Source organism: Miscanthus floridulus, chromosome 1, assembly GCF_019320115.1.
Source record: "Miscanthus floridulus cultivar M001 chromosome 1, ASM1932011v1, whole genome shotgun sequence".
NCBI classification, from domain to species: Eukaryota; Viridiplantae; Streptophyta; class Magnoliopsida; order Poales; family Poaceae; genus Miscanthus; species Miscanthus floridulus.
Window position 1 is genome coordinate 195,030,827 of NC_089580.1, and position 66,938 is coordinate 195,097,764.

General features: G+C 45.3%; 3 protein-coding genes and 2 pseudogenes across 11 annotated transcripts; 1 reads left to right on the forward strand and 4 right to left on the reverse strand.

Moving 5' to 3' along the window:
- Window positions 1-17,189: 17,189 nt before the first annotated feature.
- Window positions 17,190-17,910, reverse strand: LOC136507923 (uncharacterized). The gene is made up of 3 exons (XM_066502521.1): window positions 17,879-17,910; window positions 17,575-17,767; window positions 17,190-17,486 (listed from the first exon to the last, which is right to left on the reverse strand). The coding sequence occupies exons 1-3, from the start codon at window positions 17,908-17,910 to the stop codon at window positions 17,190-17,192; spliced, it is 522 nt and encodes a 173-aa protein (XP_066358618.1).
- A 553-nt stretch (window positions 17,911-18,463) lies between these two features.
- On the forward strand, window positions 18,464-23,986 carry LOC136553040 (uncharacterized). 9 transcript variants are annotated; one of them, XR_010782975.1, is made up of 7 exons: window positions 18,464-19,982; window positions 20,568-20,644; window positions 20,732-20,781; window positions 20,928-21,019; window positions 21,101-21,169; window positions 21,265-21,429; window positions 23,651-23,788. XR_010782975.1 is itself a non-coding variant. In XM_066544580.1 (4 exons), the coding sequence occupies exons 1-4, from the start codon at window positions 18,614-18,616 to the stop codon at window positions 23,823-23,825; spliced, it is 1,671 nt and encodes a 556-aa protein (XP_066400677.1). In that variant the 5' UTR covers window positions 18,464-18,613; the 3' UTR covers window positions 23,826-23,986. The 9 variants fall into 9 exon arrangements, 2 of the variants coding, with proteins under 2 accessions (XP_066400677.1, XP_066400678.1); XR_010782987.1 differs by having other exon boundaries at window positions 21,115-21,169; XR_010782970.1 differs by having other exon boundaries at window positions 18,465-19,982; window positions 21,092-21,169.
- A 1,193-nt stretch (window positions 23,987-25,179) lies between these two features.
- Window positions 25,180-25,277, reverse strand: LOC136512315 (small nucleolar RNA snoR31/Z110/Z27; annotated as a pseudogene).
- A 912-nt stretch (window positions 25,278-26,189) lies between these two features.
- On the reverse strand, window positions 26,190-28,484 carry LOC136469405 (uncharacterized; annotated as a pseudogene).
- Window positions 28,485-59,024: 30,540 nt separating this feature from the next.
- Window positions 59,025-59,618, reverse strand: LOC136469416 (uncharacterized). Its single transcript, XM_066467619.1, has one exon. The coding sequence runs from the start codon at window positions 59,616-59,618 to the stop codon at window positions 59,025-59,027; it is 594 nt and encodes a 197-aa protein (XP_066323716.1).
- Between the last annotated feature and the right edge of the window lie 7,320 nt (window positions 59,619-66,938).

The following is a 66,938-nucleotide window of genomic DNA, read 5'->3' on the forward strand; positions in this document are numbered from 1 at the left end:
GGTCACTTAACCGATCCAGCGTCCGGTCACACTGAACACTGTCTGCTTGATCAAATGAACTGACCGGACCCTGTGGCCAGCGTCCGGTCACACCGGAGCCAGCGTCCGGTCAGTTTTTGACCCTCCATTCACTTCCAACTCTCAAACATATGTGAATGAAGTTTGCTCCAAAGGATCTTAGGCATTCATAGGAGCTACCTAGAGCTAGTTTTAATAAGTGTGCACCACACCTAACTCACTAGGCTTAACTAGGTCAAGCTACCCGTTCATACCCCCCTTAATAGTACGGCCAAAGGAAAAAACAAAGTCCTAAACTACTCTAAGTGTCTCTCCAACTCCAATCGACACTTAGAACTAGTCATCCTTAACCTTGTCGTCAATCCTTTGAAAACCAAAATGATTTCCATCGTAGGGGCATGACCAACTCGATTGCCCAATCGATCTCCATTACCATGACCTAACTTAATTGCCTCTACAAAACACACGTTAGTCATAGTAATATTGTATTGTCATTAATCACCGAAGCCCTACTAGGGGCCTAGATGCTTTCAATCTCCCCCTTTTGGTGATTGATGACAATACTACCTCGAGTATGTGAAAGAGTGAGGTTTTTGACGGGCTTAGTTCATATAAGCTTTTGTCGGTAAGAACAAAAGTGTTAGCCAAGCTTATATGACCCAAGCCAACATAATGTACTCAAAAAATATGAATTAAGCATGAGTACGAGTAACAAAGCTCATTTGCTTCGAAGTATAAACGCGGAAGCAAAGGCAAATGAGCATAACACAAGTGATATGACATTTAAATAATGCAAAGTAGAAAGCACACATGTCATATATCACAATCACATAGATAACACTATCACATAGATAGAATAATATGCGTGAAAGTAAACACACGAATGCAAAAGTAATAGTGTATCACACAAATAAAACTCCAAATGTATATAATAAGCTAATACTATATAACTAGCTCCCCCTAAATGTCGCTCCCCCTGAGTCTACATACTCGAACCCTCTCCCCCTTTGGCGTCAAACACCAAAACCTAGGGGTCGGTCGGTGGGGCTGCAGCGGACGAGCCGGGCGCTGAGGTGCGAGGAACAAGCTGGAACTAGGTGCCATCATCATCTGACCCTGAGCTCTGAACTGACTGACCCTCTATGGCAGAAAGTATCGCTGAAGCGGTCTAGGTCTGAGCTGGGATAGGTGCTGCCTGTGAAGCTACTGGTACATCTGTAGAATCTGATGATGCGACTGAGCTAGGAAGCCTTTGAGTAGTCACTATGACTGGGGCTACTGTAGAAGGACCAGCGGCATGCATATGAGGTGGTGTGGGCATGCTAGTCAGCTCACTGAAAGATGCTCCAAGACTTCTAGAGACTGACGTGTCAGGCACAAATAGCAAGGATGACTGCTCCGGTGTGAAGCCCGTCTAAAGTGGAGTGAACTACGGGGCTACCACGGGTGAGGCTAACCACTAGGACACCTATACAAGAGGTGAAGCAAACTGAGCTGGAGGCTATCCCTGACTCTAGAGCCCACTGGGCTGTACTACTAGAGTCATCGAAGTGGTAGCAGGCTGAGCAAGCTAGGGCGAAGGCTGTGGCTATGGGGCCCCAAGAGCTGTCACTACATGTTGCATGAAACCCATAAGCTGCTGCTGCAAGAGTATCTGCTGCTGATGCTGATGCATGACCTACTGCTGCCTCTGGAACTTGTCCTGTCAAGCCTGAAACTAGGCAAAAGTAGCAGATGTCTCCTGTGCCTGTCTATCCTGTGTCTGCTGCATCCGCTCAAGAATAGCAATGAGAGCTGGGTCTGTCTACGGAGCAGGTGGAGTAGAACTGGAGCTACCGGCCTCTGCATCGTGTCTGCGTGGAGGCATCTGAGGAATAGGCTGGTAGTCGTCGTCAGAGCTATCACTATACTTGCTCACCTCCTGCTGTGCCTCTAGCTCCTCCTCCTCAATGGCTGCAATCCCTCTAATAATCTCATCCTGCTAAGCTGCGGACTCTGGCACGTCAGGACGACGGCTAGGCTGTCTGGGTGCCTAAGGAGTGCTGTGTCTGATCCTCTATGACAAGTTGTAAGTTGGGAACTCTGTGGTGGCACCTGTATACTCATCCATCATACCTAGGGGCTTATCAAGCACTACTCTGCGGATGAGAAATGTGATCTAGTGAGCATAGGAAAGCTGCCTGTGACCCTTGAATCCCTCAGCTATTGTATCCTCCATCTCTGAAAGAAGGAGGTCCCAGATATCAAATACTATCTGCTACATCAGGGCATTGAGAAGCTAGAGCTGTAAGCGAGTTAGGCCCTCCCTGTATCCCAACCTGGGAAGCAGTGTCCTCCTGATAATGGCCTCTAGCACTCTCGCTGTAGGAGTCAAGTCATTGGGGTTCCTGCTCGACCCCTCACTAAAGGGCTCCTTGAAGCAATGTCGCACTAAATCTGTAGGGGGCACCAACCCTCCATGAGGACGCCTAGGAGGCTCCTGATATCCATAACAAACCTCATGCATCCTGACAGGCTGATCCTGTAGCCTCAGTATCTCTCTGGCCCTCCTACTCGTCACTCTGTAGTCTCTGCCTCTAAAAGCAAAGTGAATAAATATGTGATGTGGATCGATGAAGAGTGAAGCATAAAACTGACGAACCCAAGATGGTACATATATTCCTGTCCATCCAATCAAATCTGTCAACCCTAGCAAATATGATAAGTAAGGCCGAATGTGCTCTTCGACTGCTGCCACAATAGACTCTATACGGCAGACTCTCTGAGATCTAAACACTGCCCCACTGTTGAGATAAGCATTGTAGAAATCTTCCTGTAGTGGCGTGTAGAAACCCTCAGCTGCTCTCTCATCCCTCCTCGGAGGAAATCAAACCTCAAACTCTACAAATCACAGCTGCTGAACCTGTCTGGCCATGGCGGCCCTCAAGTCGAGATGCACCACTAGAGGTGGACCCTATGGTGTAGGTGGTGGACGTGATCCCCTCTGCTGTGTCGGTGGCCTTGGCGAGACTAGTACACAGGTCCGTCCAGAGCGGTGAAGCTAGGGTGCTGGCTCTATCCCCTCGGCCTCCTGGGTCTGCTGTGCCTGCTCACCCTCCTGAGTCTGCTGAACTAGCTCCTGCTCTACTGACTGACCCTCCTCAATGGCAACCCGTCGTCCTGCAAATGTGGTAGTCCCAGCTGGACTACCGTGACGACGCTCAACCTCCTCAAGCGTAGCTCTCAGTGCTGGTGAAACCGGCTGATCTGCAATGACAACTCCACTGCAGGCACTACCTCTCTCGGCATGGTCTGCTGCCTCTGCAACTGCTGCTGCTCTGGCTGTCTCTCTATCTGGGTACTTCCTCTTCTTGGATGCAGTCTTCTTTGTTGCCTTGCCTTTTGGATCTGTAGGCTGGTGAGGCAGGGGCCTCCGATCATCATCGCCTGGACCACCTCCGACATTCTTGGTGCAAGCCATTTGATCTGACAAGATGATGAGCTGTCACTGACCAAGATTAACTGTCAAACTGCCGCTTTCGAGGCTTGGCCTCGGTCCATACTCGCGAGCTTGGCCCCGAGTTATCTGACAACTGTCACACGAAACTCAGCGGTACGACACGCTGCACGATAGAATAGATGGATATACAAATAAATATAATATATCTAATAGATGCGAAACCCTAATAGAGAAAGCAATGTAGATACGAACTTGAATCGAATGGTTTTCTTCTTGATGAACGGCGATCTGAGAAAAGATGAAATGTCATGCGGGGGATCCTCAGAACCGAGCTAGGGTTAGGGTAAGCAGTGAATCAATGGCCCTGACATAATGTGAAATCAATGCTTGATGAACTCAATCTAGGTCACAGGCAACTTAATGCGGGTTCAAAGGCACGTCCTTACCGAAGAAAACGACGGTGAGGAAGGCACTGCCTGGTGGTGACCTGGAGAGGCGGCGCTCTACGCGGGCTAGGGCACGATGACTCCGGCAAGAGGTGGAGTAGGGGAGCGGAAAGGACAGTGCGGCAGCGCGGTGAGCTCGGGTGAGGGAGCGGCGGCGCTGGCACGGCACGGCAGGATTCGGCGACAGGGAGGCACAGCGGCGCGGCGAGCTACGGCGGCGTGCGGCTGGCGAGGGCATAGTGGTGCTTGGCGGCGCGCGACGGTAGGGGTAGGCGGCGTCTAGGGTTAGGCGATGAAACGAGTACGGCCGAGTTGATTATAAGGTACCCCCAACGTAACTAATAAGGAAACAGAAAAAGAGTCCCGATGCCGCGCGAGATCCACTGACCGGACGCTCTAGTGGTAGCGACCGGATGCTACCACCCAGCGTCCGGTCGATTCCAAAGAGGTCCAATTCCTCTGGAATCGGGACCGGACGTGTCCGGTGGTCCATGACCGGACGCAGGCAGGGTCCGGTCAGTATAGCCTATTCTTCCTTCGATCAACCGGACGCTGGATCCCCTCCTGACCGGACGCACAAACGTACAGTCCGGTCACTCCTTCGGCAGCAGTTCACCTCCTGTGAACTGACCGGACGCTGGACAGCAGCGTCCGGTGCAGTGTCCGGTGCACCTTTTCCAGCAAATCTTCAAAGTTCCTTTGCGCTGCCTGTTCCCAATCAAGTCCCAACTTGAATAAGATCCAAATAAGCACCAATTGGGACTGATGTGAGTGACCTCTCTCAAACCCTCATATTTTTCAAAATATTTTGCCTTAGGCTATAATTCTTTTTAAGAAAATAGGCAACAAGAGGTCAAATGGAACAAAACGACAGAACAACATTCATGCATATGCAATACTTGTAAGTAAATCTAGTTGCTTGTCAAGTTTGATCCAAGGTTAAGCTTCTTCACACGCTTTTCAGCGGTGATCTTAACCATGTTAGACAAGCCCTATATGCATTGCCACAAATTTAAACATGTTGTATATTACAATGAATGCAAGGTACAACACAAGCTCAATTTTTAGTGAAGTTGCTAAAATCAAGTACATTGAGCTCATTCCGCAATCTACAAAATGTAGCCTCATCTAGCGGTTTAGTGAAGATATCCGCAAATTGATCTTCGGATCTTACACCTTCTAGTGATATATTATTTTTAGCAACATGATCTCTTAGAAAGTGATGGCGGATATCTATGTGCTTGGTGCGAGAGTGTTGAACCGGATTATTTGCAAGTTTTACCGCACTTTCATTGTCACACAAAAGAGGTACTTTTTCTAGAACTACACCATAGTCTAGCAAAGTTTGTTTCATGTATAATATTTGTGCACAACAAGCACCCGCGGCAATGTATTCCGCTTTGGCGGTGGACAAAGCCACACTATTTTGTTTCTTGGAGGACCAAGACACAAGTGATCTACCAAGCAAATGGCACCCTCGGATGTGCTCTTTTTATCAACTTTGCATCCGGCATAATCCGAATCGGAATAGCTAATTAATTCAAATAAGGCTCCTTTGGGATACCAAAGGCCAATGCTTGGTGTGTGTTTAAGATACCTAAGGATTTTTTTACGGCAATTAAATGTGTTTCCTTAGGACTAGCTTGAAATCTAGCACACATACACACACTAAACATGATGTCGGGCCTAGATGCGGTTAAATATAACAAGCTACCAATCATAGAACGGTAGAGAGTTTGATCAACCGGGTTACCTCCCTCATCTAGGTCGAGATATCCATTTGTAGGCATTGGTGTCTTGATTGGCTTACTCTCATCCATCTTGAATCTCTTGAGAAGATCTTTTGTGTATTTCTCTTGAGAGATGAAGATACCTTCTTTCATTTGCTTGACTTGAAAACCAAGAAAGAATGTAAGGTCACCAATCATTGACATCTCGAACTCCTTAGACATCAATTCACCAAATTCTTTGCATGAGTCTTCATTTGATGATCCAAAGATGATATCATCAACATATACTTGACAAATGAAGATATGCCCATCAAGCTTCTTGGTGAATAGTGTGGTGTCGACCTTCCCAATGGTGAAGCCCTTTTCAATGAGGAAGTCCCGAAGGTGCTCATACCAAGCTCTTGGGGCTTGCTTGAGCCCATATAGTGCCTTGGACCACCTATAAACATGATTAGGATATCTAGGGTCTTCAAACCCGGGAGGTTGATCAATATAGACTAGTTCATTAATAAAGCCATTTAAAAATGCACTTTTCACATCCATTTGATATAGTTTCATTTCATAATGTGATGCATATGCAAGAAGGATACGGATGGCTTCTAATCTTGCAACCGGTGCAAAGGTCTCTCCAAAATCCAAACCTTCAACTTGAGAGAACCCCTTTGCAACTAGTCTTGCCTTGTTCCTCACAACAACACCTTGATCATCTTGCTTTTTTGCGGAACACCCACTTTGTTCCAATGACTCTTGCACCTTTTGGTCGCTCTTCAAGAGTCCAAACTTCATTGCGAGTGAAGTTGTTCAACTCTTCATGCATGGCATTGATCCAATCCGGATCTTTAAGAGCTTCTTCTACCTTGGTAGGCTCATAGCAAAAGACAAAAGAGTGATGAGCAATAAATGAAGTAAGTTTTTGAGATCGAGTCATTACACCCTTTGATGGACTCCCTATGATGAGATCTTGTGGATGATCTTGTAGGAGAGGTGTATTTCTTCTATTGACCACTTGAGGAGGAGGTTGTGGAGCATCAACATCTTGTGCTTGTACCACCATTTGCTCATGGGAGATATGAGTATCTTCATTTTTCACTCTCCCATCTTTTTCACCATCTTGTGGTACATTTAATGAAGAAGGTTGGTTAATGACTTGTACATCATCTTCATCATCTTTTGGCTTGATGTCTTCCACCGGAATATTCTTCATAGCCTCCCTCAATCTTTTGGCTTGATGTCTCCCACTAGAATATTCTTCATAGCCTCCCTCAATAGTTCATCACCTACATAATCAAGATTCTCATGTGCTCCTTAGGAGCCGTTAGATTCATCAAATTCCACATCATATGTTTCTTCAACCAAGCCGGTGGTATGATTAAATACTCTATATGCTTTGGACTTCAATGAGTAACCAACAAGAAAACCTATATCACAACATCTTTGGAACTTCCCTAGGTGTTGCCGCTTCTTGTAGATGTAGCATTTGCAACCAAACACCCTAAAGAATGAGACGTCCGGCTTCTTCCCATTAAGCAACTCATAAGGTGTCTTGCCAAGGAACTTTTGAAGGAATAGACGATTGGATGCATAACATGCGGTGTTGATTGCTTCCACCCATAGAGCTTCGGGGGTGTTGTACTCATCTAGCATTGTCCTTGCAAGAGTGATCAAGGTCCGGTTCTTCCTCTCAACTACACCATTTTGTTGAGGAGTATAAGTTGCGGAGACTTCATGTTTGATTCCAACTTCATCAAAATAAGCTTCTATGTTTGTGTTGTCAAACTCTTTACCATTGTCACTTTTTATCTTCTTGAGCTTCACTTCAAATTCATTTTGAGCTCTCTTGGCAAACTTCTTGAAGCAAGATGTAACTTCGGATTTGTCACGAAGGAAGAACACCCATGTATACCTTGAATAGTCATCCATAATCACAAGACAATAGAGATTTCCTCCCAAACTCTTGTATGTTGTTGGTCCAAATAAATCCATGTGTAGGAGTTCTAGCACTCTTGTGGTTGACATGAACGCTTTGGTTGGATGAGTGTTTGCAACTTGCTTACCGGCTTGACATGCACTACAAAGCTTGTCCTTCTCAAACTTCACATCCTTCAACCCTCTCACCAAATCATTCTTCATAAGCTTCTTGAGTGAGCTCATCCCAACATGAGCAAGTCTTCTATGCCATAGCCACCCAAGTGTTGTTTTGGTGAATAGGCAAGTCTTCAAGTTTGCATCTTCGGAGGTGAAGTCAACTAGATATAAGTTGTTGTATCTAAATCCATTGAATATCACTTGATTATCATCTATCTTGGATACAACCACCTCCTTCTCGGTGAACAAGCATTGGAAGCCAAGATCACACAATTGCCCAACGGATAGCAAGTTAAAGCTCAACGAAGCAACATAGAGCACATTGGAGATGGAATGGTCATTTGATATTGCCACTTTGCCCAATCCTTTAACCTTGCCCTTTGAGTTATCTCCAAATGTTATTTTCTCTTGTCCATCTACCTCTTCATCTAGTGAGGTGAACATACGAGGATCACCGGTCATATGTTGAGTGCAACCACTATCAATAACCCAATGACTTCCACCGGTCTTATAGTTCACCTATACACAAGAGATTCAAGCTTTAGGGATCCAAACTTGTTGAGGGCCCTTCACCTTCTCAACAAGTGACTTAGCCACCCAAATCTTCTTAGGCCTACTCTTGTTAGGGGGTCCTAAGAATATGACTTTCATCTTTCCACTAGAATCTTTTCTGAGCATGTAGTGAGCATTGAAAGCAAAGGGTCTAGCATGCTTGGGCAAGGGTTGTGGTGGTGGAGTTTGACATTCATGAGCAAAGTGGCCTTCTTGTCCACACTCAAAGCATCTCTTTGGCTTTGGCTTTGATTGTTGTTGTTGAGCTTGAGCCTTCTTCTTCTCTATACTTGACACATATCCAATGCCACTCCTATCCATCTTCATGACGGTGTTCATGAGTAGCTCACTTTGGAGATGCTTGCCTCTAGCAAACTTACTCAACCCAATCTTGAGATGTTCTTTCTCCATCTTGAGCTTCTTGTTCTCTTCCTTGAGAACCTCATTGTTCTTCTCTTCCTTGAGCTTCTTGTTCTCTTCTTTGAGCTTCTCATTTTCAAGGATCAACTCTTTGTCATGATCAAGAGTTTCTAGCACAATGATGTTGTTGCTCTTCATCTCTTCAAGATCTTTCATGAGCTTCTCATTATCACTCTTGAGCTTGACATACTCATCATAGTCATTGCACTCAACCACTTGCTTGCCTTTGCTACTAGATCCATGCTCAATGCTCTCATCAATTAAGTCATCACATGAGGTAGCTATATCAATCTTAACAACATGGTTAGTAGCATCATGTGGCTCATTAGGTAAGAATTCTTGAGCAATAACAAGTGTATTATGATTGATTTTAAGAGTAGTGTATTCATCTTTTAGCTTATTATGGCTAGTGATAAGCTTATTATGCACCCACTCAAGTTTATCATGTTTATCTTTAAGCTCTTTCTTAGAAGATTTGAGCTCCTTGAGTTTGGATGATATAGAATCATTTGTTTCTTTGAGCTCATCATTAGCCTTTTCCAATGTATCACACTTAGCTAAGAGTGAATCATTTTTAGCATCAAGTTTTTCATTTGTAGCTCTACTCTTTCTAATGATCTTAGTGTATTTTCTTAGTATTTTGACAAGATCATCATATGTAGGTGAATCATCATCGCTATCGCTATCATCATCACTAGCTTGCTCATCATCACTACTATCATCACTCTTAGTTACCTTGCATTCACCCTTGGCCATAAGGCATAGGTGTGTAGAGGATGATGGCGATGGTGGCGGTGAGGATGCAAGATCAATAGCAATGGTGGCCACCTTCTCATTGTCACTATCATCATCGGATGATCCACTTGATGAATCAATGTCCGTGAGCCAATCACCGATAATGTAGGCCTTGCCACTCTTCTTCTTCTTGTAGAAGTCCCTTTTTTTGCCATCTCTCTTCTTGTATGTCTTGTTCTTTTTCTTTTCATCTTCATCGCTTGAATCATCTTTCTTGCCCTTGTTCTTGAACTTGTCTTTCTTGGGCTTTGTGCATTGATGAGCTAGGTGACCAAGTTTGCCACAATTGTAGCAATCCATCTCAGAGATTAGCTTTCTTCTTGAGCTAGTGAAGAACTTCTTCTTCTTGCCGTCAAACTTGATGCCACTCTTGTTTAGCCTTTTTAGCATCTTGGTGGTCTTCTTCACCATGAGAGCAAGGATTTCTTCATCATCTTCATCACTTGAGCTCTCATACTCAAGTCTTGCTTTGCCCTTATCTTGGCTAGCTTTGAATGCTAAGTCCTTCTCTTTCTTCTTTGTAGAGGATGAGCCATCTTGTGGCGTGATGTGCATGTACATCTCATGAGCATTGATCTTTCCCAAGATTTGTGTCGGTGTAGCGGCGGAAAGATCACCTTGATGTAGCACGGTCACAATGTGCCCATATTTGTCAATGGGGAGGATACTCAAGATTTTTCTCACAACATCGGATGGTGACATTTGAGTAAGTCCAAGCCCATTGACTTCCTCTACAAGAATATTTAAACGAGAATACATCTCATTAGCACTTTCTTTGGGAAGCATCTTAAAAGAATTTAACTTTTTAATCACGAGATGATAGCGTTCCTCACGCTCACTCTTGGTTCCCTCTTGGAGCGCACAAACGTCCGACCATAGAGCATGGGCGTCTTTGTGGTTCCTTACACGGTTAAACACATCTTTGCAAATGCCTCTAAAAATGGTGTTTCGAGCCTTTGCATTCCATTTTTCATAGTTAACATCATCGCCTTGTAGGTTAGTAGCATCCCGAGGTTTTGGGAAGCCTTGAGAGGCGGCTCTAAGAATACCAACGTCTAGAGCTTCTAAGTACGCCTCCATGCGGATTTTCCAATATGGAAAATCATCTCCCTCAAAGATAGGAGGAGGTCCATCCCCGTGAGACATCTTGCTCTAAGCGATTAAGCTTAAAAATGTGAGCATGAGGCTCTGATACCAATTGAAAGGATCAAGATGCCCAAGAGGGGGGTGAATTGGGCTAATTCTAAATTTTCTTGCAATAATCAAATCATACGGATAGCCTAATTAACCCCTTGTGCCTAGAAAAGTGTTTCTATCAAATTAACGCACAAAAGACTTGCAACCTATGTTCTAAACTTACTCTAGCATGGCAATTCTATGAATGTAAAGACAAGTATTGAATTGCTCAAAGTAAATACTTAAAGTAAATGCTCAAAGTAAATGGAGAGAGGAACGCGACGATGTTTTGCCGAGGTATCGGAGAGTCGCCACTCCCCACTAGTCTTTGTTGGAGCACCCGCGCAAGGGTGTAGCTCCCCCTTGATCCGCGCAAGGATCAAGTGCTCTCTACGGGTTGATTCTTCGACACTCCGTCGCGGCGAATCATCCAAAGCCGCTCACAACTTGAGTTGGGTCACCCACAAGCTCCGCCGGGTGAACACCAAGCTCTCAATCACCACCAAGCCATCTAGGTGATGGCGATCACCAAGAGTAACAAGCACGAACTCTCACTTGACCTCGCGAAGCCTAATGAGACGATGGATGCACACTTGTCTACTCTTGATTCACTAATGAGGTTTCACTCTTGGATTCTCAAATCACAAATACCTCACTAGGACCTTACTCTTCTTGGCACTCACAAACATGTTTCTCAGCTGTTGGAATGATCAAAAGTGACTCCACACACGAGTGGAGCTCTATTTATAAGGTAGCCTAAAAAACGAACCGTTATGAGCTTCTGCGGGGTGACCGGACGCTCCGGTCGTATTGACTAGATGCTCTGGTCAGTTCAACCCACGAACCAGTAAAAATGAGTTGACCGGACGCTGGTAGGGTCCGGTCAGCACTGACCGAACGCGTCCGGTCGCATAAGACATTTACTGGACCCTTACTGGACTCGACCGGACATTGAACCCTCAGCGTCCGGTCATAGATTCCCTTCTCTGGAACCTTACTGGAGTTGACCGGACACTTAACCGATCCAGCGTCCGGTCACACCGAACACTGTCTGCTTGATCAAATGAACTGACCGGACCCTACGACCAGCGTCCGGTCGCACCGGAGCCAGCGTCCGGTCAGTTTTTGACCCTCCATTCACTTCCAACTCTCGAACATATGTGAATGAAGTTTGCTCCAAAGGATCTTAGGCATTCATAGGAGCTGCCTAGAGCTAGTTTTAACAAGTGTGCACCACACCTAACTCACTAGGCTTAACTAGGTCAAGCTACCCATTCATACCCCCCTTAATAGTACGGCCAAAGGAAAAAACAAAGTCCTAAACTACTCTAAGTGTCTCTCCAACTCCAATCGACACTTAGAACTAGTCATCCTTAACCTTGTCGTCAATCCTTTGAAAACCGAAATGATTTCCATCGTAGGGGCATGACCAACTCGATTGCCCAATCGATCTCCATTACCATGACCTAACTTAATTGCCTCTGCAAAACACATGTTGGTCATAGTAATATTGTATTGTCATTAATCACCGAAACCCTACTAGGGGCCTGGATGCTTTCACCATGAATGCAATCGTTCAATTCACATTCTACAGGCTTGTTGCCTGGTTCAACAATAGACACGCCCATGCATTGAAGTTGCATAGTGATGGAGAGATATAGGCTCCGAAACCAAAGGCACATCTAGAGAAGGCAAATGAAAGGGCTGGCATACATGAGGTTACATGTTTTGACCACGCCACAGGGACTTATCAGGTCGAGCATAGGGGCGGTACAACGTCCGACGGTGAGGTTCGAGAGTCGAGGATACATGTGGTAATCCTCGAACATTTCACATGCACTTGTGGTAAACCAAGGCAGTGCCACTTTGTATGTTCTTATTTGGTGGCAGCAGCTAGGCATCGCAACTATAATATCGAGAGCAGGATACCTCACGAGTTCAGTGTCGACACGCTTGTGCACACATGGAGCCCTCGCTTCATGCCTTTCCGGGACCCTAGAGAGTGGCCGCCATATGATGGGCCAAAGTACATTGCGGATCCAGCTTACCGTTGGAACAAGCGTGGATCAAGGAAGAGGACGAGGCACAGGATGGTTATGGATCAGATACCTGGAAGAACCAGGCGTGGGAGAGGAACCCCATTTCTTACCGATCTAGAGCAGTACGAGTGCGGTAAGTGCGGTAGACTAGGCCACAATTCACGCACTTGCCATTGGTAGATTAGTGATGTGGGACAATTGGTTGTTTTTATTATTTCTTTTTGGTCATATTCATTGAATTATTTATGCATGCCTCAACTTTTTAAGTTTATGTTTCATTGTACATTTAATTTCTAATTCATTGACTTATTTTTGTAGGATGACGCAATTCCACCTGCTCGACCCGGCGTACGACGCGACGCACCGAGGACGTCATAGCAGAGGAGTAGGTAATAATCTATACGTCTTGTTCAAATTTTTGTGAGCGTACATGTGTTCGTCAACTAACGGCCCACACTCATGTTTTATTCCATGCAGGACCTTTCGCTCCTTTGTTCTAGAACCCACGATGGGTTCTTGGACATGCAGTACGACGACGGGTACACCCCGTTCCTGGAAAGAGCTGGCCTAGATGTCATCTCTTTTCAGGTACGTCGAGGGTTGCCCAAGTTCAACTCAGCGACCATAACTGCCTTGGTTGACAGGTAATATCTTCAATCATTGCCTGCATTCATGGCCATTTGTTCACGTGCTTCATTTTTCGACAAATGATCTTGATTTGTCTAAAATGTAGGTGGCGGCCTGAGACTCACAGCTTTCACATGCCTTTCGGAGAGATGACAGTCACACTTCAGGACTGTCAGAAGATGCTAGGTCTGAGGATTCACGGCAACGCGGTAACTAGCCAGTGTAGGTTAGAAGGTTGGAGAGCACGAGTTGAGAACTTCCTTGGGCGTGAGGTTCCCAAGCAAGGGGCTCGCACTTCTGGAGTTCTAATCTCCTGGATCCGGCAGCAGTTCGCACAGTGCCCCGAGAAGGCCGATGCGGAGACAGTTGGGTACTACTGTAGGGCATGGATCCTACACCTGTTTGGCTATGTTCTCTTCCGCGATGGCACTGGTGACACTGCTTTGTGGATGTGGGTTCACTACCTTACTGATTGGGACCAGGCGGGTCGGTACAGCTGGGGCTCCGTAGTGTTGGCTTTTCTTTACCACTAGCTTTGCAAGGCGTGTCGTCGGACGACATCCTCATCGTCAGTTGGTGGATGTGTGTACCTGCTCTAGTTGTGGATGTGGGCTCGTCTACTAGTTGGCCGTCCCGAGGTTCTAGATCATCGTGACTGGTTCCTAGGTCAGCCTCCAAGTCGGCAGTCGACTTGGGCGTACTTATGGGACCAGGTTAAGGCTCCGCACGTGCGCTAAGATCGGGCTTACAAAGAGTTCACGAACGAGATAGACGCACTCACGGCGTCAAGTGTAAGTAAATTTAATTTCCTGTTGCAACTTTCAAATGGTTCAGTATAGCTTCTGACATCTTTTGTGGACATGTTGTAGGTGTCTTGGGAGCCGTACGATGGAGAGGGGGCACTTCCTTTTCAATTGAGCAACATTTGTTGGAGCGACGACGACTTCTACAGGATGAGGTGCCCTCTGATCTGTTTCTATGATGTCGAGTTTCACCTCCCACAGAGAGTTGCACGCCAATTTGGAGTGAGACAACTTTGGCCACCGGCTCCATTCTCGACTAGCGTCGACTTACACAAGTAAGTGTTTTCATATTTCAATTGTCTCGAGATGGTCCATTTCCATTAATTCTGATATAGCGTAGGCGCTGTCGTTGTTTAGCATCAATTTCATCCCTAAGAAACTAACATCGAAAGTGGCGTGCAGGTTGGATCGCAAGAAGAACAGGAAGATTTTTGATTGGGAGAAGCACCACCAGCACTACATTGACGAATGGGTGCTCTGGTACGACAACCTCGACAAAAACAACTTGTCGCACATGGACCGTGAGTACAGGAACTACCAAGCTTGGTACCAAGGTGCGACATGTTGCAGGCTGAGGCCTCAATGGACACAAGATGACTACGCCGACATCGAGTCCTCCGACGATAAAGACACGGCGTACAACCAATCCACTCGTGAAGGAAGGCAGGACCAATCTTGGACAGAGTGGTAAGTCCATTACCTTATTTTTCTATGTTAAGTTTGATATCAATAATTATATGTTTATGTTTGCTTGTGCAGGAGGCAACACACAACCACATTTTTACTAGGAACTTTGTTGCATGGCAATACCCTCAAATGCTCTGTTGAAGACATTGAGCGCTTTCGCCCGAGGGTTAGGGACGACGAGACTCGTATCTTCCTAGACGTAAGATTAAAAATATTCTTTCAAATACATTATTAATACGTTAAATTCTTTCAGTTAACATAATTTTGTACAACAGAGACTGTCACGTCGGCTACGCCGTGCGGCTAGTCGTTGTGGTTGCAGGACAGGCACGACATATGACGTGCACGTTCCTTCCGCAGGCAGACGAAGACCAGGTTCGTCTAGCCAAGCACCTATAGGGTCCACTGGCCTTGCGTATGACGACAACGAGGACGACGAGGACGACGACGTGGACCAGAGGCACGATGAGCTTGGCCCATCTCAGCTCGACGACGCTCCCTCCACTCAGCGTACACAGCATTCAGGCACTAGGCGACGACGTCCTCCTGACCCTTACACTCCGGGAACCGATGCTCTTGATCACAAGGGTAAGGGTAAGAGTAGGAAGCAGTGACGGTTCGTTGCACATGTTATTATGTAATATTATGGACTTTGTGGACTTTCATTATGAACTTTTGAGGACTCTATGGACTATATTTATGGACTGTGTGGACTATTAAACTACTCATGTGTATGGTCTCAGATGAATGTGGCATATATTTCTATGTTTGAACATGTTGTATTGAGGTTAAATATTCATCTCGTAATTGTGTATGGATTGAAGCCCAAAAGAGGGGAAATTATGCCGAAATTTTCTGCTTGGAGTTCGTATTACTCAGCGACATCAGTTTTCTCAGTTAATTAAGTAATCTATTTGTCATGTCACTGTCAAATATCCGCATCATCACCCACTAAGCAACTCTTTAAATTGTTTTTTTCAATACATAGATATGAATGGCCGACAAAAGTACTTCATTCATTCAATCAGACCACCGTACATGAACTAACATTGCAAAACTAGCAATGGTATGTGGCGCCCTCTGCAGAAACAGGATAAAGAAGTCGCAAACTAAACATAACATGCCTTAGGGAATTCAAAGAGTACGGAACATCAACATTGAAAAGGACTAACACAGGTTACTACTAATAATGTTCCCACATAGCAAACTGAGTTGCGCCCTCTCCACAATACCCTCCCATTGTTGGTGGCGGAGGAGGGCCATTCTTCTTGTGATAAGGGCACTGGCAGTATAAATCATTGCATAGTGGCTCCTCGACACCATCGCTCTTATCATCGTCCTCCTCGTCCTTGGCAACGCTTTCAACCTCTCTTTCTAGGTCAAAAACGCATCCCTGTAGGTACAAGATGTATTGGCGATGGGGATAAATAGGTGGAGGATCGACCCATCTAGTGTAGCCACAGTTCTCTTCACAGTTCGAATCCTGAAATACCCATCAGTCTCTCCTATAAGTACTACTACACATCATAAACATATTTGCAACAAGATATAGTTCATAACAAATACCCATCCTCGTGGGCATCTGAAGAAACGACGACCGCCACCTTCAGCGTCGTTGCACATATGCACTAAGCAATCCTGACCGTGGCGGCATTTTGGCCAGTCTTCTTTCCGGTTATCATAACCTCTAAGAGCTGCCTCGTTGGTGAAATCACTCTTGCTCTCCAAAGGAAACTCATCAAATGGCTCATCAAAGAAGTCTGGACCAAGAGAACCATCCCACAGAATGGGAGGTCCCTTGCTCCCCCCCCCTTTCCTCTCCCTTTGCCTACACACTTTCCGCTAGAGGAGCCTCCACCAAACACTGTGACTCCAAAGCAACCAGAACACTTGTGTTGAGGGTATGGAGCAAAAGAAGGAGCACTACGCATATATAGCCGAAGCTAGGTTCACCAATAATTGTACCAAGCAAAACAACTGTAAAATATAAGTACTTAAGTCTGCAAAGTACATTTATTGAATCTAAAAAAGCTACTGAAAAACCTAGATGCTAGAACTGAAAAAGCCTACAACTATGTTCAGTCATTTCATCTGAAAAGGCTAGTACAATAGGAAATTAATGCCACTAAAAAGGCTAGTTCTGTTGCAAATTAATGCCACTAAAAAGGCTAGTACTGTTGTAATTTATTGGCACTGAAAATGCTACAATGATAAAGACAGTGCAAATTTAAGTACACGACAACAAACTAATAAGTTCAGTACAAGGGTACAGTCCATCAGTACTTCAAACGCAATACAAGACAACACAATGAAAACTCTAGTACTGGATAACATTGTTCAGTAATAAACCATACAACTACGAAATCTAAGAACTACTGAGCGCAATGAGGCCACTTTTCCTTTCTCAGGGCATTGGGATTCTCCTTCATTGCTGCTTTAGCTCGGCGTGCACGCTCAAGCTTCTTCTCCCTATCCTCCCTAAACGCAGCAACACGCCTCATTTCCTTCTCTTCCTTGTGCTCCTTTTCTACAGCCGCCTCTCTGCGTCTCTTCTCCACCATCTCCTTGTCCTCAGCCTTCCACCACAACAGTTTCTGCATCCATTCATTGTCTTCAGGTTTAATCTCAGTGTCGATCCACTGCTCAAAATCACAGAGCGGTGTAGGGGTCTACAACCAATGCAATTGTTACAAAATAAGAAAATCATACAAGATGCATATTACAAAAAATAAACATAACATGCAATCATTTCCTCACCATCTTGTTAATGCGGCGCTGACGAAGTGTAGGCTCAAACGCAAAATTGGAACATATCCAATACCTCTGCCTATATGTATCATCTTCATCGGACTTGGCCACCTTGCAAGGGTCGCCACAAAAGCACATGGGCACTAGAACACCACTGGGCAGAGGCAATGGATCGAACAAATTTCCGGTCATCCAGCCATAACTACAATATAACCATTTTCGTTCTAAGAATCGAAAGCAATTAACAACAAACCCTACACCTAGGGTTTTCCATTTGATCCACAACAACGTACCAATAACATCACAACGTTACCTTGGTTTGCTAGCTTTTCCACGCCTTGGCATCCTAAGGTTGTATAATATAAAATTTAAAAATGCAAGAAACCCTAAGTAATGACGATTATTAAGTTGAAAAAAGCGACTGCTATATACCGAATCGATGTGAAAAAAATACAAAGAGGGAGCGAGGATACCTTGCTCTCGGAGATCCACGGAACAAATCAAAGTTTTCAAGCTCCAATATGACGATTCGTGAGGTAGTGCGAAGCGGGAAGAGCAAGAACGCGAGAGGAAGAAGAAAGAAGGGGAAAAGGCTCGGGAAGCAAGGCTGGGCGTGGGGCTAAAATACCCATCTTGGCGCCAAGCTTGGCGCCGTGGATCTTGGCGCCAAGGCCTCTGCCAGATCAGCAGGCGTTGTCCACGTGTACAAGGGGCTTCACGCCAAAGGTACTGGCGCCTTGCCGTGTTAGCTTGGGGCCAGATTTTGAAATCATACCTGCAGAGACATATTTATGAGAAACTTTTTTTTTAAAAAAAAGGACTAAAAAGTGAAAAATACGGGAAATATACTCACATACCGACCGAGGGTTGATCATACGACAGCCAACTTAACCGTGGGTAAACTCTCGGGCTCCGCTCGATACTTTCCCCTTTCCTCCCAATCTCCCATCCCATCGTCCGCGTTCCCTTCCCACGCCGCCCCCCTAACCCTAAACCCAAATCCTCGAGCGCTTCCTTCAATCCCCCCAAAACCCTTGCCGAAATCGTGATGGCGTCCGGATCGAGCGGCGCCGGGAACGTCTCCCCTTCGCCGGCGTCGATTCTCCTCGCCAAGGAGGCGCACATCGCCTTCAGCAGGAACAACACCACGGCTAGAGCCAAAAGATTGGGGGGCAACTCTACCGTGGAGGTCACCTTCTGGACCGCTGATCCACCGGATGTGTCCTTCTACACCCTCTACTGCAAGCCCTCCATGGCCATCCCCGACGCCGACCTGGAAATTCAGTCATGGGTTACCCCCATCCCCGTCTGCAAGGGAGGCGATGTGTGTATTCACCCATACGTGGTGGGTGCAGAGGGCAGATTCGTTCTTCTCAGCGCCCTCTTCGGCGGCAACTGCCGGTATGAATACTTCATGTACAAGGGCGACCCCAAGTCCCCGTCCCTCGAAAGCCTCCCGCTTCCAGATGATGATTATAGCCTGCGTCGAGCGGAGTTCGCAATCGTGCCCCGTGGTGATGATGACCATTATCTCCTGATTGCACTCCGTCGCGTGCTGAAGATGAATAATTACCGGCTTCACATCTACTCGTCTGAGGATGCAACATGGACGACTAAGGAACTGCCCAATCCATGTCCTCAGATCCTTATTATACCTGACAAGGTGTTCGTGATCCGAGATGGCTTGCTGTTATGGGTTGATTTGCTGCGAGGCATTCTGGTATGTGACGTCCTTCGAGAACCCCTTCATGCTGAGTACATCCCATTGCCTGAGCCCTTGCCTAAAAACAGAGAACGAGTGAAGCAATTCCGACTAGGAGTTAGGCGCTTTCGCGATCTCACCTGCGTCAATGGTCTGATCAAGTTTATTGAGATGGAACACCGTGAGATCGAAAGAGAGATCCCAGACGACGTTCCTCCTGAGAAGCCGGTTGACCCCAGGACCAACGATGTGCTCTACGATTCAGATTTGATCACGCTGGTCAATGACAAACCCATGAAACCCAAGACCAGGATAGAGGTCTCAGTGGATGGTTGGAGTGCCATGACATGGACTAGGAACATAGGGTCCAACTGTTGGCGCAAGGGACGCATTGTTGATGTTCATGACATTTTGGTCGATGACTCGGTGTTTTCAGCGTTGCTGTCCATCGAGAAGAGTGAATCTGCTTGGAGACTGACATTCAAGAACCTGTCATCGGCTTGGCCCACCCTGAGCACAGATGGGAATGACATCCTTTACCTCAAGTCAACCAGTACATCGGGTGGAGGGGCGCTGGTTGCTGTCGACCTTGCGGAGAAGAAGGCACTGAAAGTGGAAGCACGTAGATCGCATCCTTTTGGAAAATATTTATATTCCTCTCCGTGGCAGATATTGCATCCCTGTGCATTGGCAAACCATCTGAAAATGACTCCAGGTAATTGCTGACCTTCTCTCTTGTTATCAACATGCTTGTGACTTGTGAGCACCTGTGTTCTGTGACGCCGTTGGCGAGTTATCTTGTTCATTTGTTATACCTTTTCAGTGGTTATGTACAACACTGTTGGCGAATTATCTTGTTTTCTGCTTAGACGCTTTCACGCTCCACATAATACATATCTTTGTTATTATGGTGTTCAGAGCTACATATGGTACTCGTGGTTTCTGCTGTGAGAAATACGGATATGCCTGGTTTTTGTACCATGCCTTTATGGCCATATCTTAATCTTGTATGATCTGTTTCTTTTTTTACAATTACGTCGTGTAAGGGTATATTATTCTCTGCTGGTTCATAGTTACACTGTAGAATCTAATCTTAATCTGTGCTGGGCAGCCAGATTTTTCAGCAGATAAAAATTAATTCTGTGCTAATGCTTATCCAAGAATTCAAATGATTCTATGCTTGGGTGAGAGGATAATTACAAACTGCGTGCTATTTTGCAGTCCATATGAGTGTGCAAAGAGCACTACTGAGTCTCTCTTTATGACTATGGCTGTATGGCATTGCTTATGAGTTTACCAGTTTTTGTAGGCATTGAAACCTCAGCAAGCCAGATTGCTCTGATGGGCAGCTCTGCCAATGAGCCAAACAATACTGCTGTAAGTATTTTCTATCATGTCCTGCTCTTCTTATTTCAAAGAATTCCCAGTTCCCATGAGCTAAAGCTTCCTCCCTTGTGTCTGTAGATCCATGTGGGTGAGACCGATTCCTATGAGTCTGAGAACAAACGCCCAAGGCAGGTTTCGTACTATGTTCTTTGAATATATGTGCAATGACGATCTGTTTGAAATTAGCAAAACTTTGAGTATTCTGAAAGCTATCGCTCATTAGTTTTAGCTGATATTTGAGCTATTTTGTATAAACGAATTTTCTGTTCCTCAGGCTCTCGGCTGAGAAAGTCAACCATGCACGAAATGGAGCTCAGTGTACAGAATGTTCTTATCTCGCAGGCCCATCCTAATCAAAACAATCTGGTATGATAAATCCTGTATATCCTGTTTCCTATGTGTCATACAACATGATTAATTAGAATGAGCCATTTCCAGCCTCCGCAGCTATGGTTTAACAGGTGGGAGCAGCCGGTCTACATTGGGTACTCATCATGGCCCCATCAAAATAATCCGGTATGATGTATTTCAGATCCATTGTTTACGTTTTACCATGTGCCCATTTTGAATAACCATCCTACAACAATACTAATTAGAATGTGCCACTCCAGCCACCGCCGTAATGCTTCAACAAGTGGGCTGGACCCTTCAACCCTGTGTATACACCGATGCCCCCTGCCCCTAACATACGTAGCTATGGAAATTATCAATCGCTGTTGCAGCAGCCACTACTGCTGGAGCAGAAGGAGGCACCTAGGACATTTGGACTTCATGAGGTAAAAGAAAAATTGTGAAGCTTATGATTTGATCCCATGTCCTCATTTGACCTGCAACTTTAGAAAAAAAAGGACAATCTCCTCTTATTAAAATTTAGATTAGAAAGTTCTTACATAGTTACATGTACAGAATGTTCTTATCTCAGAGGCCCCATCCTAATTAAAACAATATGGTATGATAAATCCTGTATATCCTGTTTCCTATGTGTCATACAACAAGATTAATTAGAATGTGCCATTTCCAGCCTCCGCAGCTATGCTTTAACATGCGGGAGCAGCCCGGCTACAGCAAGGTTGTCAAAATCTTAGATTCTAAAACGAATCGGAGAGATTTAGGCCTTGTTTGGATCTTGTAGTATTAAGAAACCGTAGTATCAAGAAACTTCAGTCTTAGAACCTCATGGTATTTAAAACCATAAAGTTTGTTGCATCTGACACTTCATGGTACTCTAAAACCAAAGTATTTCACAAAACCATGGTATTTTTCTCAAAATCCAAAATACTGCACCCGAACAGGGCCTTAGGGAGGATAGTAATCATAAGATCGTGAACATCAAAATTTTAGAAACATAGACTACTGAATAAAATCGTAGAATCAGAATCGTTGAAGTGTCCGCAATCAGCGGTTCTATACTAGTCTTATAGCCATTGAATCTGCTCCTATACACTATGGAGTATGGACTCAAATCCACACAGGAGTCGGTCCCATGGATAGAACCTGCTCCCAAGAATTGTGCTTCTTTCTCACCTTCCCATCTCTCCCCAGCCGGCTTTGTTGCTGCTCCTTCCGTCATGCCAAAACGCTGAGACAACACCTTCGGCATCGCCGCATCCTCCCTCTAGCACCCACGATTGAGCACTGCCGTGACTCAGCGTCCGCTGCAACTCTGTCCCTGCAACTCTGCCTCCATGCCCATGCTCAAGACTCCGTGTTGTGCTGTCGGAGAAGGAGTCCGACTGGTTGGGGAGGAGCCGCGGGGACACCGGCAAGCAGGACGCTGAGGTGAGCATCAGGTGTAGAGGTGGGCGGAGCCGTAGGGCGCTGGTGGGTGGGGCGCCGTGCTTGTCCCTAGTCGTGGTGGTGCAGAGGGGAGGGGACAAACCGCGGGGAGCTGGTGGGGAGAAGGGGCGAGGCCTCTAGCCGACCAGCCAAATGGGGAGGGAGAAGTGGGTGGCCATGGGAAAGAGAGGAGGCTAGTTTTTTTTTTGTTTTTTTAAATTCTGGTGGAACCCACCTATCGATCTGAGGCTGGTTCAATACATTGGGACTTGTTCTAACAAATGATGTCACATCATTATATAGAAAAGTGGTCAATTCCATACATTGCAGATGCCCTTAGCTCAGATCGTAAAGACATAAAATTGTATGTCGCAGATTTTAACCATGGGCTACAGGGGGTTATCATGGCCCAATCAGAACAATTTGGTATTGTCGTATTTCCTATGGCCTGTTTCCCATGTTCCTATTTTTCATCATACAGGAACATTAATTAGAAATTTAGAATGTGCTACTCCAGTCGCCGTCGCCAATGCTTCAACACCCTACATACATAGTTAGGGCAATTATCAATCGCTGTTGCATTAGCGACTACTGTTGGAGCATTGGACGACACCTAGCATGGCATTTGGACCTCATGGGGTAAAAGAAATTGTGAAGCTTAGGTTCTGTTTGGATCTCCTAAGAACGAGAATGAGGTGGGAAAATGAGAATGAGATCCAAACACTTGGACTATCTACCCAAACCTACTATTTGGAGATTTTTCGCTATGCGAAGGTAATAATCACAACGAAAATGAGATCCAAACAGTCCTCATTTTACCCCATGAGGTCCAAATTCTAAATCACTATCTAGAATTACTATGAAAATGAGATAGAATGAGATCCAAACAGGACCTTATTCTGATATGAACCCATATCCTCATTTGACTTGCAGCTTTAGAAAAGACAATATCCTCTTATTAAAGCTTACTTTCATATAATATTCTTACCAGAAATTGTTTAATGTGCTATTGTGTTGTGTGATTCGAAAGTTTTTTTAAAAAAAATCAAGGGCACCATGTTTATAAACGTGAAAAGAATTCCAAAAGGAACTAAAACATTAGAATAAGCTTGATTTTAATTCATCCTCAAATAATAGGTTACAAAGATTTAATTATTCATGTCTGCTATACTGTACTGCTTTTATACTACAGTGAGCTTAATTAGAAGTTTCTATTTCCAGGCACCTCATTGCTTCAACAACTGGTATGGAGCCAGCTACCATGGGAATTCACAGCAACACCCTGCTGGCAAATCATATGCCTATGTTCCCACTCATCAGGCAGCGGCAACTACCATCAGCAGTGATAGCATCTCCCCCCTATAGTGAAGTTTGGGCTTCATGCGGTAAAGCATAGCTGCCATCGCCTTTTGTAGACAGTACCCATGGTGTCAGCAATATATTCCTTTTAAAATTTTCTTTTAGGTAACTATTATCTGCTATTCTGGACGTTGTCTGCATCTGAGGTTTGTTTCAAACTGATGAAATTTGAGGGTTGAACTCCCTTTAAGAAAACTATGCGAAAATATTAGCCCCACATAGTTTTGATACTATATATATTTGCCTTTAAGTAACAACTTATACCTGCCTTTAAAAAACAACTGTCTTTAATAGTAAATCACGGGTGTTGAATCAGAAAAAAAAACAGCAACTATATGGCATTCTTCTATTATCTCTTTTTCCTTTTTAGTTTTTATTAAGGAAAAAATGAGACGGTATGGAGAACCATTGCATGGAGCCTTTCAGAATGTAGGGTATTTTGGCTACAACTAGAGTCTTCAAGTGCCAACCAGATTGATCTTGTAACTCCAGAACCACTTAGCTAGTCTCAGGGTTGTTCTTCCTCTAGGTCCCTCACAACAACAACAACAACAACAACAACAACAAAGCCTTTTCTCCCGAGGGCTATAAGACATTAACAACTGACTTGGTATACCTATCATGAAGGTATAACTCAAAATGGTTGCTCGCTTATTTGGCTAAACCTTCCAAACAAGAAATGAGAATATCTTGTTCAGTGGAATGCTGAAGCGTGAGCACATCAGTGAATGAGGCTTAACTTCTGAAAACAGGTTCTTTGAAAGGAGCAAATGTCTGGTAAAGGCGTGTAATGGTCACAGGCTCACAGGGTGATGTATGATGTCAATATTACAGGCATAGCTGCTGATCCCTCAGTTGGAATTCCTCAATGAGGAAGGAGCACGCGCTGAGCTCTGGGCGGTGTCACAGATATTCCTGGACACACCTCACAGGACAGGTTTGGATACATGGTCGTTTCAGCATTAGACATATGGATTTTACTCTCTCCAGCTTAGGATTCCACCAATCAGGCTCCTACCAAGCCCTGACTGATATTTGAGACTACAAATTTGTGGCTCTTGACCTCCTATGATTTATGTATTTGTCAGATTCTGATTGGACTTCTCCTTCCAGTCTCCAAATGCATCATTGGCCTACAAACGCACATGTAGCTGAAATCTTTTAACATACAAGGCAAGAGCACACAGATTTGAAACAATTTATAGTTCTTTGCATCATTTGGCGCAGCTAACCTGAAATGGTAAACTCCTTAAGTTGAAGCAGGTCCATCAAGAACATAATTTAAAGGTCCATCAAAAACATAATTTGTATAACCTGAACAGGGTAGAAGACTAATTAATAAGTTCTGTAAAGCACCATTATGTTGATTTTTTATACAAGATAAGTATTGCATTATCATCAGAAAAGAATTGCCTTCTCACTCACAGAGCTACCAGCACTGTGTCAGAAGGTGTCCTAAGATTGTTTGGAGGTTTAATCATCTGATACGAAGAAAAAGAGATACAGTTCAACAACGTCAAACACCGAGAGATACAGTTAAGGATGTTAAGGATTCAGATGCAGAGATGTTTGTGCATCACTCGCTCGGCAGAAGCTGGCCTTGGATCAAGTGTTGGATTATGCATCAGGATACAATTTTTAAAAAAAATAGCAAACAGCAATAAGCTCAAGTATTGTTGTTCATCGGAACTGAACTTTTGAAACCAGTACTAAACCGGAATCTGAGGTGTTCTCGCCACGAACAACATAGAAAAGCCCAACCTAGGAAACACAACATATCATAATTAGATACCAAGCTATCATTTAGAACAAATTCTCTAATGATTTAGTTACATTATTTTTAGCTGAGAGCCAAACATCAGCTTCCGGTGCACTCTCTTGGGATCAGATTTTGCATCGTTTCAGATCTGAATATCTGATGGATCCATCAGGTTTACTGACCCATCTTGCCTTTCTTTGCTCCAACTCATAGAACAAGTCATGGTTGATCAGATAGCAAGATGGGTGGAGCTGGACGCTTACCTATCCTAAACCTAGGTCTTTCATCAGCCGACCCGAGGGCAGCAGCATCTCGGACACATAAAAGGTGGTCTAGGCTTTCTGTCTCACACAAGAGAGCAACATGGTCAACCGGAGATGCATCCTCATCCTTGTTCATGCTAAGCTGCTGGAGATTCTCAAGCAAGCTAGCAACATTAGCAAGTTCATTATTCTTGGACTGCATAGCAACAGTGGCGGAGCCAGGATTTCACAGCTGGGTATTCCGCGTACATAAAAAATTCTGATGCAAATGTGCAATGTAATAATCAAAGTACGAGGTCTGAACATAGTAGCATAGTGCCATTGTCTCTAATAAAGTAATAATTAAGAAAGATTACAAAAAATCAAAAGCTCAAAGCTACTAAAATATAACTCTACAATCACCTGTTTGGAATTAATTAATGATATCATCTTTTACTTGACTGAAGAATTCTCTCTCAATAAATGTGACCAAGCAATTGTTCAAATATTCATCACCCATTTTATTCCTTTGCTTGTTCTTCACATAATTCATCATGGAAAACACTCTCTCAACACTAGCGGTGGCTACGGGAAGAATTAGCACCAACATAAGAAGCTGGTAGACAACATAATATTGCTCATGTCTGTTTGTGCTAACAAGCATGACTGAAAGCTCACATAGGTTCTTCAAATTTTTAAACCTTTCTTCTCTACGCACATGAGAAATGTCCACAGTGAGCTGATATGGAAGTTTTGACAATTCATCAGTTGTGAAATCCTTATGATAAAATTTTGTAGCAAGCCTAACCAACTTCTCTTGATCATAAGCAGCAAATAAATCAATTGGACTGAAAGCTGCCATACAAGAAGTAGTTCTGTGTTTACCTCATCAAATCTGTCATTCAGCTCTCGAAGTTGCCTATCAATGATAGTCATAAACATATCAACATGGTAGCGATGATAATTCATTGCGCCATTATAGAACCCTCTTTTAGGTCTCCCAACAGGATAATAAGGACCCTCCATGTCAACAACTTTGACCTTGTGCTTTATACAAAAAGAAGTCACTCTTCCAAGAAAATCAGTCCAGCCAACATCTTCCCGCAAGCACTGCAAATGAAACTTTGTAAGATCAACAAGCTCCATAGCATTGACAACATCCTGATCTTTCTTCTGCAAAGCTCTATTCAAGTCCTCAGTATAACCAAATATTTCTTGCATCAAATGTGCCATGAATACAAACTCAAATGACCGAAATGATGTTAACATAGTCAGAGTTGTTTGGGCCTCCGCTGTAGTATACTCTTTTCCAATCTTGATCAGAACACGCCTTATTGCAGGATACATAGAGATAACATGAATCACGGTTTTGTAGTGAGAGCCCCAACGAGTATCACATGGCCTCCCCAAACCCATTTCTTGATTCAAACCCCTCCCGGTTGCTACTTCCTCTAAGTCTAATGCATCAATTAGTTCCTCAGTTTGAGCTATTCTAAGCATTTTCATCTTTTTACATGAATTGCCAAGAACATTTAACAAGATAGTAAGCTGTCAAAAAACCAAGTGCAATCCCCACTCTCCTTAGCAACAGCAACAAGAGTTAATTGTAGCTGATGAGCAAAGCAATGAACGTAATAAGCATATGGAGACTCATCCATAATTAATTTCTTCAGCCCATTAGCATTACCTTTCATATTGCTAGCTCCATCGTATCCTTGCCCACAAACCATTGCAAAGGTCAAATTGTACTTCATAAGCATATGCTCTATTGCATCTTTAAGTGTCATAGCAGCAGTATCTTCAACATGGGCAATTCCAAGAAATCTGACAACCGCTCGTCCTTTCTTGTCAACATAACGCAAGCAAACAGCTAGCTGTTCATTCTGGTACACATCAGCAGACTCATCGGCAAGTATTGCAAATTGTGAGCCATCAAGTTCCTCAATGACTAGCTTAGTAGTTTGTTAGGCACAACATTTGATGAGCTTATGTTGTATTTCATGGCATGTCATCTTGCAGTTTTGTGGAGCATTCTTTAGAACCACCCTGTCAACCTCTTCAAAATTTCCTGCCAGCCAGTTTAAAAGCTCAAGGAAATTTCCTTTGTTTAGTGACTCTTCACTTTCATCATGCCCTCTAAATGCCAAGCCTTGGCGCAATAGAAACCTCAAGCACTTGAGTGTCCATGTCAAACGGAGCTTATATAGTGCTTTGTACTGTGTGGTATTTGAAGTAATAGATTCTCGAATTGATGTTGTAGGTGTAGTGAACCTATCATATTTTTCTTGAGCTTCAGCATGGGCACTATTGATAGCTCCCATGTGTTTTTTCAATCTTGATTTAAGGTTCCAATTTTGCCACCCACCATTCACAAATGTATCTCCACCGGGGCATTTTGTTCTATCCTTAAACAAATAGCAGACCAAGCTGAAAGCAACATCTTTTTCTACACTATACTCAAGCCAAGGATATTCCTTAAACCAAATAGAGCAAAAGCGATGTGGATGACCACTTATATCTCTAGATGGAAAATCATGATTCTTAGGTTGATGGTTTGGAGGCCTTACTGATGTGATATTGAGATGAGACCAGATCTATTTGAAATCTTATCAAACAAGCTTTCCATCAAGTGCTCATTGACCTCGATCGCACTCCAGATGGCTGAGTTATGGCCTTCCCAATGAAGCACTATCGAGCTGCCGATGAACCGAAAATTTAACTTTGATGAACTTGCACATTGAGACATATTTGTACCTACATTCAAATAACGATATGTACATATGGAACCAAGTGAATTGTACCAAAAATCACTATGCAAATGTAGGAACGAGCTCACCTTATAAACAATGGTCGTATCCGATGGTGTCATGTCCTCATCAGCTGGTATGTAGCCCTGGCGTTTTTTAGACCAAATGGCATAGAAACATAGCAGTACGATCCGAACGGGGTGATGAAGGAGGTCGTGAGCTGGTCGGACTCCTTCATCGCGATTTGGTGGTAGCCGGAGTAGGCATCAAGGAAGCACAGGGTTGCGCACCCCGCTATTGAGTCGACTACTTGATCTATGCGTGGTAAAGGAAATGGATCCTTTGGACATGCCTTGTTAAGGCTCGTGTAGTCAACACACATTCTCCATTTCCCTTTCTTTTTTCTTACAAGAACAGGATTGGCTAACCACTCGGGGTCATACACTTCCTTGATGAATCTGGTCGCCAAAAGCTTTGTGACCTCGCCGATGGCCCTGCGCTTCTCCTCGTCGAAGCGGTGCAGTCGTTGCTTCACCAGCTTGGATCCTGGCCTGATCCATAAGGCGTGCTCGACGACTTCCCTCGGTATGCCTGGCATGTCTGAGGGTTTCCATGCGAAGACGTCTTTGTTCGCGTGGTGGAAGTCGATGAGCGCGAAGACGTAAACCAACATACGCTCACAGTTGCGGTGAGCAATAGTCAACCTCTGAACTTCGAGTGTCTCCTGATCCCTTTCCCGCGTAACCTGCTCCAAACACTGCCAGACTGCATTCCTTTCAGCAGTCACCTCGGCCAACTTGGCCCTCAGCCTTTCCTCCTCAGTAGGCTCAGGGCGGGACTCCCGAGGAGCTAACCGGTGATGAGGAGCCCTGCCTCCGGTGGACTTGCGAGCAGTGGTTTTTGTGTGGGCCATCTGTAGCAAAAGGTTGTAACTTGAGGTGAGGATCATTTAAGAGATACGAAACTTTACTTAGTCGGGACAAGCAAATTTTAAGGGAGGGAGTAATGCAAGAATGCAATGTATGCTTGAACATGATGCATGCACGATCCATACGTTCTCACAAACCTAGGAAAAATTAAAGGCTAGCGGGATATATGGTGGCATACATACGTTCTCTCATATACGGTAACTAGTCGATCTACAACGGTGCGTTGTTAGTGTACCTGCAGAAGATTTCATTTCAGCCCTAAACCCCAAATAAACACATCATTAAAGCAGTAAACTAAGATACTCTCCATATACATATTTCTAGATATATATACTTCGGCATCCAAGTCTACCCGACAGATATACCCACAATTAAGTACCTTCATATATACATGTGTATAACATGTAAATATTCCGGTAACCAAAGCTAACTCTCCCCTAGACCGACGGTTGCACGGTCATGCTCTCACAACTCACACTTACCTTAGCGTAGAGGTATTTGATCCATACATTACCACCCAAGCGGATGGCATCCATACAATAGCACGCCGTACGGACGACGAAGTAGAAATAATCAATTTCCCCAAGTTAGTACTTAAATAGCCACCTAAAAGTCCTTAACTGGGCATAAAGGAGATGACCACTGGCATACTTTATACTTTTGTAAAACAAAATCTTTGTTTTAAATACACATATGACAAGTTTAATGTTGAACCTTGCTCTAAACATTTTCGATTGGATGAGAATGATGTTCTATGGTTCAAAGGTCGACTGGTGGTGCCGAAAGATAGAGAGCTTAGGAATCAGATCTTAGAGGAAGCTCATTCTTCTAAGTTATCCATTCACCCGGGTAGTAGCAAGATGTATCAAGATTTGAAGATGCGATTTTGGTGGACAAAAATGAAGAAAGAAATTGTAGCTTATGTGGCTAGATGTGATAATTGTTGCCGAGTCAAGGCTATTCATTTGAAGCCCGCAGGATTGTTGCAGCCATTGTCTATTCCAAGTTGGAAATGGGATGATATTAGTACAGACTTTATTGTTGGACTTCCAACTACTCAAAAGGGTCATGATTCTATATGGGTAATTGTTGACCATCTCACCAAGTCTGCACATTTTATTCATGTCAACATAAAGTATCGACCCCATCAATATGCAAAGCTATATGTTGATCAAGTTGTAAGATTACATGGTGTACCTAAAAGTATTGTTTCCGATCGAGGGCCTCAGTTTGTTAATCATTTCTGGGAGCACCTACATAAGCACTTAGGTACCACCTTAATCTGTAGTTCTGCGTATCACCCTCAGACAGTTGGCCAAACTGAGCGTGTGAATCAAGTTCTAGAAGATATGTGCGAGCATGTGTAATTTCTTCCAAGGGTTCATGGGAAGCTTGGTTACCTTTGGCTGAATTCTTCTATAATAATAGTTATCAAGAGAGCATCAAAATGGCGCCTTTTGAAGCTTTATATGGTCGCAAATGTAGAACTCCTCTGAATTAGGTTGAGCCTGGTGAAAGAAGATATTATGGTATTGACTTTGTCAGAGAAGCTGAAGAACAAGTTCAAACCATTCAGCAACATATAGAAGCTGCCCAATCTAGGCAAAAGAGTTATGCAGATAAAAGAAGAAGTCCTATTACGTTTCAAGTTAGGGATTTTGTATATCTAAAAGTGTCCCCAATGAAGAAAGTACAAAGGTTGGGAGTAAAAAGGAAACTTGCTCCTAGGTATATCGGTCCCTATCAGATCATTGCACAGAAAGGACCAGTAGCTAATAAACTCCAGTTACCTCCTGAAATGAGTGCTATATTCGACGTCTTCCATGTTTCCCAACTCAAGAAATGCCTTCGTGTACCCGAAGAAGCTATTGAACATACTAGTGTCAAGCTCTAGTCGGACTTGACCTATGAAGAAAAACCAATTAGAGTGCTTGAAGAAATAGAAAGAGTGACCCGTAGCAAAGTCATTAAATTCTACAAGGTGATTTGGAATAATCATAGTGAACAAGATGCTACATGGGAAAGAGAAGATTACTTACGTGAGGTCCATCCGAGTTTCTAAGAGCGATGGTAGGTCGTGCAAATCTCGGGACGAGATTTCTATATGGGGGGAAGGCTGTAACATCCTAGGTGTTTGTCTTGCGTTGAGCATGTGCATTTCATGACCATAAGCATCATTTCATCATTTCATGTGCATTTCAATTGAAACATGGAAATTCACTGTTTACTTATAACTTGTCTTATATGTGCATTACTTTGGAACATGGTCATGTCACTTAAGTAATACTTGTTTGTCAACTAAGATGACTCACTCATATGTGTTGATGAGGCTAGTATAATGAAACAATGCCTTGAAACATATGAAATAAAGTGTTGAAACATGGGTTGACTAGTGTTGTTTCACTTGTTATTTCATTTACCTTTCTTGTTCACTAATATGACCTATGAGTAAAGTGGATGGTTAGCTTTTAAACAATCTTAACTACACTTAGAATGACTTTTGGAACAATGTTTATATAGGTAAAGTTGTCAAATTAGGTCTCTAATTGATAGTTTGACTTATAGCTCAATCTAGACCCCTATTGTTTGACTGTTTAAAAACTGCAACTTAGAATGTTTGCATGGAAGTGCACCCTTTAGCAAAGTTGTAGGAAATTTTACAGGGAACAAAAGTGGTAAAGGTGCCAATCCATGAAAATGTGCAAAACATGCTCAAATATGGCCCACAAGGCAGAAAACACAACTGTGGAAATGCTAAAAATTTTCTAAGTCATGAATGGATTTTCAGTTTTCGTTTACCCTTCTTGTGAGCATTTCCATTTGAAAACCAAGCCGAATCAGTTCATGATCTTTTAACCTAACTTGAAGTACTCACTTAGCTCTACCACGTAGAGCAATTGGTTTAGCAAATCATTGCACGGATTAGGAGTTAGAGGAGGTAGAAATTGCGTCATCAGTCGGACCGAACTATAACTGAATCGGTCTCCACCGATTCAAATCGGCCGGCCGTGGCCGACCGCGCGCAGGGCCAGGTCACCGTGTGGCCACCGTCCATCGCCTCCGCCCCCACTCGCGCGCGCTGGTGCCCTTCTTCTGCCCAAGACCGAGCCACTCGCCCATTCACTCCCTCTCCATCGCCTCGCCCGTCTCCCTCTCTGCTCTCTCCCCCACGGCAGCGCCATCGCCGCCGCTCCCCTGAGCTCGCGCGTGACCACCACCACCCCTTTTCCAAATCACTCGCTTCTGTAGCTCCACCATGCTCTGCTTCACCACCGCGAACCAGCCATGTCACTGTCCGAACCATGGTAAGGCCGCATTTGGGTTTCCATCACCGCGGACCTCGTCGGAGCTCTGCCATGCCACGACTCATCGTGGCTAGACGACTCCAGTGCACCTCCCGTTCCTTTCTCTTCGGTTTTGAAATCGCCTTGTTGTCTAGGTGCTTTGGTAGAAGCTCGAGTAGACGTCACTGCATCGGCTTGCGGGAGCACATCGCTGCTCTCGCCGCGTCCGCCATGGCCGCGAGCTCTAGCTCACCGCGGCTGGCAACGCTTAGCCCCCACCGTCCCTCACTATCATGCGCATTCGCATCACCGTAAGCCCTAGTAGCACCCCTGAAGATGGAGACGTCCCATTCGCCACCGATTAACCGGAACCTGAGTAGGTCCGCCATGCTCTGTGCGTCGCCGCGCGGACATGCACGTGGCCAGTGTCACCGGCGTCACCTCCGTACCCCTAAGGGGTCTCGTTAGCTTTGCCTAGGTCTTGTGAAGCCTGTGCGCCCCTTGTCCGACCCTATCATCACCAGAGACGGCCAGTCCGCCACCGGGCAGCGCCGCCGAGCCGCCATGGTCGACGGCGACCCCTCTCCGGAAAACCCTAGGTCGCGCTAGCTACCTCCACCGACGCGGGAGGATGAGAGGGTCACGATGGTGGAGTCGGTTTTGCCGGAAAGTTCACCGCTGGTGAGCTAGCGCCAGTCAAACCTTCTCCCCTGCCTCTGTGTGTCTGTCGCATGGGGTCGGTTTGACCACGGGCCCTAGCTGTCATTGACTGTTTTTAGATTTCAAATGAATTCTTTTTCAGAAACTTATGCAAGCTTTGAAAAATCATAACTTGAGTTGTAGATATCCAATTTTGGTGAACCAAATTTTGTTAGGCTCTGAATAATGTGTAGTATTTGTTAAAAATATGAAGTGTGCAGTTTTGAGTAATTTTCTTAGAGAATTAAATTGAATTAGAAAAGTGCTTTTTGAATGTATTGAAACTTGTTATTTTCATAACTGTTGCTGTAGTGCTCCAAAAATTGTGAAATTTTTGTGGTGTGCTGTTATTGGATAGTGTAACCTGTGATAAACATTTGGGATGCATTGGATGCATGGTTTAGTAGTTATGTATTTCCTTTTTATAAATAGTGAATCCTTGTGCTATTTTTCATGGTAACAATATTAATCCAAATGGGATGAGATTAATTGGAGAGTCTCTTGATGCTTAGATAAAGCTATGAAAAATATAAAATCTGTTGCTTGACACTTTTCAATAGGGTTAGTTAATTTCACCAAAATCAGCCATGCTGACTTGTCATTTTTGTGGAGGATGTTATACATGTGCAATTGATGTGAAATTTATACAGTTGTCTTTTGAAGGCTTAATAAAGCTACTGTAATATTCTTAGAATTTACTGTGCACTTTTGAGATATGTTTATTATTTTAGTTAATTATCTAATTAAATTAATAAAGGCATGTAAATAATTAAGTTAGGACTGATCATCATGTTTTCTAGGGTGTATTTGATGTCCTTAAACTGTTGGTGTCAGTGGTGTTGCCCCATTTGAAGTTCTTATATGCAGTGAAAATATTATTGCTCTATAATTCAATTTTAGAGGTGAATCTGGACAGATTCTGTTGCTTAGTCATTTGCATAACCAAAAGGAAGTTTACTGTAAAAATGGTTAATAACAAAGTTGTAGGGAACTTCCTCATCTAGCTTGTGTCAAAATATCATGACAATAGGCCAAATGGTTTAGGAGTTATAGTTGTTTAAAGTTAGTCTCCCGAAATATTTCTTCTCTGAAATTTCTGAACAGAACTGGAAAGATTGCCTATTTTGGCAAGGATAGAGTGTGAATTAGCTTTTGATGATCAAATAAGAGTTATAGATAATTTTATAAGCTTTCCAGAAAGTCTAAGATCACTGTATTTTGATAAGTATAACTATAGTTATGATTTAAACTTGTGACTGTTGTGTGTAACACTAAAATGGAATTGTGTGGATTTTTAGAAATTGACAGAGAAGAGATATGCACTTACTCAGTAAACAAGGAATAACTTTGTTGTCATCTAAGTAACATCATCATCATCATAGCATCATGTACATTCTCATGTCATATCATCTTTGATCCTTTTTATGCATCCATGGAACTTACTTATGCATATGCATACAATAGGTGCAACCGAAGAAATCACGTTGGCGGAGCTCGACGCTGACCCACAAGAGGCGAACCAAGAGGTGCAACTCCAAGAGATCCCCGGCGAAGGAGAGCCTGAGGCTAACCATCTTCCTGAGTGTCTGGATCATCAACCCTCCGCGTTCATGAAAGCCAAGCCCCGAAGCATTATAAGTCTCCCTATTTTATTAATGTCACTTAAGTTATTCGTATTGATGCATTACGTAATAGGAGTTGCTTGGAAACACTTGCTGCATATTACCTTTCCTTGTCCAGAAATATTTACCATGAATCCTAATTAAGTCCAGGATCGCTCTTTATGCTTAGCCATGCTTAGGCCGATAGAAGTCGGGTGATTTCCTGTCACATGCGAGCTATAGATGATAACTTGATCACGGTTGGCTATATTGTGCTATCGTGGAACATAACCGGAGGCTATGGATTAATTGGAGACCGAGCGGAGTCTTGTGTTGAAGGTGATCATAGTGACTCCATCTGTGTCATTTAAGGACCGGTCGTTGAAGGTCATCTTGTCATGTTGAACGCATGCCTCTCATATAGTTGGCCGAATAAGTCATTCCGACCGCGAAGCCAAGTAGCTCAATTCAGGACGGGGACACGAGTAGTTAAAGTACGCACCCTGGTTGGTAGCAAGGATGTGCGGAGAGCCAATGGCGTGAGTCCAAGGGCGGGTTCGAGTCCCGAGCTTCCTGGCAGATTGGTATTTTCTTTGAGGGTGCGGCGCTAGTCTTACCCGTGATTTAACCTGAATTGTACCAAAGGTGATCTAAGGCTACCATGGCTGGTAGACCTGGGTGTGTGTTAGGAATATTTCCCCAGCTGGTAGGAATCAATTCGAATCGCCGTCTCTCCCGGATAGTGAGAACTTGACTTGAGCACACTTCATCGTAGTAAATTAATGGAAGTGTTGGTTATGTGGTTTATGAAAGAGTTCAACTTGCTATGGTTATTATTGTCTTGATATAATGGTACAAACATGTTTGGCATAGGATAGCTGCAAACTTAGTATGATATAGGAATGATAACTTGGATTCAAAAAGTAAAAGGGGATGAATTACTACTGCTTTTATGCAGAGAATGTCATCCAACTCTACTTATAAAGCCTTACATACTCCTTGGTGTCGTATTATTTTGGTTTATGACGAGTAAGTCTAGCTGAGTACATTCTCGTACTTAGGGTTTTATTCCCATTGTTGCAGATAATGTTATGTTTCACGGCTATTGCAAGAACTGCTTTGCTCCAGCCGTGGATGAGGAATAGGACCATGGGCAATGGTCACTCTTTTATATCATCTCACCTTATGCTTTTGTTGGAGATGATGAACTATTGGCAATGTATTAAACTTATGTTGGTGTTGGTTAAACTATGTTGCTTTCGCTACTATAAACTACTGTTGTAATATTTGTGGTGAAAACTCCGATGTGTATCAGACTATTTGTGAACTTGTTGTAACATGTGACCTGTTATGTTGAATCATGTACGATCTTAGTTTGTATATTGGTTGATTCGAGATCCTTCGGGATACTCGATGGACTACCGGGTTTATATGGGCTCAAGTGTGATGGTTTGACTATCTCGGTGGTTGCTATTGTACTTGTGCTCTTATAAATTGGACAGTTCTGTTACAGGGTAGACCGCGTCCTCGCCCTCGGCGTCATCGTCCTTGGGGTTGGGCCTCCTCGGCTCCCCTTTCCTAGAACCCCCCGCCAAGAACTTCCTCATTAGACCACAGTCCTTGAGTGCGTGCTTGATGGGGTAGCCATGGTTCGGGCATGGCCCTTCGAGCATCTTCTCAAAGTGGTCCGGGGTGACCTCGGTGGGTGCCTTCTTGCCCTTCTGCTCGGCAGCGGCCAAGAGTGAGCCCTCGCGCCGCTGCTTGTTGTTTTTCCTCTTCTTGCTAGAGCGGTTGGAGGTGCCTTTGCCGGCGTCCTCATCCCGCTTCGCCTTGCCCCTGGAGCAGTCGAAAATCACCCCCACCATGTCCTCGCTGGAGGCATGGCTGGTGGCGATGTCAAGGAGCTCCTTGGTGGTCCGTGGACCTTTCTGCAATAGCTTATGGACCAGAGACTTGCTAGAAGTCCTGGACAAGAATGTGCTGATGACATCAGCGTCGGCGATGTTTAGGAGCTCGTTGCTCTACCGAGAAAAGCACCAGATGTAGTCACGAAGGGACTCCTCTATCTTCTGGTGACAGTTCTTGAGGTCCTAGGGATTTCTGGGGCACGTATAAGTGCCCTAGAAATTTCCCACGAAGGTCTTGTGGAGGTCCGCCCAGCTCTGTATGCTGTTGGGCAGAAGATGCTCCAGCCATGCATGGGTCGAGTTGGCCAAGTATAGGGGGAGGTTGCGGATAATGAAGCTATCTTTGTCCGCACTACCAGCTTGGCAAGCAAGCCGGTAGTCCTCAAGCCAAAGGCCGGGGTTCGATTCCTCGGAGTTCTTGAGGACGTTTGTCGGTGCTCGGTACCATTGGGGGAATGGTGCACAGAGTATGTGTCGACCGAAAGCCCGAGGCCCTGACGGAGGGGGGCTCAGGCTTCGGTCCTCATCGGCGTCGTAGTGCCTACCGCGGTGAGGGTGATAGCCGTGGCCGGCCTCCTACTGCATGTCATCCCTTTCGCGCCTATGGGTGTCCAGTATGACACAGGCGTCGCCGATGGAGCTAACACGTTCCTGTATTGGGGGTAAGTTGGCGGCCCTTGCACCATGTGGTGCCTGGTGGACCGACACATTGCCCGCGTCATGTCCGGTGGAAGCGTGCTGGCCGGCGTCATGCCTACGTCGTCATGACCACGAGCTCTTTGCCTGCTACTCCGCCGCGTGCCCGAGCAACTCGTGGATATCCCACTGAGTCTTGCATTCTTCGGGGGTTACGGGCACAAGGAGTCTACAGAGTAAGGTCGCCGCAGCGGCAATGTTCTGGCTAGCCCAGGCAAACCGTGGAAGACCATCGTCATCTTCCATGATCCGCCGCTGCACGTCGTGGGCCATGGCGCAAGCATGCCCTGGTCCAACATGGTGGCGCTCGATCTCCTAGTCGAGCTAGAGGCGCTCCCGTTCCACCTCACGGCGTTCTTCGTCGAGCTCTCGCTATCGGGCCTACAGTTGCTCTAGCAGCAATTGCCCTCGCAAAGGTGGAACCGAGGCCACTAGAACTGGTAGCCATGGGACCACCACCCCCTCTATCAGGGTGTGAGTCGAGGCTTCCCGAGGGTCATCATCCGCATCACTGGTGCTCGAGATGTGAACATCACGGATCTCTACCATGAAGCACTCACGTGAGGGGTGGTGACTCCCAATGCTAGAGTGGGATCCAGAGAGGGACTCGAAATATGTCCTTAAAAGATCATAGATAGATTCTGTGGCATAGTCCGCCATCCCCACAAACTCATTGCTAGTGACCGCCACGAAGTTGCAGAGGCCAAAAGGGTATGTGGTTGAGACATCCCTTAGGAAACTCTCTAGGGAGAGCGGCTCTCCCCCGCTGAGCTACGCCATGACTTTGGCATAGGAGAGGAGGAGTTGACAGAGGTCTTCCTGGGATGGCTGTGGTCACAGGAAGGTGCTGAGGAAGCGTCCCAACCTTTCATAGTCGAAGGGGGAGACTGGTTGTTCATGGAGGTGCGATCCTTCAGAGTGTGGAGTTGCAGCTCACCGAGGGTCTTGCTGACCGCATCGAGGCCAACAGAGGGAGGAGGCGGTGCCACGGCATTGACCAACTCAAGCCTGTCCTCCTCAGTGACGAGGAAGTCTAGGGTCCTGAAACGCACGTGTGCGCCCGGGACGAAGCGAACGTGGTCGCTGGCCATCCGAAACCTCGTGGTCAAAAACATCATGACGCGCAAAAAACCCCTTACCTAGCGCGCCAACTATCGGCGTTTTGAATCCACCAGCTAGTAAATTTGTGTATTGTGCGTCGAGCTCGGATGGGTGTGCTGAGAGGACACAAGGATTATACTAGTTCGGGCAAAATGTCCCTACATCCAGTTTCAAGCTGCTCGTGTTACCAGCACTTGGTTTGTAGTAAGGGATTACAAATTGGCGAGAGAGGGCTGAGGTCCCAAGTCTCTGTGTGTTCGGATGGAGCTGAAGTGCTCCATGCGTGTGATGGTGTCTTTTCTTTGATGGATTGATCCCCCCTAATGGGGCGCCTAGCTTTCCCTTTTATAGGCCAAGGGAAGGACCTGAGGTACATGAGAGAGAGAAATAGAGAAGGGAATAGGCCTAGGGTTGTGCCGCCCTTCTCCTCCACGGGCGAGTCCTGCAGGTCCTGTAGACGGCAGCGAAGTCATGTATACGGCGCCTCATCCCTCCCTGGCATGCGGTATGGTTAATAGATCCCTTGTCTGGAGTCCCACGGGGACCAAGCGGTATAGTGCCGGTCCACCTAACACTGTTGGTGACACGAGTGCCAAGGTATAGCCCGTGGTGGCCACCGGTCACATCAAGATGCGCCCGCCCCCTCCCTACATTAGGGGCACGGTCTTAGGCCCACACCCTATGTTCGTAGCGGTTGGGGGTGGCGGAGAACTGGTGGCACAGTGTCGGCCTGTTGATGTCATGGGTGTCGTGAGGTCTCCCGGTATGGCCTGTATCCATCATGAGTCATGTCGGGACATGTCCATCCCTCCCAGAGCATTAAATCCGCATGTCCTTGGAGGTCAAAGTGGTGTTAGCCCCGTCCCTATAACAGAACCGTCCAAATTATAAAAACGTAAGTACAAAAACAATCACCGGAGTGATCAAATTCCTGTACTTATGCTTCCATAATCCCGGTAGTCCGTGAAATCATGAAGGATTTCAAACCAGCCAACATACAAGCCAAGATCATACATAGTTTAGCAGCCACAGTCACATATTACATAAAGTTCACAACAGGGTCTGAATACATCGGAGTTTAAAACATAAAGTTATTACAATACCAAGTTCGAAATTCGATAGCGAAAGCAAGTAGTTTTAAAGCCACACTCACAAACACTTAGTTCAATACAGTGCCAGATACTGATCAAGTCCACAAAAGCAAGTATATGAGACATAAGGATTGACCATGCCCATGGTCCTAGTTGTCGCCCATAGCAGGGTAGAGACAGTTGATGCAATATCCATAGTACATCTGGCCATCTGCAACAACAATGGGAACAAAGCCCTGAGTACGAGAAGGTACTCAGTTAGACTTACCTATCTTAAACTAAAATAAAGTTGACACCAAGGAGTATGAAAGGCTTTCTGTGTGGACTAGCTGAACTCATTTGTGAAAAGCATAAGCACTAAAGCTGAATCATTTTAAGTAGTGTAGTATCAAGTTAATAGTTATTAACCTGTTAACTAGATTGGTACATGTACTAGAGCAATCAATTAATTAAGGTAATCAATAGTAACCAGGTCATATTTTAGCATTTCCAACATCCTCATCATCATAACCAACCATGTGTTCCATAATCATTACTACGATGATGTGGCTCAAGTCAAGTGCTCACTGTTCAGGAGCGATGGCGATTCAAATCGATTACTAATCAGCTGGCGATTTATTCCCCACACAAACCACGCTTCCCCCGTCAGGGTCGCTTAGATCACCAATGACACTATTCTGGTAAAGTCGTGGGACAAACAGGAATCGCAATACCTAGGGGCCGTCCGACTGCCAGGAATTGGGCCGGGCCGGCTTGCCTAGATGGGCCGAAAAGGAGGACGTGGCCCATTTTGAAAATAAAAATCCTTTTTCATTTCTTTTTTTAAATAACAGCCCCCAAAACCTCATTTTAGAGCATTTTAAAAGCATTTTCAAGGCATGGCCCAAAAATAAAAGTTGTTCTAGATTTCATGCTCTACAACTTTGCTTTAAAGATCCAAGTAAAATTCTTGCTAGATTTTGAATTACAAAATTAAAGTCAATTTTAATTCAAAACCCTAATTTTGGAAGAATTATTTAGGAGCATAATTAGACAAAAAGATTCATATAAACTTTGTTCCAAATTGCATCCTAAATATTTCTAAGTTGGTTTAAGGATCAAACATAAAATACTTGTGCTACTTTAGCAAGACCCTAAGCAATAGGACATTTAATTAAACTAAACAATCATTTACATGAAATGACAATGCATGATGCTGCTTATGCTCATGATTTGCAGATGTTAATGCATGCTTAACACCAGGGGTGTTACAGCCCTTCTCCCTTATAAAAATCTCGTCTCGAGATTTTGAGTTACTAACCATTGTTTATGAAAATCGGAGTAAACCTCACGTAAATAAGCATTCGTTTCCCAAGTTGCATCTCTCTCATCATGATGACTCCATAACACCTTGTAGATCTTCACCACGCGATTCCGAGTCACTCTATCTTTGCTATCTAATATCCAGACTGGTTGTTCTTGGTACACCAAATCCGATCCGATCTTGAGACCCTGTGGCTCAACTCTTTCTTTGGGGACACGTAAGCACTTCTTCAATAGTGACACATGAAACACTAGAAAGATCGTACTCATCTCCTCCGGCAACTGCAATTTGTAAGCTACTTCTCCTTTCTTTTCCAGTATTTGATACGGTCCCATGTATCTCGATGCGAGCTTCCTTTTCACTCCAAATTCAAATTCAAGTGTTGTTGAATTGAAGTGGTGAAACCTTCATGTAAACATGGTCACCACCTTTGAATTCAAGTGGCCTTCTCCTCTTATCGGCATAACTTTTCTGGTGAGACTGTGCGGCTCTCATGTGTTGTTGAATGATTCAGACTCGCTCTTTAGCTTCCTCAACAAAATCAATGCCATAGTACCTTCTTTCTCTATGCTCAACCCAATTCAACGGCGTTCTGCACTTTCTGCCATATAAGGCTTCAAACGGAGCCATCTTAATACTTTCTTAATAACTGTTGTTATAGGAAAACTCAGCTAAAGGTAGCCATGATTCCCATGAACCCTCTGAAAATAACACACAAGCTCTCAACATATCCTCCAAAACTTGATTGACTCTTTCAGTCCGACCATCTGTTTGAGGATGATATGCGGTACTACGGACCAAACTGGTACCCAAACCTTTATGCAAGTGTTCTCAAAAGTGAGCGATGAATTGTGACCCTCTGTTAGACACGATGGTTTTTTGTATACCATGTAGTAGAACAATTTCTGCAATGTATCGATCAGCATACTGAGGCGGTCGATATCTAGTGCTGACAGGTAGGAAGTGAGCTGACTTGGTAAGACGATCAACAATTATCCAAATTGAATCATATCCTTTCCGGGTGGTGGGAAGACCGGAGATAAAATTCATAATTATATTGTCCCATTTCCAATCTAGCACTGACAATGGTTGTAGCAAACCAGCGGGTTTCATATGAATGGCCTTCACTCTACAACATGTATCACATCTCACAACATAAGTTGCGATCTCTTTCTTCATCTTTGTCCACCAAAAATGAGGTCTCAATTCTTGATACATCTTACTACTTCTAGGATGGATGGATAGCTTAGAGAGATGAGCTTCATCCATGAGTTGATTTCTGAGTTCTCTGTCCTTGGGTACAATAAGACGATCATTAAACCATAGTACACCTTGTTCATCTATTCCAAAATGCTTAATTGACTCCTTTTTCATGTTCTCCTTGATATGGAATATTCCCTTATCCGTTTTCTGACCTTCTATGATCTTACTCTCAAGAGTGCGACTAATCTAAATATTAAGTAGCACCTCAGAATGCATCAGGTTGAACCCATCTTCAAACAATGGTTGCAAGACATGGCAATGCGATTTCTGACTCAAAGCATCTGCCACTACGTTTGCCTTGCCTAGGTGATAGTGCACATTCAAGTTGTAGTCCTTGATTAGTTCTAGCCATCTTCTCTGTCTCATATTTAACTCTGGTTGGGTGAAGATATACTTGAGACTCTTATGATCCATGTATATGTTGCACACATTTCCAAGCAAGTAGTGTCTCCAAATCTTCAAAGCATGCACAACTGCAGCAAGCTCTAGATCATGTGTTGGGTAATTGACCTCATGCTTTCTCAATTAGCGTGAGGCGTAAGCAATCACCCGTCCTTCTTGCATAAGCACACAGCCTAAACCTATTTTTGATGTATCGCAAAACACATCAAAAGGTTTCTCTATGTCTGGTTGTGCTAGAACAGGAGCAGTGGTTAGCAATTTCTGCAAGGTACAGAAAGCTGCTTCGCACTCCTCGGTCCAAGCAAACTTCTGATCCTACTATAGCAAACTGATCATAGGCTTGGTAATTTTAGAGAAATCTGGTATGAAATGACGATAGTACCCAGCCAAACCAAGAAAACTCCGAACCTCATGGACTGTAGTCGGTGCCTTCCAATCCATAATCTCTTGTACCTTGCTGGGATCTATCGAAATTCCACCTTCTGACAGAATATGACCAAGAAAAGGAACTTTCTTCAACCAAAACTCACACTTGCTAAACTTGGCATACAGCTTATGTTCTTTAAGTCTAGTCAAGACAACTCTCAAATGTTCACATGATCTTCTGCATTTTCCGAATAGACTAGAATGTCATCAATGAATACAATCATGAACTTATCCAATTCTGGCATAAAGACCATATTCATCAGATACATAAAGTATGTAGGAGCATTTGTCAAGCCAAACGACATGACAAGATACTCATATAACCCATATCTGGTAGAAAAAGCGGTCTTAGGTATATCCTACGGCCTAATCTTGATCTGATGATAACCTGATCTTAAGTCTATCCTAGAGAACACCTTGGCCTTTGACAATTGGTCAATCAAGATATCAATACGAGGTAAAGGATACTTGTTTTTAATTGTCACAGCATTAAGTGGCATGTAGTCCACGCGCATGCATAAAGATTGATCCTTCTTTTTCACGAATAGTGTGGGACAACCCCATTCAGACGAACTTGGTCAGATGAGACCCTTGTCCAACAGCCCTTTCAATTGGACTTTTAACTCTGCTAACTCATTGGGTGGCATCCGATAAGGCCTTCTAGAAATTGGCATGGTACCAGGTACTAACTCAATAGCAAACTCAACATCCCTATCTAGAGGAAGACCCGGTAGCTCATCAGGAAACACATCCGAAAACTCACATACTATAGGAATCTCAGTCAGAGGGGTGGCTTGGATTGCACACGTCATACTTGCAAGATCTATTCTCTGAGGCAATAGCACTTGAAAAGTACCCTCGCCTTGGGGATCTTTGAGGGAAAGCATCCTATTTCTCGTATCTATAACAACACCCCAATCCTTCATCCAATTCATTCCCATAATCACATCCAAAACTAACCCGGGCATAACTATCAGGTTTATGTGAAACCTCTTATCTCCTATATCCAAGGTTACCCCCTAAACCATCTGATTAGTCAACAAATCAGCCCCAGCTGAACTTATCCGATACCCATATTCCAATTCCTTTATCTTTTGATCATGCTTTCTTGCAAATGCTTGACTTATGAATGAATGTGATGATCCAGAATCAAACAAAACAACTGTAGGGTGTTGGTTGATAGAAAACATACCGACAGTCATGGGCTCTCCTTTAGGAATCTCGTCCATGGTGGTATAGTGCACATGAGCTGGATATTGGTTCTGTGGCTTCTTGGCATACGGGCAAAACTTCGCAAAGTGCCCAAGTTGATTGCAGTTGTAGCATGGTCCCCTCACTGGAGTAGCTCTAGATGAACTGCCCTGTCCTGCCTTTGCTTGCGGTACTGCCATCTTGAAAGGTTTCTGATTCCTCTACTGTGGTTGAGTATTCTAATTCCTCCTCTGAGGTGGTCTAAACCTTGCACCAGCTGCTGGTGGATGATACGGAGGATGACTTGCCATAGGAGCTCTTGCTTGTGAAGGACCTGACTCAAAAGCTCTCTTGTGGTTCTTAGATACGGAGTATGCATTGTTGTTGTTTTCTTGGGTTAGGCAATCACTAATGAAATCATTGAACACTGTCCAGCTAGAAGTACCCATTGTTTTCAGCATCTTGGGGTTGAGACCTCTCTTGAAACTCACAATCTTCTTCGCATCGGTGTTGACAAATTCGGGAGTATAGCGAGAAAGATTGTTGAAGGCATGTAGATATTCCTTCATCGTTCTGGCGCCTTGGGTGAGTCTCATAAACTCTGCGACCTTCATAGCTATCATACCAGGTGGAATGCAATTTCCGCAAAAAGCAGTTGTGAACCTCTCCCATGTGATAGGAGCATTAGCTAGAAAAGTGGTCTAATGATGCGACCACCATATCCCGGCTGGCCCCTGCAACTGATGGGCTGCATATTCTGTCTTCAGCTCTTCCGTCAGCCTCAGCAAACAGAACTTCTGCTCCAAGGTATTGATCCATTCATCATCTTCCAAAGGTTCTGCAGCTTCCTTGAATATCGGTGGCTTGGTGTCCATGAAATCTTTAAAGGTACTGTATTGGTTCATTTCATGACCACATTGATTATGGCCACGACAGGTGTTGTCAACAATGTTGCGCAGAGCCTCCTCCATGTTCCTTTGCATACCCTCCATGTTGCGCTGACTTCCCAGAAATTGCGCGAAGAATTGTTCTACGGTGTACGGGGGAGGAGGTGGTGGTGGCAGGTCGTGGTTCTCATTTCTAGTACCACTACCACCTGCCCCAGCGGCACCAGCAACGGTATGATGCGTATCCACCATCTGCATATTTCAGCAACAAGTAATTATTAGGCGATGTTGCAATATTTGGAGGTGAATGTATAATTATGCCATACTGAATTTACCGAGAGATTAAATTCGCCCAATAAAACAGAGGCACAACAAATCATTTCCACAACACAACATCACTAATTAGATTACTTCATGGCATCACATTGCGTACAAACCAAAATTGCCAGCATACATACACTGGACTTTAGGTATTCGTATATCGCTACACACGCATCATCCAAGTTCCAACGTTACATCAAGGTCTCAACAGCATAATTAAGGTCTACTTGCCAACATAACAGATCGCAAAAGAGAGACATCTAGCAACTAGAGAAACATCGACTAGTCTACTCGGCGTGGTCGCTGTCCATCTCCGAAACGTTGCCATCCTCATCCTCACTCTCATCTCCCTCCATCTTAGGATCTTCCTCAGCCTCCATGTCATCCTTCGCCAACATGACATCAGGCTCCATCTCAGCTGCGCCAGGAGGAACAAAAGGGTGGAGCTGATTGTGCAACTAGTGCACCTCCTCATGCAAGTGATCATTGTACTCTTCGGCATTGGCCAACTGCTGCTCAAGCTCAACCTGTCGAGCTCTCAGAACATCTTCCTCGGACCAGGCTTCATTCCTCTGGTGAAGCACATGGATCAGCATGCGCTCACTGTTCCTGCTGGCTGTAGTCAGCCTCTAGATCTCCTGCATAGCCAGCTCATCCCTATGAATGGCCTAATCCCTCTCCAAGGTCACATGTGCCAGCTCTGCCTATAGCGTCTCTATCTCACTATCATGGTCACACTATAGCTGACGCCTGTCCTCATGAGCTTGGTCAAGTGAACCAATCACTCGCCCAAGGCTATGCTCTAGGCCAGCGTAGGTCTTCATCATTGCAAACATGGCGCTCATTGTTGTGTTGTCACTGTTCTGACACTCTTTCGGGCCTTTCTCTAGAGCCTTCCCATTGGCCTAATCCCACACCGTAGTGTAGGGGTCAGCCCTAGGGAACACTCCAGCAACTACACCAGCTAACTCCTCTAGGAATCTCTCCACGATGCCCCAAAGTACTGAGAAAGACGCTCTACTAGCAGCTTCCCCTAGAGTCCTGCCCTTTGCCCCAAAGGACCAACCACTCCAGTCAGAACCGTCACCTCTAGCCTGAACCATGGCCTCCACATAGACCAAGGTACCATCTCCCAACAGATCCTTGCTCTAGTAGTACTTAGGCTCCTTGCCCTCTGGGTACCCCACTGAGTTAAGCACCCTCCACAGCAGGGTGGGCATGCCAAACTCTCCCAAAAACTTGCTCCTACAACGTGGCTCCCTGGGGGCAAGCTGGTGATGGGGAGCTCTACCTCCAGCGGACTTGCGAGCGGTCTGCTTTGTGCGGGCCATCTGTAGCAAGATTATTACTCTTGTGAGAATGGATATTAAGTTGTAATTTTTTATTATCAAAATGAGATAATCAATTTATAAGGGGAGGAACAATGCAATGAAATGATATGACATACAACATGATGCATGCACGTTCTGTACGTCTCACAAACTTAGGAAAATAAATAAATTCTAGCGTTATAGATGGTGGCATACAGATGGTCTCTCATATATACGAAGCTAATGCGTGCTACACGATTGCGCTGTTAAGTACCTGCAGAAAATTTATTTCATCCCACATCCCACAAGATGAAAATGCATTGCAGGAATTAAATCTACACACCCTCACATATGCATATTCCCAATATACATACATGTAGGGCATACTACCTGAACCATTGTCCTATTGACGACATTGCCACAACAGACGAAAACCACCCACACATGAGATACCTTCATATAAACATGTGTATAGCATGTAAATATTCCATCATCATATAAGCACTCCCCTAGATCGGCTGTGTGTCTGATCATGCTCTCACAACTCATACTTACCGAGGCGTAGAGGCAATTTGATCCATACATTACCATTCAAGCGAATGGCACCCATACAATAGCACGCCGTATGAGCAATGAAATAGGAATATGATGCAAGAACCCCCTAAGTCAGTACTTAATAAGCCACCTAGAGTCCTTAACTGGGCATAAAGGATATGATCACTAGCACACAATTAAGTTTCAAATCAGAGATTTAAAACCTATATATAACTATAAGTTGGCAATTGCTTTTGTAAACAAAATTCTTTTGTTTCAAATACACATATGAACAGTAACATGCTAAACCTTGCTCCGATGCCAGCTGTAATAGAACCGTCCAAATTATAAAAACATAAGTACAAAAATAATCACCGGAGTGATCAAATTCCTGTACTTATGCTTCCATAATCCCGGTAGTCCGTGAAATCACAAAGGATTTCAAACCAACCAACATACAAGCCAAGATCGTACATAGTTTAGCAGCCATAGTCACATATTACATAAAGTTCGCAACAGGGTCTGAATACATCGGAGTTTAAAACATAAAGTTATTACAATACCAAGTTTAAAATTCGATAGCAGAAGCAAGTAGTTTTAAAGCCATACTCACAAACATTTAGTTCAATACAGTGCCAGATACTGATCAAGCCCACAAAAGCAAGTAGATGAGACATAAGGATCGACCATGCCCATGGTCCTAGTTGTCGCCCATAGCAGGGTAGAGATAGTTGATGCAATATCCATAGTACATCTAGCCATCTGCAAGAACAATGGGAACAAAGCCCTGAGTACGAGAAGGTATTCAGCTAGACTTACCCGTCTTAAACTAAAATAAAGTTGACACCAAGGAGTATGAAAGGCTTTCTGTGTGGACTAGCTGAACTCATTTGCGAAAAGCATAAGCACTAAAGTTGAATCATTTTAAGTAGTGTAGTATCAAGTTAATAGTTATTAACCTATCAACTAGATTGGTACCTATACTAGAGTAATCAATTAATTAAGGTAATCAATAGTAACCAGGTCATATTTTAGCATTTCCAATATCCTCATCATCATAACCAACCATGTGTTCCATAATCATTACTACGATGACGTGGCTCAAGTCAAGTGCTCACTATCTAGGAGCGATGGCGATTCGAATCGATTACTAACCAGCTGGCGATTTATTCCCCACACAAACCACGCTTCCCCTGTCAGGGTCACATAGATCACCAATGACACTATTCTGGTAAAGTCGCGGGACAAACAGGAATCGCAATACCTAGGGGTTGTCTGACTGCCAGGAATCAGGCCTTGCCTGCCCTTGGGCTCACTCTTCGCACCCCTGTCGTCCCCCATCCAGCTCCAATACACGCGCCCATCAGGTCGATCCCAGTCCAAATAGTGCCACTAGCTTCGCGGTCGGAACGACTTATCCGGCCAGCTAAATGTGAGGCATGCGTTCAACATGACAAGAGGGACGTGCAACGATCGGTCCTTAACTAACACAGATGGAAACTACAAGCACACAAGACCCATGTCTTGTTGCCCAACATTCCATCCGGTCTCCATTTATCCAGCAACACTTGGTTATTTCCATGATAGGATCCATAGCTAAAAGTATCCAGGTAACCACCTATAGCTGCCGGTGACAGGAAATCACCGACCTTTACCGGTCTAAGCAGGGCTAAGCATTTAACTCGGTCCTAGACCGAGCAGGGTGAAAAGGGTATAATTTAACAAGGTGTACAATGATGTATATATATGCAGGAACGGTTTCACGCAACTCCTATCGCTTAATGCATCAAACATAAAAGACGCAATTTAAATTATTTGCAAACCGTAGGGAGAAATGCTCCGGGGCTTGCCTCGCTCAAAGGAACTCGGCTGGTGATCGATGCACTCGGGAAGCTCCTCGCCTCGATCCTCGGCCTCTTGCACCTCCTGTGCTGGAACCTCCTGCTGGTCGACCCCGGCCTGCTCCTCAGGAACTGCTACTGGTGGCTCCTCCTGCGATCCTGTATGATGCATATGCATATGTAACTATAAGAAATGTGCATCGGATGAAAATGATGTATGATGAGCATGAGTGCTTGAATGTACATGAACATTTTCATTTCTATTTTACCGAGTAGGTGTAAATCTCCTCTCCGGTAAAATAAAGCATAAAACAAATAAGACATACATTCATATCCACATAAACAAGTTCAAACTGAACCAAACTAAACATATCAGCACGTTACACATACATTAAAAGCATAGAAAAGCATTTTGCATGTGCAACATAAAATCATTTAAACCTTATTTATCACTTAACAAATACAGGGCACAACAGGGTTGATACTTTTTGAGTCTCCAAAAATTCTGAGAAAAATACAGTGGCTTACTCATGCTCATAGAAGACTACCATAAAATTTTCAATTCAATTTGATAAGTATATCATCCTATACCAAAAAGGCAAAAGCATGGCAATTAAGCACATGAAATTACTTTGTACTATGAAAAGTATCAAACAACAGATTTTCTATTTTTCCTATAAACTACACATCATAAGAATACAGTAGAAAAAGTTTCACATGTACATGGTATTCATATTTTTGGCCCTACAAATTTTACAAGAAAACAACATTAATTCCACTTAAATCACTTAGCTATTTTCTCTCACAGAACAAGCATGAGATATATTTTTCACCGAAAGTACATCACCTAACTAGATCAACAAAATGGGAATGACATTTTTACATGCACAGATTTAGTTGTGCATTTTCTAAGTTTACCGCATTTTCAAGAATTAAATAAAGCTATACAGAAAAGTATCACAAAAATGACATGTAACATTTTTAAACTGTAGATCTACTCATGATAAGCACTACAAAATTTGTTTCATAATTTTTGGACCAATATAACTCAAGATATGGAATTTACAATGTTTAAATCATTTTCTGGAAATCATTTTCTTAAAACAAAATCGACTCAAAACGTTGGGTGCACCCGGTGCAGTGCACCCAGGCTCACTACGAGCGGGCGACGTGGTCAAGGCGGGCAGTGGTGGCGCTGACTGGCGATTCCTCATCGACAGCGACGTCCCCGGCAAAATGGAGGGCACCAACGTGCTCCCCACGTCAAATCGCGTTGGATAGAGGTGAATATGGAGGGGCGGGTCACCGGAGCGAGGCTCACTGGCGGCAATGGCAGAGCGGCAGCGCTGCCTGGCGGCACGCTGGCCATTTCCGGCTATGGCAAGGCCCGGTGAGACGCGCGCGAGCATGGCGAGGTCATGGCGGACTCGTAGCGAGCACGTCGCTGGCAGAGCAGCGGTGGCGCTCGGTGGCGAGAGCTCCCACAGAACTTTGAAATGGAGAGGAAGGAGGAGGAGACAGGATGGAGTGTGGAGTAGGGTGGCATGTGCGTGGTTGGACAGCCTTGAAGGCGAAGCGCGGCCGGTCGGAGCGGGCACCGCCCCTCGTTGCCGGTGACGGCTTCCACGCGGCGGGCGCGGGTAGGGGCGAGGCAGGAGTACACGGGCGCGGGCGCGGTGCTGGAGCGGGCCAGGCCGGCTTGCCCACATGGGCCAAAAAGGAGGACGTGGCCCATTTTGAAAATAAAAATCCTTTTTCAATTCTTTTTTTAAATAACAGCCCCCAAAACCTCATTTTAGAGCATTTTAAAAGCATTTTCAAGGCATGGCCCAAAAATAAAAGTTGTTCCAGATTTGATGCTCTACAATTTTTTTTTAAAGTTCCAAGTCAAATTCTTGCTAGATTTTGAAATACAAAATTAAAGTCAATTTTAATTCAAAAACCCTAATTTAGGAAGAATTATTTAGGAGCATAATTAGACAAAAATATTAATATAAACTTTGTTCCAAATTGCATCCTAAATATTTCTTAGTTGGTTTAAGGATCAAACATAAAACACTTCTGCTACTTTAGCAAGACCCTAAGCAACAGGACATTTAATTAAACTAAACAATCGCTTACATGAAATGACAATGCATGATGCTGCTTATGCTCATGATTTGCATATGTTAATGCATGCTTAACACCAGGGGTGTTACAGCCCCTGGGCCTTATCTTTCGTACAGGGGCAATCCAGCCTCCGAGGGTCGGACAAGGCAGAGCCTGCACTCCCAGGGTCGAGCGAGGTAGAGCCCGCACCCCTGGGGTCGGACGAAGCAGAAACCTCATCCTTGGAGTTGGACGAGGCGGGGCCTGGCCTCTAGGGTCGGCCGGGGCTACCGTGTCATCCTTAACCCTCGGTTGGGTCAATGCTTAGCGATCATCATTACGTAAGTGTCAGATGCCTTGATATTTATATGCGACAAGTGGCTTGGTGACGATATCGGCAAGTTGATCATCGGTGCCCACATTCTTAATTGAAATGTCCCCTTTTTGTTGGTGGTCTCTTATGAAATGATGGCGGACATCAATATGCTTTGTTCTTACATGCTGAACTTGATTGTTGGTGAGCTTTACGGCACTCTCATTGTCACATAGCAATGGCACTTGTTTGAACATGATTCCAAAGTCATTCAAGGTGGTCTTCATCCAAAGAATTTGTGCACAACTGCTAGCGGCAATGTATTCGGCTTTGGCAGTTGAAAGTGCAACACTATTTTGCTTCTTTGATGACCAAGAAACAAGTGATCTTCCCAATAGTTGACATGTTCCCAATGTACTTCTCTCAACCTTGCATCCCGCATAATCAGATTCCAAATATCCAATTAACTCAAACTTTGCTCACTTGGGATACCACAATCCAACATTTTGTGTATGATTCAAATAACTCAATATTCTCTTTGTAGCCTTCAAATGACTTTCTCTAGGTGAGGCTTAAAATCTAGCACACATGCATACACTAAACATCACATCCGGCCTTGATGCGGTCACATAGAGTAGACTTCCAATCATAAACCAATACATCTTTTGATCCACCATATTGCCACTTACATCACTATCCAAGCTTTCATTTGTCCCCATTGGTGTACTAATTCCCTTTGCATCCTCCATGCCAAACTTCCTGAGCATGTCTTTGATGTACTTGCCTTGACTCACAAATGTACCATTCTTTAATTGCTTGATTTAAAGACCAAGGAAGTAACTAAGCTCTCCAATCATAGATATCTCAAACTCATTTGCCATCATCTTTCCAAACTTCTCACAAAAATCTTGATTGGTTGATTCAAATATAATATCATCAATATAGATTTGCAACACAAACAAGTCCTTTCCAATCTTCTTGGTAAAGAGAGTGGTGTCAACCTTGCCCCATGATGAATTCTTTAGAGAGTAGGAAATCCCTCAACCTCTCATACCATGCTCTTGGTGCTTGCTTCAAGCCATACAAAGCCTTTCTCAACTTGTAAACATAGTTGGGCTTCTTGTCATCTTCAAAACCGGGAGGTTGCTCAACATACATAAGCACATTGATGTACCCATTGAGAAATACACTCTTCACATCCAGTTGTTACAACTTGATGTTTTGGGCGCAAGTAAAGGCTAACAAGATCCTAATTGCTTTCAGTCTTGCAACTGGGGCATATGTTTCACCAAAGTCAAGACCTTCAACTTGAGTGTAACCTTGAGCTACTAATCTTGCTTTGTTCCTTACAACTGTCCCATCTTGATCTTGCTTGTTCTGAAATACCCACTTTGTTCCAATCATATTATGATCCTTAGGCCTCTTAACTAACTCCCATACTTGATTTCTCTTCAAGTTGTTTAGCTCTTCATGCATAGCATTGACCTAATCAATATCCTTCAAAGCTTCATCTATCTTTCTAGGTTCAATGAATGACACAAATGAGAAGTATTCACAAAATGATCTTGTTTGTACACCTCTTGAGATATCACCAATTATAGAATCCAAAGGATGATCTCTTGCAACATTGGTAGGTTAGAGCACTTGCACTTGATTGCTTGCATTTGATTGATCACTTGGTTGAGATGATGAACTAGCCACTTGTTGATCTTGCACTTGAGATGATGAACTAGCTTGATTTTGGTCATGAGAACCACTAGCTTGCACATTTGAGTTAGAGAGCACTTGATCTCTATCATATTTAACTTCAATCACTTCTCTAGGCCTTATGTCACCAATATCCATCTTCTTCATTGCATTGACCAATTGAGTGCCTCTCATATTATCTAGATTCTCATCTTTCTCTTGGGAACCATTGGTTTCATCAAATTCCACATCATGAACCTCCTCAAGAGTACCACTAGCCAAAATCCAAACTCTATATGCCTTTCTAGTAGTGGAGTAACCAAGCAAGAAAACTTCATCACATTTCTTTTCAAACTTGCTCAATCTTGTGCCTTTCTTCAATATGTAGCATTTGCAACCAAAAACCCAAAAGTATGCAATGTTGGGCTTTTTCCATTCAAGAGCTCATATGGTGTCTTCTCCATCATGGGATAACAATAGAGGTGGTTTCTATAGTAGCAAGCCATGTTGATTGTTTTAGCCCAAAATGAATGACTCATATTATACTCACTCAACATTGATCCTGCCATGTCAATCAAGGTTCTATTCTTCCTCTCAACTAGGCCATTTGATTGAGGAGTGTACTTTATCGAGAATTGATGCCTAATTCCAAACTCATCACATAAATCATCAACTCTTATGTTCTTGAACTCACTTCCATTGTCACTTCTCACTTTCTTGATGGTGGTCTCAAACTCATTGTGAATTCTCTTGATGAATGTCTTGAAGGTTGCAAACACATCACTCTTGTCAACAAGAAAGAACATCCATGTATATCTAGTGAAATCATCCACAATCACAAATCCATATTTGTTTCCACCAATGCTAGTGTATGTGGTTGGTCCAAACAAATCCATGTGCAACAACTCAAATGGCTTAGATGTGCTCATCATGCTCTTCTTAGGATGAGTGTTACCAACTTGCTTTCTGGCTTGACATGCACTACATAACTTGTCCTTCTCAAATGTAACATCTTTCAAGCATCTAACTAGATCATGCTTTATCAATCTATTCAATTATTTCATTCCAATATGACCAAGCCTTCTATGCCATAACCAACCCATGCTAGACTTAGTGAGCAAACATGTTGACAATTGAGCTTCTCTAGCATTGAAATCAACCAAGTATAGATTCTCATATCTAAACCCTTTGAAGATCAAATTAGAGCCATCTACCCTTATAATCTCTACATCATCAACCCCAAGTATGCACTTGAAACCAAGATCACAAAGTTGAGCTACCAACAATAGGTTAAAGTTCAAGCTCTGTGCTAGTAGCACATTGGAAATGCTCAAGTCATTGGATATTGCAATCTTACCAAGCCCCTTGACCTTGCCTTTTCTATTGTCACCAAATGTGATACTATCTACCCCATTGCCATCATTTTCATTGATTGAATTGAACATTCTTAAATCACCGGTCATGTATTGTGTGCACCCACTATCAAGCACCCAATGCCTTCCTCTGGCTTTATAATTGACCTATAAAAGAAGATCAATTCTTTTTAGGTACCCAAACTTGCTTGCGTCCTTGAAGGTTGGTTACTAAGGTCTTTGGCACCCAAATAGCTTTCTTCTTTGAGCCCACAATTGGTGTACCAACGAACTTAGCCTTCACACCATTTCACACCCTTAGTAAGCAAATAACAAGAATCAAACTTGATTGAGGATACATTAGCATTCTTGTTCTTGTTCTTGCAATATTGCTCTAAGTGCCCAACTTGCTTGCATCTATTGCAAAACCGACCATTGCTCTTCACAAAGCTAGATTTGGGAGTAGCAAAGGCCTCCTTGCCTTTCTTGGGGGTATAGCCTAATCCTTCTTTGTTAAGAGAGAACCTTTGGCTACACAAGCGCTTTAGCAAGCGGGCCTCACCGCCATAGGCCTTGCCTAGGGCATGAGTGAGCTCATCCACCTCTCTCTTGAGAGTCTCATTCTCAACCATTAGTGAGTCATCACAAGTGAAACCATCACTAGTAGTAGAGGTAGAAGTGGTGGTGGTAGTGGATGATGAGCTACATGAAGGGTTAGTGGAAGCAATAACAATTGGTTCATGAAAAGTTTCATCAATTAAGTCACATGTTATGCCCACATCACATGATACCATTCCTTTTTCCTAATCTTATTCAAGAAGCAAGGAGTGAGCTTTTTCAAGCTTGGTGTGAGCTTTGTCAAGCTTCTCATGGGCTTTCTCTAGCCTCTCATGAGTAGCATTGAGCTCATCAAAGGATTGCTCAAGAGCATCAAGCTTCTTTTGTAATTCTTTGCACTTCTTGTTCTTCTTTTTAATTATTGAGTCAGCTTGTTCTAGCATGCTCATTAGTTGTTCATTAGAGAATTCATCATCATCACTATCATTTTCACTCTCATTGTTATCATTTTTACTCTCATCATATTTTACCTTGGAGCCCTTGGCCATGAAGCATGATAAAGTGTCAAATAATGAAGGCTTGCTGTTGATAGCAATGCTTGCTAGCGCCTTCTTCTTGGATGCCTTGTCATCATCACTTGAGTCATCATCGGTGGAGGCATCATTATCCCATGTGACAACATAGGATCCACCCTTCTTCTTCTTCTTGAAGGTCATCTTCTTCTCCTTCTTTTCTTTCTTGTCTTTCTTTTTCTTCTTCTCATTGTCCTCATTATCACTATTGTATGGACAATCCGCCATAATATGATCGGGACTCTTGCACTTGTAGCATAATCTTGCATACTCCTTGTTCTTGGAGTGATCCCTTCTCTTTCTTGTATGATAGCCATTCTTCTTCATCATCTTGCCAAACTTGCGCACAAAGAGAGCTAGAGCTTCATCATCACTATCATCATTGGAGCACTCCTCATCACTTGAATCTTTCTTCTTTGCTTTGCCCTTGCTCTTGTTCTTGGAGGATGAAGTGCTGGCTTTGAATGCCACACTTTTCTTCTTCTTGTCTTCCTCCTTCACAACCTCATCATCATCATCATTGTATTGATCTTCGGTCATGACATCTCCAAGTACCTCATTGGAAGATACATCTTTTAATCCACCTCTAAAGATGATAGTTCTCAATGTCTTGAATCTTTTTGGCAAGCACATCAAGAACTTATGAGAGAAGTCCCCATCCTTCACCTTCTCACCCAAACTCTTGAGATCATTGATGATAACTTGAAGCCTGTAGAACATCTCCAGGTTGGACTCATCATCTTTCATCTTGAAGTTGGATAGCTTGTCTTTGAGCATGTAGAGCTTGGCACTTTTTACCGTTGAAGTGCCCTCATATGTTTCCTCTAATCTCACCCAAACTTCACTTGCCTTATCAAGATCTTTGATTTGCTCAAACATCTTTGAATCAATGACATTGTATATAGTGTTGAGTGCCATGGTATTGCATTGCTTGTTGATCTTATCATTGTCAGTGAGATTGGTAGGGTCAAGAATCACAAACTCATTCTCTACCACATCCCACACCTTGTCATTGATTGAACCAAGGTACATCTTCATCTTTCTCTTCCAATAATCAAATGATGTGCCATCAAAGATTGGTGGTTTACCCCCAACATGGTTGAACATGATTTGAGCCATCTTTTGTGCACCGAGGTTGTTAAGCCTTGATTAAACGGTGACCACAGCTCCGATACCACTTGAAAGGTCCTAATTGGCTAAAGGGGGTGAATAGCCTAATTTAAAAACTATAAACCACTAAGCAAACTTGTTAGACAACTAATTGGCTATAAAGCTTTTTGCACTAGCTCTAACAAGTGTTGCAAGCCTTCTATCCAAACAACTCTAGTTTCTATAATCTCTAAGATAATCAATGGCTAAGTCACTAAGAGCTCTCAAAGTTAGCTACGCTAAAGAGCTCAACTAGGTGAGAAGCTAAGCTAGCAATGGTAAGACAAGCTCTCAAAACTAGTTACACTAAAGAGCTTGGTACAGCTAGTTTGTGGGAATGTAAATGAGTGAGCAAGATGATTATACAACCACGTAGAGGAGATAAACCAATCAATCAATCAACACAATATGAATACCGGAAGAAATCCAATGGCAAGAGACAAGTGATTTTTCTCCCGAGGTTCACGTACTTGCTAGCACGCTAGTCCCCATTGTGTCGACCAACACTTCGTGGTTCGGTGGCTAAGAGGTGTTGTATGAACCTTGTCAACATGTTGGACACCGCAAGAACCGACCCACAAGTGAGGTAACTCAATGACATGAGCAATTTACTAGAGCTATATTGCGGCGCTTCACCGAGGAAGGTGCAAGACCCCTCACAAGATCACCGGAGCCGGCCACGAACAATCACCAACACATGCCAGACCACCACCACTGCTCCAAGCCATCTAGGTGGTGGCAACCACCAAGATTAATAAGAAATCCGCAGCCACAACGATCCCCAAGTGCCACTAGATGCAATCACTCAAGCAAATGCACTTGGAATCACTCAATCTCACTTTGAATTTGCAATCAAGCAAGAGAGATGAGTAGGAGGGAGTTTGCTCAGCTCACAAGGATGTCAAGAATGTCACAAGTCCAAGAGAGATGCCTTTGAGCCAGCCAAGACACTTAAATAGGGAGTCCCAACAAAATAGAGCTGTTGGTCCCCTCCTCCCTATTTTCACGTGTTGATCGAACACGCAGAAGGGCCATGACCGGACGCACCAGCCAGCGTCTGGTCATCCTCTACCGTCCATGTGTCGCCTCCCTTTAAACGTACACCACCCGATCTCAACGGCTAGCCCCGATGAGCCAACGGTTAAGTGACGACCGGACTTGACGCTGGAACGACCGGACTCTAGAACACCTAGCATCAGATCAAGTCCAGAGAGGTTCCAGAGCTATTTTCTATTGACCGGACGCGTCAGGTTAGAGGCGACCTGACATGCCCAAGCGTTCGGTGGATCTCTCTCTGTCTCGCACGCGCCTCAACCACTGACGTCATCGTATGTCACTACCGACCAGACTCGAGCGTTGCGCATCCGACCGCGCTGTCAGTCCACTGTAGCAAAGAGTGACCGGACGCATAGGTGGCAGCATCCGGTCGCTCCTCGGCCCTCTCGGCCAGCCGAGCCGCGCTGCGCTAAAATTGACCGGACGTGGCCAGCCAGCGTCCGGTCGCTGTTGTCTGCTCCTTTTTCTTTTTCTAAGTCCACAATGACTTCACCCTTGCTTCCAACTTGCTAACCACAAAGTGTAGAACTTGTGTGCACGTGTGTTAGCATTTTTCAAAGCATTTTATAAGGGTCGATGTTAGCTCACACTAGGTCCTGATGCATATGCTCATATGAATTCACCTAGTGGCACTTGATAACCATTTTAACCGAGAATTTTCCCTCTTAATAGTACGGCTATCGATCATAAATCACTCACACCCTCTATGGTGTCTTGAGTACAAACCAAAAATAGCCCTATCACATATACCTTTGCCTTGAGCCCATTTTTGTTTTTCTCTTTCTTCTTTTCCAAATGATGAGCACTTGATCATCTATGTCCATCATCACCTCCATGGACCATCTTCTAGCTTCACCACTTGGAATGTACCAACCTTATCTAATTCACACACTTAGCATAAAAGTTAGTACTAGGTTTCATCAATTATCTAAAACCAAACTAGGACTTTTAGCTGCACCTGAGAGGTCCGCGGAGGCTCCCCAGCGCCGGATCCCATAGGAGCGGACTCGGCACTGCTGCTGCTGCAGTCGGTCGTGGCATTAGGGCCTGGCGTCCTCGGCGGTGGTGATGGAGAGGGGGCCCGCGGAGAAGCCTTAGCACTGGATGCCGCAGGGAACTCGGCGGCCGCGATGGTCGGCCCCGTCTTCGCTGGAGGCGGCGGTGGGGGCGTGGAGAGCCACACCGCGCCGGATCCCACGGGTAGCAGGGAGGCAGCGTCATCGTCGGCGCCCAGCCCTGGCGTCGGAGGGGTCATGGCCCCCACACGAGGAGGCAGAGCGTCCGTGGCGGCGGAGGTGGCGTCCCCTGGCGGCGTGAGGGGTTGGGGTGCGCCGGCGTCGCGGGCATCTTGCGGCGCGCACGGAGGGGGATATGTTCCGTACCGGGTCTCCGCAGCGGCCGCGGCATTCGGCCCCGGCACCAGAGGAGGCACGGGGAGACCGGATCTAGGCGGCGAGTGCTCCAACTGAGGGAGGGAGGAGCGCGGGGAGGCCGGCACCGGTGGCCTCGGGGCGGCCCTCATGGCCGGTGTCCGCACAGCATGTCCGCCATGGCCAGCTGCGTCGCACGGAAGGTGGAGCTCGGGGGTGGAACACGGTGGGGGACGGGAAGAGGAGGGGGAGTGGGCCGCCGCCGACGGCGGCAGCTGCGGCTCGGAGGCCACCAGTGTGGGCGGAACTCTAACGGGCCTCCGCGATCTCTCACGTCTCCGAGGGTGACACTGTCATGGCGACCTTGGTGGTTTTCTTTGTAGATAAAATGCTACTTTAAGCTTAGTGTGGCCCATAACATTAGCACATGTAATATACTAGCCACCTGAAATCTCAGGACCCGCCCTGTCCATAACTATCGGCTGCCGGTGAACCACAAGCCACGCGTCGACACGCTGCACTGGCGCAGTTGTGCAGTACGCCTCCCGACTTCAATGCAGTCCTCCATGGCATGTCCACAAGTCTCCTCCATGCAAGGCACTACTGTAATTTTGTGATGAATTTTGATCGTACTGCAACATATTACATGTTGGATTCATCATATTTTCGCTGGTGACGACGATGCCATGTCACGGACCAAAACTCGCACAGTCGCACTAGGCATAAAGACTTCCCGCTTGCTTTGTTGTCATTCTGGTACTGACATAGTATAGGCAATGATAAAGTACTAGAACAAAAACTTCTGCTAGTACGGGGTGTGTTTAGTGCGCTAAAATTTTTGGCTTTGGCTAATGTAGTATTTTCGTTTGTATTTGTCAATTAGTGTCCAATCATAGACTAATTAGGCTCAAAAGATTCGTCTCGTGGTTTTCTACCAAACTATGTAATTAGTTTTTTTTCGTCTATATTTAATGCTCCATGCATATGTCCAAACATTCGATGTGACGGGAAAATCTTGAAAATTTTTGGGAACTAAACATGACCACAGTTGGCGAGTAGCAGGAAGCAACGGCCGGGGCCATTGTATGCTCCCAGAAGTTGGCAGGCCAGAGCCATTACTTGATGGCTGATCCAATATTGAAGAGAAAATTCCTTCATTGCCATCGAAAACTATAACAATCTCTTCATTGCCATTCAAAATTATATGTTCCCTTCGTTGCCATCAGTTTTAGATTTTCCGTTCCTTCGTTGCCACTGCTATCACAGAGGAGTTACGGCGTGACTTGCTTGCTCCCATACCCGACGTCTCAGACACCATCGCAGGGCTGGCTTGGGGTCATGGGCTCAACGTCTCAGGGTTGGAGCAGGGTGGTGTGGCGAGGTCAGTGGAGGCTCGACATCATGGCATGGCGTCGAGGTGGTCGGGGATGTCAAGCGTCTGCGTGGTTGGCTCCGAGGCGGACGCGACGAGTGCGGTGGCGTTGCGATGCCGGGGTGGATTGCAGTGCCGACGGGGCTCCCGTGACGCGACGGCTCCGGGTCAGGCGGCTCGAGGCGAGGAAGATGTGACGGTGGTGCTGGAGCTCGGAGCTGCTCGGCGTACAGACATCGACGGCAGCTCAGTGCAAGGGACGCCGGTGCTCGTCGACGTGGAAGATGATGAGGCCGACGGTGGTGGCGTCTTCCACGAAGAGCAGCAGGGCGGCTGCTGGAGGGAATGGCGTGCCCGGCGGAGAGCAGCAGGGCGGCAGGGTGGAGCTCAGCGTCATGGAGAAGGCTCGGACGCTGCTCGAGGATGGTTGCGCTCGCGTCAGCGTGGCCCACGACGTCGCGGCGGCATCGAGGCAGAGGCACGACGAGGCTCGACGGCGTCGCGGGCTCAGGATAACGGACAGAGCACCGGGCGGCGGGGTTCCTGGCCGTCGCGCTGGCGAGCGGCTCCAGGAGGTGCCTGCCCGCCGGCGTTCTCTTCCTCCTTCCTCGGCCGCGGCAACTCCAGCTCGTCGTGCTGGCTCGTCGTGGATGCCTGCCCTCGCGCTCGGCCGGCGGCGGCGTGTCGCGGACGCCCGCCCGCGTGCTCAGCCAGCGGCGGCGTGGCTGCTTGTCACAGACGCCCGCCTGCGCGCTTGGCCGGCGGCAGAACGGCTCGCTCGACGCTGTCGCTCTCCCGCGTGCTCGCCCGACGGCAGTGCGGCTGGCTCGACGCGGTCGCCCGCCCGCGTGCTCGGCCAGCGGCGGTGCGGCTGCCCTCCTGTGCTTGAACTTGCTCGCTCGGCGCTGGAGATGGAGAAGAGAGAGAGGAAGAGGATGGGGGCAATCTTGCGGCTCCTGGTATGGACGCCGAGGCATGGATGGGACAGCAGCCAACAGGCGGCGACGACTGCATCGGGAGCAGGGCGACGGGGGCGGGCGGGCGGGCACGCGGCGGCGCTGTACGGGCTCGCCATGGTGCAGTTCAACGGCAGCGGTGGTGACAAGGCGGACAAGGACCGCGCACGGGGGTGGCGCTGTGCGCGCGCGCCGCATGGCTCGGCCACGTCCTGGCGCTCCGCGAGCTCGGCCACTGCCTCCAGGACGGCTACGGCGCGCGCCGCGGCCGGACGCCACTTCCTGCTCCACGCCGCCGCGCGCGAGCTCGTCTCATCCTCGCTGCACCACCTTCCTCCCTTCCACCACCGTGAGTCCACCACCTCTTTCCTCACCTCGACCTCGACCTCCTCGGCGAGCGCCGGCCTGGGCTGCGGCGCGGGCACGGCGGCCGCGAGCGCGCGGAGGCGGGGCCACGACGTCGACGGCGGCCGCGAGCGCACGGAGGCGGAGCCGCAGCGCCGCGACCTCCGCGAGCAGGGCCTCGTGCTAGACGCGCCACCAGGACCCCTCCCGCTGCCATCGCTGCTCCACGTGGAGCCACCGCGCCTCCTCGCGCTCCTCCCAGGACGACGACGACGACGAGCCGGTGCCGTGGGCAAGGAGGACGAAGGCGCGCGCGGCGCGGCGCGGGCATGGAGGACGAAGGCGGCTCGGAGCAGGCAGGGACGGACGGAGGTGGCGCGGGCAGGGACTGGAGGACGGAGGCGGCGCGGGCAGGGACGCAGGAGACGGACAGGATCACGGGAAGGTGTGGGAGGTCGTGGCCGATTTGTGGAAGAAAGGAAGATGGTATAAAGATAACGGCGTCACATACGGTCCGTGAGATAAAGATGACGGGAATGGCAAGTAGGAGATGAAGTTAAATTTCTAGTGGCTATGAGGGGATGGACTAATTTTTGATGGCACGTAAGGGATGAGTTAAATTTCCAATGGCATACAAGGAATTTGCTCAATATTCAAAGGCGTGGCCTCGTGTCCTTTTGTACGTACGTGCTTGCTAGAGATGTTCGTGTATGCATGCAAGCCGAAGTATCATGAATGTCTACAATTAGCTTGTACGGAGGATCTCACCTGGATAAAGATGGCAGCGGATCGGGTTCGGTGCGGATATCCGTGGGTTTCGGGTTATGCGGGTTCGGATTTGGGGATGGTTTTTCACCCACGGTTTTTGGGTTCGGGGCCCCGAAACCAATCGGGTTCGGTTTCGGGTTTGGTTTTCCACCCGTGGATATCCAATGGATATCCGAAATAAATCATTTGGAATTAAAACTCATGTTTTATAATATACTAATAATAATTGTTTACTTAGATTATTAAATTTATTTAAAGTTGATTCATGAAAATATTTATTATTTGGTTCCTCTTGTTTATACATGTGAATATGTATATATATATCCGTGGGTTTCGGGTATCCATTCGGGTTTTGGGTATCCGCGGGTTTGGTTTTGGTGATGAATTTCCACCCGAATCGGTTTTCGGAGCGGATTCGGGTTTTGATTTCGGGTTTCGGTTTTGGGTGCACGGAGACTCCACCCAATCCGAACCCAACCCGTTGCCATCCTTACGCCTGGACCCTTGCTTGTTAGCTTGTTGTCCTAACACGTACTACACGATCGTGATGATGGACCGTCGCTCCATGTCACATGCCGCTCGGTTGGTTGGGTGTGGGCGCGTACGAGGAGGCCGGGTACCTCCAGATGAACTCGTCCTCTTGATTCTTGTCCGCCTCATAATGCGCCGTTTGTTCTGCTTGCTTGCTGCATCACGGAGTTGTATGCACGTACATGGTCCCTTTTTTTCAATCTGACAGCAACTTCAGAATATGCCAGCGACGGAGCTCAAAGACGTTGAGCCCTTGTTTAGTTCCCCAAGCTCCTAACTTTTGGCACTATGGAAAAGAAGATTCTCCGTCACATCAAATTTACGGTACATGTATGAAGTACTAAATGTAGATGAAATCAAAAACTAATTGCACAGTTTAGTTGAACTTTGCGAGACGAATCTTTTGAGCATAATTAGTCAATATTTGGACAATAATTCATAAATACAAACAAAATTGTTACAGTATTTACCGTCACATCAAACACTGTGCAAATGCCGATTCTGGCCAAACTAAACGCGCCCTGACTAATTGACAAATACAATCTGACAGCAACTTCAGAATATGCCAGCGACGGAGCTCAAAGACGTTGACTCGGACTTCTACTTGAGGTAGGTGAGCAGCGGCGAAATTGATTTCGTCCTCGAAACCCGTCTTGGGCCTGAAGCAGATATGCGCCGACTTGCCGATTCACCGACAACTAGTGAATCAGCATATTCTATCTCGCCGTGCTGCCCGAGTAGTAGGGGATGGATGATTGATCCCATCTTGCTCTCGATGATCTCGACAACACATGCCGCCGCAAGTTCGATCGACTTGGAGGGGGCACGCCTACGGTCCGGGCGTTCGGACCGAGTTCTCGCGCCGGCCGGCAGCGCGCGCAGATAATTTTCGCGGGCGGTTGGGACGGAATCCATGGTCTGGCAATTATTTTTCTCCTATCCGTGATGTCACACTCGGAAGCTCGGCCCACCCCTCCTTCGTGGCCTACTTCCGTCGCTCTCAGACCATCTCAGATCGATTCGACGCACGTGCACGCCCGTGGATCGTCGGCTTACATGGTTTATGGCTGGGCTAATCTACGCACGGGCTGAGCACACGTACCTAACCTACGCATGCATGCTAAGCTTCCGAGCGACGGATGCATGCTTAATGATCGACTCTGGGATTGTTAAGCCGGCACTTCCGAGCGACGGATGTACACCTACGCTTGCTAAGCTCATGCTTAATCTAAGCTTAGCCCAGATCGTCTTAATCTAAGCTTAGCACACGTAGGTACCTAACCTACGCATGCATGCATCCCAGATCGTTAAGCTGGCTTAGCTTAGCACACGTACCTAACCTACGCATGCATGCTTAAGGATCGGCTCTTGACACGACGCTCGCTGTTGTTCCAGCCGGCTCCGTGCTTCCTTCACCTTCGCGGCATACGGCTGACTGACCAGATCATCAATAGATTAAGACAATAATTACTCACCACTACACCATGTACACGGTTTTTGTTAATTATATGAAATATTTATAATAATATAAACCGTATCATACCATTAAGTCTAAGAAAAGAATTGTTTCACCCTCAGTAGAGTAATGTTTAGACAAAAATATACCAAGTGACATCTCACGGAATATAAAGAAAAGCTACGTAAAAGATAAAGCAAAATAAAAATATAAAAAGAATGAGATGAACTCAAAAATAATCGTGGAACATCACTTTTTTACAATGTGAATATTCTAAAATACATCATAGAACATCACTATCGATGCGGGACCCACAGGATACCCCGCAAGGGAGAGAGAAGATCTAGTCCAACTAGGATTCTTCCCATGTAATCTTAGTAGTAGAACTATTAAGTAATCCTACCAGGAAATCTCATTGTAAACCGACTAGGACTCTGGCCTCCTGACTATATAAAGGAGGGCAGGGCTCCTGAGGCAGAGAGAACAATTGTACAACACAACACTTGACAATCAATCCAACGCAAAGGCTAAGGCCGACTGGACGTAAGGTTATTACTCGATCTACGATCGAGGGCCTGAACCAGGATAAATCGGCTGTCTCTTGCGTTAACCATCGAGTTCGGCATACGCCGAAGCCCGAACATACTGCCCCGGGTACCCCCGTGGCAGGCTATCGGTGGTGAAACATCGACAGCTGGCGCGCCAGGTAGGGGCCTTCGGTGACTTTGCATCTGAGAACTCGATGGACCTCGACAACATAATCTTCCCGACGGGATCAACTTTCATCTTCGGCTCATGGATCTGCGAGGCAGACAACAACGGCAAGCTTCAGGACCATCTCCTCAAAGATCCAGATCATCATAAAGAATTTCCTATTTCAACAACTACAAAGGATCAGCTCACCAAAAGATTCGCGCAGCTCATAGTATCCGATTCAAAACAGATTTCACGACCACTCGAATTCGATTCGAATTCAAGCTCCAAGGCGAAGTTTTATCCGAGTGCTTTCAAGAAACCGAGTTCTTTTTTGGCAAGATTCCAGAGCACAACCCAAAACAACTCGGATTACCCTCAGAGTTCTTTCAAGAAGTCGAGTTCTTTTCCATTTGGGCTCGACAACATGGCAAAATCCTATCAGGGACAGTTCGAAAGATCTTTCAATCCAAGATTCGGGATACCACTGACAGGAGCTCAGGAGGGTCTCGTGCTAACGATAACATCCCAAGACTACATCATCCACTGGCCAGGTTCTGTTCCTGAGGACAGCGGTACCCAACTAGTCGGCATGACGACGACAACAATTCTACCCTATCAAGAAGGAGACTCGATCTACGACACCGAGGCATCCACTAAAGTTATCAGCGACTCCGACAGCATGAAAACTAACGCCAATAACAGAACGACTCATGCGCGAGAAGTGCTCATGGTTCGACGACCGCGGTCACCATTAAATCCCCCGGAAGCACCCGATGTCAGATCATCAGATGAATCAGAATCCAACATATCACCTTTTGCCCAGGGCTACGACGGAGAAACAGATAGTCAGAAACAAGCTAGAGAAAGAAAAAACAAGTTGAAGCAAGGGCGTCAACACCGTGCTAGGCAGCGCAGGGAAGCTTGGATCAGATACGAGTCAGAATTGGCTGAGTACGACAAAAGAAAATCGCAACGAGAAGTCGAGGGGAGACGCATGTCGAATACACCTTACGATAAGATTCGAGAAGCATTAGAAGAACTCGGAACAACTTCACATCCCGGTGAAAAGTATGAACAGCTCCAGGACTTGCTCCGATCGACGATCCCGAGAACGCATGAAGAGAGAGCTCGATCAAGACTACCCGCCAGATCAACAACCCACAGGCAAGAAGATCAAAATCAAAGGAAATCCGCTTTCGAAAGACTTGGGCCGGGTGGAAGCCATGACGGAGGAAGTAGGAAGGAACATAATCAAGGCCACCGATTTGAACAACCAAGGAAGATTAGGAGTAGGGTACCTACCCAGACAACCTCGCAAGATTATTCCCATCAAAACGACAGTTGGCCA

Bases quoted from the DNA above. Each gene is read 5' to 3' on its own strand.
- LOC136507923 (XM_066502521.1), bottom strand. From the start codon at position 17,910: ATGCCAAGGCGTGGAAAAGCTAGCAAACCAAG. The intron at 17,768-17,878 runs GTAACGTTGTGA...GTTATATTGTAG, and splicing joins GGAAAAGCTAGCAAACCAAG to TTATGGCTGGATGACCGGAA. The intron at 17,487-17,574 runs GTGAGGAAATGA...CATTGGTTGTAG, and splicing joins AGCGCCGCATTAACAAGATG to ACCCCTACACCGCTCTGTGA.
- LOC136553040 (XM_066544580.1), top strand. From the start codon at position 18,614: ATGGCGTCCGGATCGAGCGGCGCCGGGAACGTCTCCCCTTCGCCGGCG. The intron at 19,983-20,567 runs GTAATTGCTGAC...TGAGTTTACCAG, and splicing joins CCATCTGAAAATGACTCCAG to TTTTTGTAGGCATTGAAACC. The intron at 20,645-20,731 runs GTAAGTATTTTC...TTGTGTCTGTAG, and splicing joins ATGAGCCAAACAATACTGCT to ATCCATGTGGGTGAGACCGA.
- LOC136469416 (XM_066467619.1), bottom strand. From the start codon at position 59,618: ATGAGGGCCGCCCCGAGGCCACCGGTGCCGGCCTCCCCGCGCTCCTCC.